At 33.1% G+C, this 65,501-nt stretch overlaps 4 protein-coding genes across 4 annotated transcripts; 2 read left to right on the top strand and 2 right to left on the bottom strand.

Moving 5' to 3' along the window:
- Window positions 1-21,167: 21,167 nt before the first annotated feature.
- On the bottom strand, window positions 21,168-23,054 carry LOC130895774 (tigger transposable element-derived protein 6-like). Its single transcript, XM_057803320.1, has 2 exons — window positions 22,034-23,054; window positions 21,168-21,367 (listed from the first exon to the last, which is right to left on the bottom strand). Exons 1-2 carry the CDS (start codon window positions 23,052-23,054, stop codon window positions 21,168-21,170), a joined length of 1,221 nt encoding a protein of 406 aa, XP_057659303.1.
- Window positions 23,055-32,826: 9,772 nt separating this feature from the next.
- On the bottom strand, window positions 32,827-35,566 carry LOC130895075 (uncharacterized). Its single transcript, XM_057802195.1, has 2 exons — window positions 33,946-35,566; window positions 32,827-33,623 (listed from the first exon to the last, which is right to left on the bottom strand). The coding sequence occupies exons 1-2, from the start codon at window positions 34,132-34,134 to the stop codon at window positions 33,246-33,248; spliced, it is 567 nt and encodes a 188-aa protein (XP_057658178.1). The 5' UTR covers window positions 34,135-35,566; the 3' UTR covers window positions 32,827-33,245.
- A 381-nt stretch (window positions 35,567-35,947) lies between these two features.
- LOC130895773 (uncharacterized) lies at window positions 35,948-42,958 on the top strand. The gene is made up of 4 exons (XM_057803318.1): window positions 35,948-36,657; window positions 37,024-39,458; window positions 41,250-41,363; window positions 42,540-42,958. The coding sequence occupies exons 1-4, from the start codon at window positions 35,948-35,950 to the stop codon at window positions 42,956-42,958; spliced, it is 3,678 nt and encodes a 1,225-aa protein (XP_057659301.1).
- Window positions 42,959-49,840: 6,882 nt separating this feature from the next.
- LOC130895772 (uncharacterized) lies at window positions 49,841-57,575 on the top strand. Its single transcript, XM_057803317.1, has 6 exons — window positions 49,841-49,978; window positions 50,041-51,025; window positions 52,145-52,472; window positions 52,993-54,514; window positions 54,590-57,329; window positions 57,401-57,575. Exons 1-6 carry the CDS (start codon window positions 49,895-49,897, stop codon window positions 57,484-57,486), a joined length of 5,745 nt encoding a protein of 1,914 aa, XP_057659300.1. The 5' UTR covers window positions 49,841-49,894; the 3' UTR covers window positions 57,487-57,575.
- Window positions 57,576-65,501: the final 7,926 nt, after the last annotated feature.

Below are 65,501 nucleotides of genomic sequence, written 5' to 3'. Positions count from 1 at the left end.
ACCGTCTCACTCGACTCCAGAAAAAAATTAAGAGACAACTTAATCCTGGAAAGAATCCAACAATTAATATCAGATATGCGCCCTGAAATTTTGTGTTTACAAGAAACCAACTCTAAAATAGATAAACTCCCTAAATTAAAAAACTATGAAAGATATCATTATGTTCACACCAACTGCGCGAGAGTTAGCGGTGGTGCATCTATTTTCATTTCTAGTGAACTATTTTCCTCCCCTCTCCAAATCGCTACAGATCTTGAGGCTATTGCACTTTCCACCTGGTGCCCAAATAATCTTACTATTTGCAGCTTATATATTTTTCCTAAATATCCTTTAAAAGAAATAGACTTCTCAACCTAATTTCTCAACTCCCCCAATCAAATATTCTTGTAGGTGACTTTAACGCCTATAATACAATGTGAGGGTCCAATATTTCAATATTTCCATGAAAAAAGGAAAAATTATCGACGACGTGATCATTGTACCGGCTCCTGCTTGTTAAATACTGGATCAAATACACACCTGAATTTCTCATTCGGCGTCTTCTGATGTATTTATCTAAGCTTTAGGGACCCCAAACTTGTCCCTTCACTAAATTGGCTAATGATCTTTATGATAGCAACCATTATCCTATTATCATATCCTCCAGTATCCCTAATCAAAATTATACTTTATCCAGAAGGTATTGGCGCTTAAACTCTGCCCACTGGACTAGTTATACGTGTCAAACGGAGTCCAACCTATCGGAATTATCTCTCACAGATGATATAAACAATAACATACTGAGAATTACAGATGCTATACTTTCAGCTGCCAATCTGCACAAACAAAAAACTGTCCCTTGGTGGAACTTCAGCTGTCAAAGTGATATAAAACAACAAAAAATATCATTTAATTTGTATCGTAGTCATAAAACACAAGAGAAGCTTATTAATCTGAAAAGAATCAGAGCCAAGGCTAGATATATTATGAAGCAAAGTAAGTAATGTTCCTGGTAAAACTATGTGTCTTCTATAAATGTTAATACAAGTCCCACCCAACTTTGGAATGAAATTAGACAAATTCAAGGTAACAATTCCAATTTAAAAATTCCCTCTCTCTTCTTTAATAATAAAATAGTGAGTGAATATGAAGAAATCAGCAACATTCTGGCCAAAACATTTGAATCAAAATTTAAATGTAAAGTTAACTTCACACCACCCTCTATAGACAAAGCTACCTACCCATGCTCTACGACTAAAATGCAAGACATTATCTCTCTTAACTGCGCATTCTCTTTCTTAGAACTTACCACAGCCCTTACTAGCTGCAAAAATACTGCCTCCGGTCCAGATGACATCCCGTACATATTTCTTAAAAAACTCTCCAATACAGGTTTACGCAAGCTTCTAGAAATTCACAATTTAATATGGATCACCAATCAATTCCCTAACCAATGGCGTACTTCTACGATAATTCCTATTAAAAAGCTTGAACAAAATGTTACCTCCCTGAATTCTTTCCGGCCCATATAACTTACCTGTACCATGTGCAAATTATTACAAAACATGGTTAATAAGCGGCTTCTATGGTTTCTCGATAAACATAATTTATTCTCAAAAGAACAGTCGGGATTCCGAAAACATAGATCGACCCAAGACAATCTGGTTCTTCTCCAATCCCATATTTCTGGTGCCCTTAATAAAAAACAAGAGGTCATTGCAGCTATATTTGATATAGACTAACTTCACTAAATATCTCCGGACACATATTTCATTTTATTAGAAATTTCCTAACTTCAAGGACATTCAAAGTCTTTGCTAATGCAATTTTCTCGTCAGCCTGTGTCCAGACTGATGGAGTTCCCCAGGGATTGGTTATAAGCCCCACTTTATTCAATCTATCAATAAACGATATTTGCTCTGATCTCCTGCCTCCCATCAAGTATGCCTTATATGCAGACGACTTGGTTATTTACTGTCATGGCACGTCTACTCCTAGTACAACTAATCTAATTCAGTCAGCAGTAAACACCTTAAGTAAAAATTAACTTTTTCAAAAACAAAAATTATTAAATTTAGTAGACGACCACCTACATTATCCCCTACTATCCTCGTTAATAATGACCGCCTTCCCGTTGTTGATCTCTGTAAAATACTTGGTCTAACATTCGACTCTAGGCTCACCTAGAAACAACATATTCGAGAAGTCAAAGGCGAATGCGGCAAAAGATTATACCTTATTAAAATCCTATCGCATTACCACTAGGGAGCAGACGAAAACTCTCTTATATAGGGCCATTATTCGCTCGAAATTAGATTATGGTTGCCACATATACATCTCGGCCGCAAAATCTGATCTCGATCTCCTGAACTCGGTGCATAATACGAGTTTACGACTCTGTTTAGGTGCTTTTCGATCTAGTCCTGCAGAAAGCATTTACTGCGAAGCTAATGAGTCCCCTCTTTTGATCATACGGCAGCAAATTCTGCTTTCTTATGCAGTCTCCATATCATCTAACCCGCTCAATCCTGTCTACTCACTTTTCACATCAAACTCTAACACGCCACACAAATCCTCGACCTTGCCATTATTAAAACCGATCCCTTTGATTTTATCACAGCTACTTGACGGCGTCAACCTCAAACAAACAAGTTCCCTTTCTATCCCCTCTACTCCCCCGTGGGCTATCAACATTCCTAAATTCAACACATCCCTAATGAGACACAATAAGCATACAACACCCAAACAATCAATTATAAATGATTTTAATGATATAATAACGAATAACCACTTTGATTTAGTGTTGTACACTGATGCATCCCAAAATGAAAGAGGAGTAGGCTGCTCTGTTACAACGCCACAAATTCCCATAAAATTTTCCCTAATGCCATCAACCTATAACATTCACACCTGCGAACTATTCAGCATTCTACAGGCCATCAATTCAATCTCTCCACCTTATAAGTTCGTTGTCATATGTACAGACTCACTTGCTTCTATTTTATCCATCCAAAATATATTTACCCAACATCCTGTTGTCCAATCAATACATCTACCAGCTTATCTCATCCCAAGGAATAGCAGTTAATTTAATTTGGTTACCTTCCCACATTGGCATCGAAGGCAACGAACTTGCAGACCAGCAGGCAAACATTGCAACTACATCTACCGTCACCGACAATGTAATTATTGGAAAGGATTTAATATCACAGTTCAAAAGAAAATCGAGACTTTCATGACAGCAGCATTGGGACTCTATTGAAACATCCCTACGTCAAATACAGCGCTCAATTGGTAACCAACCTATTATCTGAACCATGAAGCACATTTTCAAATATGTACAACTTTACTATAAACTATAGAACAATTGTATTACAAAAAACAAAAGAAGTAATATTATATATCAAGTGCCTTGAACCAATTGTGAAAAATCTCAGTATTTGGAAAATAGACTAAGAGGTCATCAATACGATAAAAAAATAGAACTGCATTAACGAACCATGAGATATCAAAAAAACATAGACTCAATTATAAAGATTCAAAAATTCTTGAAACGGAATCTAATACCCGAAAAAGGGAATTTTTAAAAATGGTTCACATTCATAAGAACGAAAAAGCTATAAATGATGAAAAAAATCTAAATAATTTAAGTAAAATTTATAGCTCTATTTTGTAAATTCTAATAGATTCAATATATTTGAGATGTGGAAACCAAGGAAAAATTAATTTTTCTTAGTTCTAAGTTGATTTTATCCTTATTTCAATATTCATGATGAAGGTGATCTATAGAGCAATATAAATAAGCAAATTGTCAGTGTCAATATCATATTTTGATAAAGACTTGAAGAAAAGTCGAAACGCTAAAATTTATCTTTCTTTTAAAAACTATCAAAAAAACTAATTTTGAAACAGAAAAGACCTAAAATCAAGAACATATATATATATATATATATATATATATATATATATATATATATATATATATATATATATATATATATATATATAACATTAAACGAACTTAAAATCTTTGGAAGTGAATTAAAATATGAATCGTCGTTTATGAATGGCATCATTGGCATGGCATGTCCATTATTTGTGGGACAAAAGGAGAGAAAAATGGGTTTGATGTGTATTACAATAGTAGAGGAGACCGTGGGAGATCGACCTTCACCGATCTGATAACCAGATAAGACGTATTTTTTATCAAATATAATTTATAAACAAATATGTCTATAATTACTTGCCTATCTAAAAATGCTCATGGCTATTTTTAATTAAATTAACTTTAATCGATTTTTTTCATCACTTTCATTCTTTTGATAATGAATTTTATTTCATTGTTAGTTTTTAACACACAGAAAATGCCTCAGTAGGCTTGCCTACTCATTTCTGTATATGGCTACCTTGCAAGCCGATGTGAACAGGTAAGTCAATATAGGTGACTCCATCGTTTTGCTAACTTATCGAAAGTTATATAAAATTTTAGATTATTTTATTACAAAATCAGTCATAAAGACTTGCCTGCAAAAAATCATACTGTTGACTAGCTAAAAACTTTTAGAGTTTTAGCCATCTGATATGTGTGAGAGAGAAAGTAGAGCGTCCGAAGTCCGTGTGGTAGCATAGGACACAACATAGCAGCTGCAAGCTACCTGGCCGTTGAATATATCCGAGTGCGCATGCTCGTGTATAATCGAAAATCATTTATTAGTGACAACACATGCTAAATAATATAAATTGTGATTTTAACAATAAGCAAAAAGAGTTTTTTGTGTGGTACGAAAAAAGAAATTATTGACTTTAATGAACATTCATTTAAAACAGGCCATTTAAAATTGGCTTTCCGTAAAAAGTGAAGCTTTAAGTATGGAGATATTCAATGAAGCAAAGAATCGTTGGTGTTTGTTGGTTCATTCCACGTGTTACAACAAAGTTACCGTTATGAAAAAAATACAAAGAAGAGTTCGAAAATTTATTTTTTCATATCGATTTTTGCTTTAAAAAAAAGCCGAACATTCAATTTCAAATATGTCACTATTGTAAATATAAACATTTTTTTTATTAAAATTTTGAGGCATATTTTAAAATTAATGACACTGAAGTTGACAAACATTACAAATTTTTTTAGAATTTTATGTCAATAAAATTATTAAAAAAAATTCCATATATGACAATTAATAAAAATTACAAGTGAAAATTTTTAGAAGCATTTATTTATTATAATTGATTTTTTATAAAAAATTTTAAAATTGACTTCTAACAGCTATCTTCGGTATCATTCAAATTTAAAGAATTTGTTGCAGCTATATATTTGACTTTTTTGAAAGTTATGTTCATTAATTGAAATTTAATATAAATAAACATTTTAACAATGAGAAAATTTCCTTACATTATTTGAATTGATTTAAAAACATTGAAATTTCCGTTCTCATTATACAACTATTTTTATTCAATTTTTGTAGCTCCAAACAAACTCAAGAAGTTTTAATTCTAGTGATAATGAACTTCCAGAGACAACAGCTCTTGAAGATGTCGAAAATAATACAAAAAATATTGCAAATTTTGAGGATTCTAACAAGGTAATGATTTATTATTTGCTAATGAATCATTTAAATATTTTTGAAGAACAGAATTACATAGCTCTTACAATAGAAATTACTCTATCTATGTTATATATTTTTCTTTTGTTGCATTTATTATTTTTTCTTAATTGATAACAAATTTCTTTTTCATTCTTGAACATCTATTAATCGTAAGTTAGAATCTTTAAAGTTTTCTATTCATTTCAGATGCCATCAACTTCAACATCATCTACATCTGCTGGCCAAGCTGTCTGTTGTATATTTTGCAACCAGAAACAGAAAAAATCAGGATAGCGAATGATCAATCTAATTATTTCATCGAGTAATGAGCTGTGTGAAAAAATAAAAAATGTAGCAGAAAGCATAGGTGATAATAAGCTTCTTTTACAGCTGAAGAATCCACCGATTGCTTAATATAAACCTTGTTATGCTTCTTTTCTAACGAAAGAAAAACGAAGTCATGATCATAATTCAGAGTCCAGTTGGCATACTTATCGTAACCTGCATAAAGAAGCTTTCGAATGCATTGCCGATTTTATTTCAAATGAAATAAATGAAAATGATCGAGTAATGTATTTCTCTGAAATATTTTTAAAATATCAAGCTCTATTATTAGAATTTGGAAAAAATACAATCGATCTCGTTGATATTGAGGATTACAGATCTGAAAAGTTATTAAAAAATTTGGTGATACTTTAAAAATTGAGGCATCGGACGGTCCGCCGAATCCAAAAATAATATATAAAACAGACATCGACGTTTCAATTATGGCTAATAATACAAAATTTCTGAAGAAAAAAAAAACGAAGAGAAATTCGATGTTTCTTTTCACTTAAGAAACTGTATCAAAAAAATTGAATCAAAGCCATTGCCTAAACGAATCACAGCAGAAGACGTCATTCGCGGGGAATGTGAAACCCCACCATTATTATTTGATTTCATGTGTAATCTTATTAAAGGTCCTCACTTTTTCGAGAAAACCCCAACCCAGGCTACAACACAAGTTAGTTATATCAATTTGCAGTGATATAATTTACGCAGTCAGTAAGGGCACATGTAAACCATCAAAAAATGTAGAACTTGGTTTAGCATTAAAATCAATGAATAATTCTGTGTAAAGTGTAAAGTGATTAGGATGCTCAATGAATATGGTCATACAATTTCTTATAATTTGGCAGAGCACTTGAGACAGAAATGACGTATACTTCGGTTTAAGACAGCAAGGTTCTACCACCCGAACTCAGAACAACAAATAATTGTAGCACTCATGTAGGTTTCGACAATTTCGATCGCTTTGTCGACACGAATTTAGGAAAAGATACCATGCATGACACAGTTGGAATTGTTTACCAATTTTGCGATCCCCAAAACGAAGATTCTGAGCTTCAACACCTGAGTTTCATAACAATGAAGAAGATCACGAGCCTTCGCGAAAAAGAAGACGTTTCATTGGAATTTCACAATCGTGAATCACAATTTCGAGCTTCGTACTTCAAACCGGCAGTTACTATGAGGATGCTTGAAGTGGATTCAATCACTAACACAATCGAAATTTGCAAAGGCAATGCAAATCCAGGAAAAAGAACATCCCAAATTTGATAATATTTATATTAATTTGAGTGCTTTTCACATGCAGATGGCATTTTTCAAAGCTCTAAGGAAATTCATAGATTCCTGCGGATTGGTTGAAATTTTTGTTCAAGCTGAAGTATTAGCTGGTGGTTCGACTAACAGCTTTTTGGATAGTAAGCATTTTAATCGATGCAAGCGTTTACATCCGCTAACTGCTGCTGCTTTACAAACGCTACACTTTCACCAGTATTTATCAACAACTAATGTATCTTTGGAAATGTTGGAAAATTTATGACAGACAACAAGGGAAACCGAATTGTTTAATAGAGTAGTATCTAACGTTAATGATACTGTAGAATTACCACAGACTTTAAATATATTAGATGAAGGGTATAAAGAGTTCTGCAGACAAACTTTAGCTGGCGATAAAGGGAAAACTGCTCAATATTATTATTTATACTGCGAATTCGTTGATTTATTTCTTCGTTTTTCAAGAAGTATACGCACATGCCACATTTAATTGTATATTGACTCGATTTTCAATATTTGTGATTTATTCTTTGGATTCAACCAACCAAACTATCTCGGAATAAAATTTTTAATTTTGCAACAGAGTGCATCACTAAAGTTCAAAATAACAAAGATAAAAATAAGAAAGTTTTATTGAAGATGGAGCGAGACATTTTTGGGCGATTATTGGCGGTCAGCATTACAAAAAAAAAATAAATATAGAATTCTGTTCAACCTTTCCACTCGCACCGATGCCACCCGCTCTTTTCTCGTATGATGGTGGAATGTTTAAAACTGATAAGTCAACATTAGCAAAAGCATTAACATCAAACGTCGCAGTTTCTGAACCAACACAGATTGATGTAGAAATAATCGATGGATTTTACTATTTGTACTTAATTGGAGCCTCAATGCCACAAACTTTTGAAAAAATTGCTGAATCGATGCTCATCAAAATTTGTTCGACGAAAGCCTCACAGGTGCATTTAGTTTTTGATTGTTATATGTCGTATATATATATATATATATATATATATATATATATATATATATATATATATAACTGTTCAGAATCGTTGTTACTCCTATGAAGCGCATCAAAATCGAATGAAAAAAAAATTAAGAAGATGAATATATGTGTGATCATGAAGAGGCGGATACTCGGATAATTTTTCATGCATCCAGAGTAACACCGGGATTAAAGGTTTTAATTAAATCTTCCGACTGACGTTATGAATATTTTGCTTGGAAACATACATAAATTGGAACTATCAGATGTTTGGATAGCAAGTTCAACAAATAAAAAAAAATTCTAAAGACCTCGATTGCATTAATTGCACGGAATTGGCCAAAAAATTAGGAACAACACTATACCGAAGCCTACTAGCTTTCCATGCGTATACTGGCTGTGATTACACAGCGGCATTTTATCAGAAAGGTAAAGTTCGGCCATTAAAACTGTTCTCCAAAAATGAATCATACCAAATCATATTTACGTCATTACTAGATGAAGCGGATATTTTCATAAATGAAAACATGCAGGCTGTTCAAGAGTTTACCTCTCAAATGTATAGTATAAAAAATTGCACTAGTGTGAATAATACCAGGTATCGCATTTTTATGAAAATTTAATCCGCAAAAGAAAATAATGAGCACTTTTTGAAAAAAGTAAAAACCTATGACTAACAATTTGCCACCATGCTGATCTTCTTTAACCCAAAAAATTTTACGAACCATTTATGTCAATTCTATGTGGCTTCATGCGACTGATTAAGATTGCTTAAAATTGCGCCCTGAAAATTGTGGTTGCCTCATAGAAGATGATCATTTTAAACCAATTGGATTTGTTAGGGGCCAAACACCAAACAAAGTCATGGATAATGGAGATGGAGAAGAATTAGAATCTGATAATCAGTATTCAACTTCCGATTATTCAGATAATGAATAATAAAAATAACAATAAATATTTGAGTTTAATTTTTTCATGTATTTTTTATGCTTTGTAATAAACGGTTCTAACAACATAAATGTATTAATTTTTTTTTCTATATTGATTAATATTTTTTTATTTTTTATACTAATATTTTAAAAGTAACACTTATCCTTTCCCGCTTTATTTAATTTAAAATAATAAATAAATTGCAATGGACATTGAACTGCCTGTTATAATTGCAAGATAATTTCCTGTTTCAATGTGCATGGTACCTTACTTCAGATGTCAGCATATTGATAGGAAATGTAAGTTAATATGTAAGCATTTTTGGTTGGTTCGATCCATCCGGGTCGACGGCTTATTATTATTATAACTATGATCGTTGTCCAGTACAGACATGTAACGTTATCAATATACGTGTGAGAGATTTTTGAACTTCCATTATTCTAGCGAATAGCTAGATCACGTCCCCCTTTTTACCCTAACGGACACATTCTTCACATGGCGATCCTGCCAGCCCAAAATAAATTAAAATGTTGAGTGGAAAGTGGCTAAATGTGCAAGTAAAGTGATAGCAGAAATGGGATCATCACAATCAAAAGAAGAGGTAATTATAGCACAAAGCGGTAATAGCGGAGGCAGTACCACCAGTTGGAGCCAGAAGTTTTCCATATCTGAAGTTTTGGGATTGATTGCTTTTGTACTTTTTTTGTTCCTTATAATATGGCGACTTACTCGTCGTTGCAAGAAAAGTTTGGAGAAGAAGATCAGAGAAGAGATCCAAAACAGCAGAGAAAGTGTTGTGTAGTGCAGTGTAAACTGTGATGTGTCGCAATCGCAAGGAGTTCAAAATTCAAGACGTTGTGTCCAAGCGTCTCGGAAATTTCAAAATTGAAGAATAAAAGATAAGTGTTAATTTTAGTCAATTATTATCCATGAGCGATCTTGAGGATATTAAAAATTTGTATGAGGAATTTAGGGTATTTTTAAGAAATTTAGGTAAAGACAATCAGCAGCGTAGAAACGATATAATTTTAATTAAGAGTAAACTCAGTAAATTAGATAGGTTAAAAGAAGAATATGAACTTGCAAAGCAGAATTTTAATAAAAGCACTCATAGCGAAGATGTGACAAAGAAAGCTAAGAATTATGTTCAAATAAATGACAAAAATATTGCAGAAATTAAACAAATTTTAGAAACTAGATCAATTAATATTACCTCTAATAGTAATTTAGTCGAAACAGCAGAAATGGCTGAAGAATTTAGTTTAAGAACAGCAGCAAACTTATTGCCCTCTGTGGACGATACAGAGAATACTACTAAACAATTAATTGATGCTATAGAATTGTATGACGGTTTGTTAAATGTCGCGGGAAAAAAATTGTTAACTACTTTTGTGTTAAAAACGAAACTTAGTCAAAGTGCGAAACTAAGGTTAGAATCAAATTACAATTCTAATGCCGATTTAATTAAAGATATTAAAGCTAATTTATCAACAAAAAAATCTGCTGCAGCGTTGTCAAACGAATTACATAGCGCGAGACAATTAGAAAAATCAATAGATGAGTTTGGAAAATCATTGGAAGATTTACTGGTCAATCTCACATTAGCACAAGCAGATGGAGATAGTGGCGCAGTCAAAATTTTAAGAGTGGCTAATGAAAAAATTGCAATTAATGCGTTTGCTAATGGTCTACGTAACCATGAACTGCGAACAGTTATTAAGGCGCGAAATTATGCAAAATTGAAAGACGCGATTAGTGGCGCGAAAGATGAAGAAACAACAGGGGAAGTTATAGAAATAATAGCAATCACACTAACAGAAATAATAATTATAATTCCCGGAATAGCAATTACAATAACCAAAACAATCGTCAGCGTGATAATAATAACTTTAGAGGACGAAATAACGGTCGTTATAATAACAGAAATCAAAGATCAGGTAATAATAGATACAATCAAAATAATAATAATCAAAGATGTAACGTGATAGGAAGTGGTGAAAACAGAGAAAACGGTAGTACCAGTAGGAATAGTAACAATAATGAATCGAATGAAGTAAATACGTTTTTTCGATCCTAAAATTGAACAGGAAGATAGTATTTTAAGTTTATGTATAAATGGATTAAGTTATGTACCTATTAAGTATGGGATGAATGGGTTAAACTTATTATTAGATTCAGGAGCTACAGTAAGTATTATTTTTGCATCTCATTTGAGTGACAACCAGTATATTGATTCCTCAGAAAAAATTAAAATCAACGGTATAGCTGGTTCAACATATGCAAAAGGAAAAACAAATATTACATTTTTATTAGGAAATACTAAAGTTAGTCATGATTTTCATGTTGTAGATGAATGTGGTAGCGATATGCATGGAGTTTTAGGAGCTGATTTTCTTTTGAAACATGCAGCTATTATTGATTACGAAAAATACTTATTTTTATTTTGGAATAAGGGTGAGAAAATTTCAATACCTCTTGATTCAAAATTCAATTATTGTACAACAATACCACCAAGGTGTGAAATAATAAAGCATTTTTTGGTAGATAACAATGACGATAGTGTAATCGTATCCCAAGAAATTTGTAAAGGTGTATATGCAGCGGGACTAATTGTTAGACCTGTTAAAAATATGATTCCGGTTAGATTATTAAATAGTACCGATAGAGAGATTAAGCTGAAAAATTTTAAACCTAGAATTGAGAAATTATCGAACTTTGATATTTGTAACTTTGAAAAAAGTAAATTTTCAGTAGACCGTATTGATAAATTATTGAATAAAATAAATGTAGAAGGGTTAAGTAACGAGGAAAAAACGTCAATTCATAAAATATGTGCAAAATATGACGATGTGTTTCACCTGGACAATGACACACTTACAGTAACTAATGTTTATAAACAAAATATCCAATTACAAGACGGAGCAACGCCCGTTTACGTGAAACCGTATCGGTTGCCGCACGCACAGAAAGCAGAGATTCATAAGCAAATTGACAAAATGTTAGCGGACGGTATTGTAGAAAAAAGTAAATCAAGTTGGAATAGTGCTCTTTTATTAGTTCCGAAAAAAGCAGACAGTAATGGTAATAAAAGTTGGAGAGTGGTGTATGATTATCGCTTATTAAATAAACAAATCAAAGACGATAAATTTCCATTACCATGTATAGATGAAATTTTAGATTCATTAGGTGGAGCTATGTATTTTTCACATTTAGATTTGGCACAAGGATATCATCAAATCGAATTAGACTCTGAATCCAGACAGTATACAGCATTTACGACAGACAGAGGACAGTATCAGTTAACTAGATTACCAATGGGATTAAAAATTAGCCCTAGTGCGTTTGCTAGAGCAATGACGATTGCCATGTCAGGCTTAAATTATGAGAGTTGTTTTGTTTATTTAGATGACTTAATTGTTTTTGGTAGTACACTAGAAAATCACAATCAAAATTTAGTTAAAGTTTTGAATCGTCTCAGACAAGTTAATTTAAAAGTAAATCCTAATAAATGTCAATTTCTGAAAAAACAAGTTTTATATTTAGGTCATGTGATATCAGCAAATGGTATTTCACCAGATCCGGAAAAAATCCGCGTTATGCAACAGTATCCTGTCCCTAAAGATGCGAACGAAACAAAGCGTTTTGTAGCATTTGCTAATTATTATCGAAAATTTATTAAAAACTTTGCTGAAATTGCAGCACCTTTGAATCATTTATCAAAGAAAAGAGTAAAATTTTCATGGAACGACGAATGTCAAAAAGCTTTTGAAACATTGAAAAATGTCTTAATTAATCCGCCAATCTTGCAGTACCCAGATTTTTCAGAAAATAATCATTTTATCCTAAGAACTCATGCTTCAGGTAAAGCCTTAGGAGCAGTTCTATCGAACGCTAATGGTATGCCTGTTGCTTATGCTAGTAGAACTCTTAATAAATCAGAGAAAAATTATTGTACTGTTGAGTTAGAGCTTCTTTCTATTGTATGGTCGGTCAAAAAGTTCAGACCATATCTGTTTGGTAAAAAGTTTCATATACTAACAGATCATAGACCCTTAATTTATTTGTTCGGAATGACTAATCCATCAAGTAGATTAACAAAATTTAGATTAATTTTAGAAGAGTATGATTTCTCTATTTCATACGTTAGAGGTAAAGATAATGTCACAGCAGACGCTTTGTCCAGAATTCAAATTGAGTCAAAAGAACTAAAAGAACTGAGTCATACTTCTATTGCCAGTTTGTATGCCGTGACTAGAGCACAAAACCGAAAAATGGTCGATGCTACTATAGGAAGTTCCGACAGTATTTTGCTTGACAAAAGGACTGATCACCCTGGAGTCGTGGAACTGTTGAAACCGCCTGTAGATGCAGTTGAATTAAAACCCATATCAGAAAGTGAATTTAATAAACTAATTACAATGCAAAATTATTATAATAAAGGAAAATTTGTCTATGACATTGAATCGAATATTATATTCGTTAAACAGGAAACTCGATCAACGTCAGCACTACGTGCGTCGCTGAGAGACCTGAGACACATTTGTGTAAAATATAAAATTCCGGAATTAATAATAATAAATAACGATAAATGCGCAGTACTAGTACAAGAAATAAAAAATAATGTTAAAGAATTCAAAGAAAAAGATATAAAATTGTCAATTATCAAAAAATGTCAAAAAATTTGTAGCAGAGAAATGCAACAATTAATATTAAACGATTTCCACATGTTACCTACGGGAGGTCATGCAGGTATAAACCGCATGTACAATAACGTGAAAAAGTACTACTTTTGGTCTAAAATGAAAAGAGACATTGAAGATTTTGTAAAAAAGTGCGACGATTGCCAAAGGTACAAGTATTCGATACAGCGTAAAGTTTTTCTAGATTTGGTTGGTCCATTAGAGCAAGATATAGAAAATAATAGGTATATTTTAACGCTCCAGTGTGAGTTAACTAAATTTGTAGAAGCCTATCCAATCGAAAATAAAGAATCTGTTACCGTATCGAAATCTTTTGTGAATAATTTTATTTTGCGTTACGGGATTCCTAAAGAAGTCGTAACCGATCAGGGTACAGAATTTATGTCGTCGGTATTCAAAAATTCATGTGAATTACTTAAAATCAAGCATTTAAACGCAACAGCTTATCATCATCAAACATTAGGTGCGCTCGAAAATTCTCATAAACATCTAGGTGCATATTTGCGAATCCACGCGAGAAAGCATCCAAATACGTGGAGCACGTGGGTACCATACTGATGCTTTTCGTATAATAATACTGTTCACACAGAAACGAAATACACACCATACGAGTTAGTTTTTGGGAAAAGTTGCCACCAACCGTCAAATCTGTCTAATGGAATTGATCCAATTTACAATTTTGATGATTATCCAAATGAATTAAAATTTCGATTACAAACTGCTTGCGAAGATGCGAGAAAAAATTTAATAAAGTCAAAAATTAAACGAAAACAAAATTACGATAAGGGTTGTAATTCTTTTGATTACAAAATAGGAGATAGGATTTTATTACGCAATTCAGCTGGTTCTAAAACTGAGCCAATATTTAAAGGTCCATATGTAGTGGTAGATATCAAAGATCCAAATATTGTAGTTAAGATAGATAACAAAATTGTAGAAGTTCATAAAAATAGGGTTAAGTTGTATTATCGTTAAAAAAAAATTTTTTTTTCATTAATTATTAATTTTTATGTATGTATTCAGTAACAAAAAAAAATTTTTTTTTTCTCTTACCGAAGAGGTGCAATGGACATTGAACTGCCTGTTATAATTGCAAGATAATTTCCTGTTTCAATGTGCATGGTACCTTACTTCAGATGTCAGCATATTGATAGGAAATGTAAGTTAATATGTAAGCATTTTTGGTTGGTTCGATCCATCCGGGTCGACGGCTTATTATTACTATAACTATGATCGTTGTCCAGTACAGACATGTAACGTTATCAATAAACGTGTGAGATTTTTGAACTTCCATTATTATAGCGAACAGCTAGATCACGTCCCCCTTTTTACCCTAACGGACACATTCTTCACAAAATTATTCTCTATTTAATCTTAAATGAAAAATATAGATTTTTTTATAATTATCAAATTTCACAATTTTGCTTTAAAATGATAAAAAATTTTGTTGAATTAGTTTTTTTTTATTTATTTATCAATATATTAATATAATATTATTTATTTTTGATTTCTCTGTCACTCACATGTACACGAGCATGCGCACTTGGATGTATTCAACGGTCAGGTAGCTTGCAGCTGCTATGTTGTGACCTATTCTACCACACGGACTTCGGACGCTCTACTTTCTCTCTCACACCTATCAGATGGCTAAAACTCTAAAAGTTTTTAGCTAGTCAACAGTATGATTTTTTGCAGGAAAGTCTATACGACTGATTTTGTAATAAAATAATCTAAAATTTTATATATATATATCCCCTTTTATAGCGTTATACGCATTTGGGTTCCTAATCTCCAGGCCTGTCTATCTTGCCAGTCGTCGACTGCTAGGTTCCTTTCGGACATTGCTCTAGTGATTCCTTGTAGCCATGTTCTAGGTGGTCTTCCCCTCTTTCTTTTTTCTGTGGGGGTCCATTCTAATATTATTCTTGGTAGTCGTTCTCTTCCCATTCTCTTAACGTGTCCGTACCAAATCAACTGTTTCTTTTCTATATCTTCTACTAAAGTTCTTTCTACTTTCAATTGTCTTCTTATTTCCTCGTTTCTTATATGTTCCGTTCTAGATATTCTTGCTGCTCTCCTCCAGAAATCCATTTCCACTGCATTTAAGTTATTTTTTTGCTTTTCTGTAAGTTGCCAAACCTCGGAGCTATATGTAATTATTGGTTGTAAAATGGCGTTGTATATTCTCTTTTTTGTTTCTGGTCTAATATTCTTTTGCCACAGCACTGAGTTCAGGGCTCTTATTACTTTTCTTCCTTTGGTTATTCTGTCCCTAATTGTTTCCTCGTTTCGTCCTGTTGTTGTTAGTTTTACACCTAGGTATATGCATTCCTTACAGTTTTTAATTATTTTTCCCTCTAGATCTAAATCCCCAGGTGAATCTTCTGATCCTATACATATGTATTGTGTCTTCTCCGTGCTAACCTGTAGACCCCATTTTTGGTATTCTTCTATAAGTTTTCTAGACATGTACTCCAGATCTTCTTTTTCCTGTGCTACCACTACCTGGTCATCGGCATAGTGCAGTGTATACAAGGTGCTCTCCCCAATAGTTAGTCCCATTCCTTTACATTTTTTCTTCCAAATTCTTAGGGCTTCATCTATGTATATGTTGAACAGAGTTGGGGATAAACAACACCCTTGTCGCAAGCCTTTGGTTGTTTTGAAGCCGTCTGTCACCTTGTTACCTATTTTTATTTTTGCTGTTGTGTCTCTGTATAGTTCTTTTATAGCCTTTATTAGAGTGGTATTTATGCTCGTTCTTTCCAGAACCTCCCATAATTTTGAGACAGGTACTGTGTCATACGCTTTCTTCAAGTCTACCAATAGTAGGTGCACTTCTTGTGATCTTACGGTTCTCTTTTCGATTATTTGTGATAGACAGAAAATACTATCTATCGTCGATCGACCTGCTCTGAAGCCGTTTTGTTCCTCGGATTCGTATGGGTGATATTCTTCACAAATGATCTCCTTTATTATTTTTCCGTATAACCTACTGAGCGTACTAGTCACTGTAATTCCCCTATAATTATTGCAGTCTTCCTTATTTCCTTTCTTGTATATGGACGTGATCCATCCTTCTTTCCACGTTTGCGGTATTGGTTCTCCATTTAGATGTCTATTGATAATTTCTGTTAGGATATTAAACAGCCTATTTGTTCCTGCTTTTATTAATTCTGCAGGTATTCCCTCTGGACCAGGAGCGCGCCCATTTTTAAGTAGTGTTATAGCTTTCTTTGTTTTTTCTACGTTGATTTTTATTGGTTCACCTGTAATCCGTATGTCTTCAGCCGGCATGTTACTATATTCAGATCTCTGTTCTCTGAGTAATGAGCGGTAATAGTCTTGCCATTTATTTGGTGATATGGTGCCTATTGGGATATTTTCTTTTCTGCCAGATCTAACATTATCTATAAATCTCCACGATTCCCTGGATTGGCGTCCTCCTAAATAGGTATCCAATTCCTTGCATTTATTTTCCCAGCTGAGGTTTTTGGCCTCTATCGCAGCGGTTTTAAATTTTGATACAGCTTCACTATATTGTTCCCTATGTTCTGCTTTTTTAGTGCTTAGCCAGGTATGATACAATCGTTGTTTTTGTTCTTTTAAATTTTGCAGTTGTTCAGTCCACCAATAATTTCGTGTTCTCTTTCTCATTTCTTTATATCCTAAGGCTTCTTTGGCTGCTTTGTGTATGCTGTCAATTACTACTTTGGTAAGATTGTCTGTTGGTTCTTGTTCGTAATCCTGTGGGAGGTTTTGGTCCAGTCTTTGTTGGTATAATAATTTTGTGCTCTCGTTCATAAGGCTTTCTATATTATAGTTTGGTATATCTATATCTGTTAAATCTTTACTGTTTTGCAGTTGATTCTTTTGTTTGTTGTCTTTGATTATTGGCATTATTAACTTAGCTTTTATCAGATGATGGTCACTTCCACATTCTGCGGATCGATATACTCTGACATTGTGCACTTTTATCTTCGTTTTTTGTTTCATTATAAGATAGTCGATTATTGATCTTAGATTTCTAGTTATTTGCGTCCATGTATATGTGTGTATTTCCTTATGTTTAAAATACCCATTCATTATTCTTAGTAAGTTATGTTGACAGACATCTATCAACCTGGAGCCATTATCATTCCTGGTATTTTCACCGTAGGGCCCTATTATCTCATGCTTCGTTTCTTTGCCAGTTCTAGCATTTAGGTCTCCCAGTATTATGATTTCTCGATCGTTACCTGTCTGAGATATTAGCTCATTTAGCGTTTCATAATACTTTTCTTTTTCATCTACCCGTGCGTCTTCATTAGGTCCATAAGTAGCAATTATTGTTATTTTGCAGCCTTTTAAATTGACATTAACTTTTATTGTTCTATCGCTTATTGCTTCCCAGCTGGAGACGTTCTTCTTATACTTCTCATGTATAAGGAGCGATATACCCCTTTTTGCATGTTCTTCTTTGTTAACGCCGCTGTATATGTGGATATATTCCCCGAGTGTTTGTGTACCTTGTCCTTTTTTCTTTGTTTCAGAGAGAGCAATAAAGTCCAGTTTATGTTTTTAATTTCTTGTAAAATGTCATCTACCTTCGTTCTAATTCCCTGTATATTCCATGTTCCACAAATCATAGTCCGTTTTCGTTGCCATTGTCGTTTTCCATTTTGATCATCCATATTCCGAGGCCTAGTTTTCGGATTTTTAGCCAAAAGAAGTTTTTTCTAAGTGATAGGGGGCTGGCCTATCGACTTGACCCTCCTCCTTTACCCGGGCTTGGGACCGGCAGTTGTGTCCAGTGGGCTACTCAATCCACCACACCGAAACACACCAGGCGGAGTTTAAAATTTTATATAACTTTCGATAAGTTAGCAGAACGATGGAGTCACCTATATTGACTTACCTGTTCACATCGGCTTGCCAGGTAGCCATATACAGAAATGAGTAGGCAAGCCTACTGAGGCATTTTCTGTGTGTTAAAACTTAACAATGAAATAAAATTCATTTGGTTATCAAAAAAATGAAAGTGATGAAAAAAAATCGATTAAAGTTAATTTAATTAAAAATAGCCATGAGCACTTTTAGATAGGCAAGTAATTATAGGCATAATTGTTTATAAATTATATTTGATACAAAATATGTCTCATCTGGTTATCAGATCGGTGAAGGTCGATCTCCCACAGGCTCTTAGACTACTAGATATCCAGCAGAAAACAAGAAAATTGCCTTAAATTTATTTGAAAATTTTAGGAAATGTTTTTTTAAATTAGTATTAAAAGACTGTGACGATTTTTTTAAACGAATTTTGAGAAACAGCACCAAGAGAAATATAACAAAAAAAATTGAGTCAAAACATGAAAGTAGGCCACGAAATCTGACATACAAGAGACAGTAGGTTTAAGAGGAAGTAGAGCAGCAAACAGAGGAAGCTGATGAAGTTGAGCAGCATATTGAAGAAGCAGGAAATGAAGGAACAGAAATGGGAGATTTTGGGGACAATGAGATGTCGGAAACAGAGGCTGAAGAGGATGCCGCAGAAAAGTGTTTTAATGTTTTTTAAATTTTACTTACCAATTTTTATTTATCTTTTTTATTATTTTAAATAGGGAGATACATTTTAAACATCGAACTGCAGGGAAAGAACAACACAAAATAATGTTTACGAAGTATGAAGTAATGGTACAAAAACACAAGATTTTTGAATTGCAGGTATTCAAATACATATTAGCTTATATTTAACTTCATTCAAATGATATAAAGATACATCCTCTTCCTCACATCAGACTGATGACTCATACCTTGAAGAAGAGCTATATCAATTTGAAGAACAAAACAATCAAGATTCTACAAATTTTCCCGACACGCTTCAGAAATCAGACAAGCCCTAACACCCGAATCGATATCTTTGAATTTTAGTAATAATAGCGAGTTGTCCTATATCCGCCATACTCAAAGTGTGTACCGCGGAACCCTAGGGTTCCGCGAAACCCCCCTAGGGGTTCCGCAAGAATTTAGAACTCAGTCGTCACCCAGCACAGTAAAGTAATTTCATTCTAGCTTGAAACAGTGCATTTTACGAGGAGAGTTTAACATCACGCCGCTCTTCAATAAAACTTTATGGCAAACCTATTGCAAGTTCTTTACTTACACCGATCCCTGTACAAAATACGAGAGTCAGAAGATTGAAAAAATATATCTCTACAGTAGCCCAAATATTTATTCAGGACGGCACGCGCCTAGATAAAAAGAATAAACTTAATACTTACGTTTAAGGTGATTTATTTATGCTTTATGTCTCACCGATGAGATCCGCAAGCCGCTTTAGCCTTTGTCTTGATGAAAACCGACCGCCGATATCTACTGGTGAGCGCGCAGTCACTTTGATAAAAGCCGCCGCTGAGATTAGACGCTATAGATGTAAACAAGCGACTTTCGGCTATATAACTTCAAAAAAAGTGGAGATTGTATTTTTTGTATTTCTATTTTTATTTCGGCTTTTTATTTATGAAAGGCGCCGACATTTTTAAGAATGTTCGAAATCGAGGCTAGGACTATAAAAGCGACGACCGCGCTTCGACACTTGAATCAGTCGACGATTAGCGTTCGGAGCGATAAGTACCTATTTGCTAGAAACGAAGTTTTTTTTGTTCTACTGCTGTATTCTGATTGTATCAGTTTTGTACATATCTTCTTGGGACTAAATAAAAGGTACCACTAGCATCCCATGAGCCGATCACACGTTTTTATTGCTCTCACTACCGACCGGCCAGATTATAATAACAGTACAGCTTTTAAGGCTATTACACGTGACTAGACAATAATATTGAAAATTTATTGCTAAAATACGAGTTGTTAGTTGCTTTCGATTAGCTATGTGTGATAAAGGATTTATTAAGGCAAAGTCTGATAATATTCCTGATGTTGATATATTTATGATCACCGATTTTTTGAAAAATGACGTTCGGTTTAATTCTGCTGAAGTTCGAGGTGCCAAGGCATCAAGGTAAGTCTGTTGAAAAATAATATAATAAATGAAAATATTTAAGTATCTATTCTCCATTACATTAAATATAATTATTTATTTTATAAATTGTAGAGCGTCGCGTGAGAGATACGGCGACAAAGCTATAGGTTATGTTCACTAAGTCGTAAAAATAATAGAGTGAGATCCCAGAGCAATCAGACACAACTTATTTTCAAATGGATAAAGCCTTAGGTTCTCAGTAGTAGTCGGAGAGCTGGTCGCCACTTCGACTAAGGTACTTTTACAAGGCTGAAACTGTTTCTATATGTTATTTAATATAGTTAAAGTAGAAAAATCAACTTCTGGCAGGGTTAGCGCGGTTGCAACGATATCCACTGTTTTTTGCATATTGCAAATTTTTTTATTTAAAAAAATGTATCTTCATAAATCTGGCTTTCGAGTATTTTTTTAATTAGACAATTTTGAATATAAAAAAAATTGCCAGATGATTTGCTCGGTTGCAAGTATCTGTAAAATGGACCGAAAGTTGCTAAGACGGGTAGTACAGTATTTTCATCACAAACGTCTACCGACCCTGTCGACCCTTCAGCTAAAGAATTTTTACCTGAATATAAGGTTGACATACAGGTAATACATTCTTAGGTAGGGGAGTAGAACATTTTAAGACAAATTTCTGTTAAGTTTGTCAGTTGCAACGCTGCTTATTTCGGAGCAAGTTAACTTACATAGACTACTTGTTTTCATTATGGAAGCGCAAGAAATGATCTGTGTGTTTTGTAAGGAAAAAACTGATAATAAATTGATTAAATTTAAACCTTTTATTAAAAAATATGTCAATTATGATGCATCCAATTTACCACCCTGTGAATCAGAATTAAAGCAGCAACTTTTACGGACTCAATATACAGTCGAACTCCAATAATTCGAACTGCAAGGGACCGTAGCAAAAGTTCGAATTATCGAGGTGTTCGAATTATCGGAGTTGTGCACATTTACATACATATATGTATGCATTTCGATGCATCTTTCCATTTTATAAATAAATAAATAAATAAATATGTTATGGGTATATAACATGTTTATTTATTTATTTATTTATTTAAAATAATAATTTGTATACGTTTGAAGAATTTTTGGTGCTAAAAAGGACCGATTATTTATCTTAAAATAAAAAAAAATACATATATTTATTTTTTTGTAAAGAAATCAGCTATGCTAGATTGCTTCATGCTGACGATTTTTTCCTTTGAAGCAAATCGAGTGATTTTGCTGATCGCTGCGAAAATATCTTCATCAACGTCTTGTCGCGACTCTGCAAATTCCCTCAATTTTGCCAAAAATTCCAGCGCTTCATTGGAAGTTGGAGCTACTGAGGATGAAAGCTGCTCTTGATTTTCTTCTTCGTCGTCTGATAACTCCACAGCCGTAGATCCTTGGACCTCGTTCAAAATTTCAAAATCAGGTAGTTCGCCGCAAATGGCTACATTTTGGTCGATGTTGATGAAATCTTGGTCCAGCTTTGCCTCTTCCAGGATGCTTTCCTCGAACTTGATTGAAGTTTCTTCGCCACGGATGAATCCTGCCTTCCTAAATCCATTTTTGATCGTCGTTGCGCTTACTTGTCGCCAGGCATCTGCACACATCCTCAAGGCTTGCAGAATGTTGACCTTTACTTGGTTTTTGCTGAGTGTAACTTGCTCGTCCAACACCTCGCGCACTAGAATTGACCTGTAGTGAATCTTGAAAGAGTTGATGATTCCTTGATCCATCGGTTGAAGAACGGACGTCATGTTTGGCGGGAAAAACACCACTTCGATGTTTTCTAAATCCGGAATGGAATTGTGGGCACTGCAGTTATCCACGAACATCAGTACTTTTCTCTTCTCTCTGTAGAATTTCTTGTCCAACTTAAGGAGCCAATTTTCAAAAATATCTTGAGTCATCCAAGCTTTCTTGTTAGCTTGATACTCGCATGGCTTCGTTTTGACGTTTTTGAAACAACGTGGATTAGCAGATTTTCCAATAACAAGCAGCGGAAGCTTTTCACTGCCGTCCACGTTGGCTCCTACAAGAACAGTTACGCGCAGTTTACTCAACTTCCCACTGCTGCAATCTTCTCCCTTGAAGGCGAAAGTCTTGTTTGGCGTGCACTCGTAGAAAAGAGCAGTCTCGTCAACGTTGAAAATGTTCCTAGGCTCCACTTCTTTGATTTTTTCTTGCAGCGTCGTTTGCATCCACTCTTCCGCTTTTGACATATCGACGTCCGCCTTCTCGCCGCAGACAGCCTTCATCACGATGTCATTGCGATCCTTAAAATTGCGCAGCCAACCATTGCTAGCTTTGAAGTTGTGACAATTCAAACTGCTAGCAAATTGTTGAGCTTTTGCCCACTCACTGGAACTTTCTTATCACGAGCTTGCTTGAACCATTTCTTGACACATCCTTCCACGCCTTCATTTTCTGGTCCTCTGCACCTCTTTCTACTTTGAGATGATTGAGAAGTCACTGATAATCTTCTCTTTATTCTTCAGAAAAGTCGAAAGAGTATTGCGAGGAATCTGGAACTCTTCGGCTATCTTCGACTTCTTCTTCACGCCCTTTTCAACTTCTCTTATGACACCAACTTTTTCTGCTAAAGTCAGAGTTTTGTACATTCTTTTAGCAGAATCACACATCATGAAATAAACGTAAACGGCAACACGAAGCAAAACTTTTAGAAACTGGCTCCGAAACGCACTCAATGGAAAACCAATTGAAAATGTCGGCTCTGACAGTTTTAACTTTGCTTTATAAGAGGGTGGTGGTAGCCATCAGCGGCGCGAGAGCATATCTTCTCACCATCTAAATACGCACCTTCTTAAAAGTCGTCAGGTATCAATAAAACTCTGGCGCCCTTCTTTCAGTCACCACGTTTGCTCTTTACTCTACTTTGTCTCTCTCCAATTCGCTCCCTCTCTCTTTCTCTACAGTTTGAAGGTGCAATTAAATCCGTCCCGTGAACTCGTCGTTTTTAATTGCACCTTCAAACTGTACCATCAATAATAAAATCGTCGCCCCGGTTTTTGGGGAAAACCCAGCAGCTCTTATTCTCTTTTCAGTCGTTTCATACATTCGTCCTCTAATTGCAGTTCGAACTAGAAAACTATTTAGGAATGCTTTCTTAGCTCTACCAGTAATAAAATCGTCGCGCCGGTTTTTGGGAAAAACCAGCCGCCGTCTGCAGTTCACCCATATTTCACACTTACAAAATATCGTCGTCTTACCTAGAATCTGAAGATTCGAATTTTTCAATTTTTTTCAACACTAACAGTTCGAATTTTTTAATACATATGTACATACATAATTTATACAAGAAAAATTCGAATTTTTCAATTATTCGAACATCAAAAATTCGAACTTTTCAATTATTTAAACGCCAAAAATTCGAATTTTTCGGTAATTTTAACACAGAAAATACGAATTTTTTTGATAATTCGAACTTCAAAAGTTCGAATTATCGAGGTTTTTTTACATGTGTTAGTATAGGAATGTCAAGGGACCGACGCAAAAGTTCGAATTAACGAGGAATTCGAATTATCGGTGTTCGAATTATCGGAGTTCGACTGTATATCAAGTATATGGCGCAATGCCCATCTGAAATGTCCTACAACATTGAACCAGACGATTATGGATGGCTAATAGAGGAAGAAAAGTATACTTTTCAATGGCAAGATGGAAATATTGTACCATCATCTATATATGACGTTTTGTTAAAATCCAATGAATTAGACAATACTACTTCAGGTGAGGAATTTTTAAATTGAATTAATTGAATTAATTGTATGAACATTTATGTGTAATATCACGTATTTATAATAATTTCTTTTCCAGAGAGCGAAGAAAATGTAGAGGACGACGATGTAATTTCGAGAGACGAGATTATTCCTGACGAAGAGGGAGATGAATAATTAGTTATTGGAAAAAAAATTTTTCTTAAGTATTGTAATTAAAGTATTAAGCTTTTGTAATTAAAGAAAAATATATATGAAATTACCTGTATCATGATATTTTATTATAAATACCTAACTTCACAAAATAGTTTACAAGATATTTTCTTTAGGAATTAGATTTGGAAGATCGTACCAGCCGTCTTAGCAACTTTCGGTCCATTTTACAGACACTTGCAACCGAGCAAATCATCTGGCAATTTTTTTTATATTCAAAATTGTCTAATTAAAAAAATACTCGAAAGCCAGATTTGTGAAGATACATTTTTTTAAATAAAAAATTTGCAATATGCAAAAAACAGTGGATATCGTTGCAACCGCGCTAACCCTGCCAGAAGTTGATTTTTCTACTTTAACTATATTAAATAACATATAGAAACAGTTCGAAGTGGCGACCAGCTCTTAGACTATAGTGTCTCATGTACTTAGAATACCTGTGTGTTTATGGAGTTCGCAGAGTGATCCCTGGGCAGGTACCGGGTGAGAAAGGTAACTAAAAATTAGAGTTATTTAACTTAAATTCTAATGGCTGATATTTATATATACTTTGTAGAATATTATACTGAACTAGTATTATGAAGTGTTAGACACTTTTCATGGATTAGAACTTTTGTCAGACGCTTTAAAGCTCCACAAAAAAATAAAAGAACTTTACTTATTTTCAAATGTCTGACTTTTACCTATGTTATTAAGATAATTACTAAAAAGTTATATTTCATCTGTCAGACAAGTTTGAGTGAACAAACATCCCTTAAATGAAAAAATTATTTAACTGGCAGTGCGAGCGCGAGAGCACTATACATGCATTTAAGAGCGAGTGAGAGGTTCATAGCAACTCGGTTCCCCTTCTTAAGCTTACCATCTGCTCCACTCTACTGCGTGTGTGTATGTGCCTGTGGCGCACAACTTAGATTATACAGTGCAGTTTGGATCTGTAAGAGCACATGTTTTTGTTGTTTATATTGTGTAATTTGTTACTGATATTAAGTTATTTGTGATAATGAAAACCATGGAAGAAGATAAATTTATGTGTATATTTAGCAAACAATCTCATGACAAATTAATATTATTTACAAATGAAACATTTACAAAATGTAAACAAGTTTTAAACCTAAAATTTAAAGACTTAAATTACCGGAGGATTTGTATGACAATGGTTACCATCGAGAGTGCCATAAAAATTTCACTGCTTTACCAAAGAAATATTATTCTGCCACTCCAGAATATTCAAAAAGTGCTAAAAAAAATTTATTAAGTGATTCTGAAATAACATCATCAGCACCGTCATCAAGTAACCTTAGTATTATTAATGATCCATGTGTACAATCTAACTCAAGTCAAACAAATAATTCTATAGCTTTAGATTCAGATGTAGTATCAAACTCAAGCCCAGCTAATACTATGTCTGAACCTAATGTAATACCTGAGCCAAGTGTTGAACCTAGTGATGAATCTGAATCAGTTGAGCCAGCGACACATATTTCTGAGGAACTTTGTGTGACTTCCGAATGTGATAATAATTACTTTACTCCTAATAATTCATTTGAACGTGATATGACAACTGACGAAACCCAGGCATGTATATATTGTGATCAAAAGAAAAAAAGACATAAATTAAAACTACTACGGTTGCATTCATGCGATAAAAACCAATTTTTAATGCGATTACATGAACAAGAAGAAGACTTGGCAGAATTAATTGAGAAAGTAGAAGATATAACGGATCCAACAATATATTATCACAACAATTGCCAATTAGATTATACTTATAAAATATCGTCGACGAAGAATACAGTAAAAACATCTTGGCATGAGCTTCGCAAACACCATCAAGTTGTTTTTGATGAAATTTGTAATTTTATACAACAAAATATCGTTGAGAAAGGTCGATGTTACTTTCTGACTTATCTTCACAGACAATACATGGAATTATTCAACGAGGAAGTTGGAGATTCTCAGGAAGTTATGGGGAATTACACTTCTTCTAACTTAGAAGGTAAAATAAAAAAAGGATGCTGAGATGAGATAAAGTTTTTTGTGCATCATAATAAAAAGCTACTTGCTCCGAAACATGTTTCTGTCATTGATGAGGCGTTGTTGAATGATTTGAAGGATCAGGATATTCTCAATAAAGCTGCTTTGATATTGAGGAAATCAGTACTACAAATCGAAAAAAAGAAATTGCCAAATCATTTATCTGTTCAAGATCTTGAAAACGGTGAAGTGTCAGTGCCGGAAGACTTATCCCAATTTTATTTTACTCTTATTGGAGGTAATAACACTAAAAGAAAAAATAATTTTAAGTGTGTTCGAGTAGTTAAATCTTTGAGCCAGAATGCTGTGTATTCTATCTTAAATGGTAAATATAAAACGTCAAAGCATATTAAGCTTGGAATGGCTTTAAAAAGCTTGACAAGTAGCCGTAATATCATCGACATCATCCACAGATATGGCCATTGCATCAGTTATCCAGGAGTAGAAGAGTTGGAAACTGAAGCAACTTATCACTCCATGCAAAAATCTACTATATGTCCTGAAGCAATTATAACAAATCCAAATTTATGCACTGGAATTGCGTTTCATAATTATGATCGGTTTGTGGAAACTAAAGATGGGAAAGACACGCTACATGACACTGTTGGTATAATTTACCAAAACGTGGATCCAAATGTTACACAAGAATCAGACACTCCAAATTTGTCTCCTTCCACCAGCGAAGAACCTGGAACGTCGGGGAAAAGACGACGACGGAGAACAATGGAGGTTACTGAGGTAGAAGGAAGACCATACATGAAAAAACCTAAGATGACTGATACTTTAGAGATTTCTATTCATGAAGCTGAAGAAACATTACCTGAAAATTTACAATTATATAAAAACATTGATACAATATGGATGTTAAGTCATGCTTATCATTTACCAAATCTTCCGATGTGGGTTGGATACAATTGTTTAATCAGTAACAATGAAAACAATCCAAAGCAAGTTGTTTGTTATCTAACTCCAATCAATTTATCGCCCACAAACACATCGGTTGTTTTAGAAACAATGGAGCAAAGTTTAAAAATTTGCAATGAAGTAAAACAAGCTAGTATTCAAGTTACCTATGATCTTGCAATAGCAAAAGTAGCTTTACAAATTCAAGCTACTGAAGCACCCAAATTTGATAACTTATTTATTCACTTACGACCGTTTCACATCATGATGGCATACTTCAAAGCTGTAGGAAAATTTATAACTGATTGCGGCTTGTCCAACGTTATGGTCCAAAGCAGTTTGTTAGCTTCAGGCTCAGTTGCTGGATTTCTGGATGGAAAACACTTTAATCGGTGCAAGAGGCTTCATCCGTTGGTGTCAGTAGGTTTAGAGATTTTACATTTTAAGTCCTTTTTAGCTTTTAATAATATTGAAGTGTCGAATGAAATTATTGAAGAACTTGTACGTTTGCAAAATACTTCAACATCAACTGTCAAATGACGAGTTGAAAGTACTATTAAATAATTATTGTATTTACAAACAACAAACTTTAAACGGCGAGCATGGAAAAACAGCGCAGTTTTATTTAATATATGTTAACTTAATCAACTATTACTTAATTCTGTCCAGAAGTATTCGTGTTGGAGATTTTGAGTTATTCAAGTACGTATTACCGAAGATCACGAATTTATTTTTTATTTTTAATCAACCTAACTATGCTCGTTGGACTGTTAGATATCATTCTAATTTATTAAACGTTGCAAATACTCATTTCATTTCATGAAGGTTTTTTTGGCATTCGAAGAACCAATAAGTCTTTTTCAAAGCAACCGATTGATCTTGTTCTTGAACAAACAATAAACGCTGACGCAGCGAGGAAACTTACTGGAATCGTGCATTTTACTAATTCAATTTCTGCACGTCAACGATGGGCCCGCAGTCATGATATTAGATCCACAGTAATCAGTTCAGTGTATGAAGATTTAGATCTGCAAAAGGGACAAGATGTTTCGGCTGAGCTTACCAATCATGCTATAAAAACTAACACTAAGCAATTGCAAAAATTTATCGATACTTTTGATCTCTTTATAAATCCATTTGACCCACAACTGCCGAAAGATCTATTAATTAATATTTCATCGGGTAAAGCTGCGTCGGAGCCCGTAGAAAAGTTTTTACTTAATATTGAAAAAAATGGTAAAGCTAAACGACAAATGTTTATTTCGGAGTGTTAATCAGACATCAGCAGATTCGAAAAAAGTATTCAAAAAACACCTCAGGAAAATTTTACCGTGGATTATGCAAAAAAAAGTAAAACTAAAGTAGGTGGTAAAGTCGCAGAGATATGAATGCAAAGAGACTTTTTTGGCCGTATTCTAGGCATATCTCTAGATTACAAAGTTGATATGGAGTAGATTTTATCATATCCTATTACTCCAATGCCATTATCAATGTGTCATATTGATGGGACAATTTGTAAAACCCAGAAGTCAATTTTGATGAAATCTTTGGAGAATGATTTAGAGCACAATTCACCTGATCACATAGACATCTTATTAATTGATGGTTTCTTTTTGCTGCACACTATGAAAAATATTCCGAAAACTTTTGGTGCAATTTCCAAGAAAATGCTTCTAATGGTAACTCAGGTGAAAGCGACAAGATACGACGTTATTTTTTATCAATATTTCTCTCCTTCAATCAAAGATTATGAAAGAGATCTTCCCAGAGAGTCTACGCAATTAGATTTCAACATCACTGGTCCTGATCAAGTTCGTCCGTCAGATTTTTTAAAGGAACTTAAGAATATTAATTTTAAACAAGCCCTTGTTGATTTTTTCATTCAACACTGGGCATCTGATAAAATGATACCATTTCTAGAGAATAAACGAATATTAGTTAATTGTAAACAATGTCACTCTTACATAGTTGATAATAATAAAATCGTATAAAATGTAGATGATAATTTATCATGTCCAGAGCATGAAGAAGCCGATACTAAAATTGTTTTTCATGTATGCTATACAGACGTTCAGGCAAATTTTGTTATAAGATGCTCAGATACTGATATTGCAATAATTATGCAAACGCAGGCACCGGAAACAATCAAAGATATATTAATTTGACTAAAGTATATGAGTATTTGGGACCTTCTTTGTGTAGAAGTTTGCCAGGATTTCATGCATTGACTGGCTGCGACTTTAATCCTGCGTTTTTTAAGAAAGGTAAACAAAAACCTTTTAAAATATTAATGAAGAAACATGAATATCAGCAAGCTTTTATGCAGTTTGGAGATCCAGAGTTGTTTACCGATGAGCATGTACAAGAAGATGTTTTCAACACAATTCAAAAATTCATCTGCGAAATTTACAATGTTTCTAGTGTACTTGATATTGATGCTGCTCGACTCCAGCTGTTTTTGAATAACTACAGGGTAAATAATATTAACGAAAAGTTCAATCGAAAAAATTTGAAAAATTTTGATGCTAGCAATTTACCACCATGTAAAACTGAATTATTTCAACAATTTCTTCGAGCTAACTATATTTCTAGTATATGGAATAACGCAAATGTAAAAATACCAACTATTTTTACTCCTGAACACAATGGGTGGAAATTAGAAGAAAACCAATATCACTTTTACTGGTTTGATGGTGACTAATTACCCGGAGACATTAGTGAATTCGTTACTAATTCAGGTATTATACCTTTAACTTAAAGTTTAAAATTTTTTGTACTTATAATTTTGTTTTTAATTCTTTAAACTGTTTTGTTACCAAGCTACCAATAATGACAACATAACTGATAACGAGGATGATGACTCGAACGAACAGTATCGTGATTGGATGATTGATGAAAATTCTAATGATTTTGTCGATGACTATGATGATTAAAAAATAAACAAATACTTGCTGTAATTAATCATAATTATATATTCTTCCTTAAAATTATTCTAACTTGTATTTTTTTACAATAAAATAAAAATAATGCCTTATAAAACAAAATAGCTCCTAATCTATTCATTATTTCAAATACATGCAATAAATAAATTTACTTTAATATTTATTAATTATTAATTTCACTTTTTTGAAGTAAGGATGCAAAAATTTTGGATTGAAAGCAGTAAGTATTTTTAATACATTTGAATTCTTTACTTTGAGACGCATGCGCATAGTGCTCTCGCGCTCGCACTCCCGGTTAAATAATTTTTTCATTTAAGGGATGTTTGTTCACTCAAACTTGTCTGACAGATGAAATATAACTTTTTAGTAATTATCTTAATAACATAGGTAAAAGTCAGACATTTGAAAATAAGTAAAGTTCTTTTATTTTTTGTGGAGCTTTAAAGCGTCTGACAAAAGTTCTGATCCATGAAAAGTGTCTGACACTTCATAATACTAGTTCAGTATAATATTCTACAAAATATATATAAATATCAGCCATTAGAATTTAAGTTAAATAACTCTAATTTTTAGTTACCTTTCTCACCCGGTACCTGCCCAGGGATCACTCTGCGAACTCCATAAACACACAGGTATTCTAAGTACATGAGACACTACTGAGAACCTAAGGCTTTATCCATTTGAAAATAAGTTGTGTCTGATGTTGTGCTCTGGGATCTTGGACTATAATATTTGTATTGTAAAAGGACGGGTACGTCCAGAACACCGAGTTCGGAGTGAAGCTTATTCAGTTACTTTAACTATTAATGAAAAGTCAAAAAAAATTCAGGATGTTCAATGCCATGACTGTGCAGCTTCAGCAGGTAATTTATACTCCTATTAAATTCAAGTTTTTTGATGTTGTAAGCAATAATAATCTTTTATATTGTGTCTACGGGTGGTTGCAAACATGCATTAGCAATACTTATGTGGACCCATCGTAGAAGTGAAGATCCGACACCAACAGAAGTCGCTTGCTATTGGAAAAAATCTCGATTATCAGGCATTGGTAGAGTTATAAAATAAATTGAAGCAGAAAAACTGACAACAAAAACCTCTACTACTCCTGTTGAAAATTTTCCGGATAATAGTACATTTTTACAAGAATTTGCCAAAAATCAACAAATAAATTCTCAAATTGGGCAATTAAATTTTGTTTTAGAATCCAAAAAAGCTTACAATTTATGGTTACATCGATTAATTTTGGATTTTAATCAAAATATTGATTTGCGAGTAAAGAAATTTTTGGAATTCGCTAAAACTGAAATGGCAGAAGATGTGTGTGAAGAAGCTGAACAGCTAACCAAGCAGCAATGTGAATGTACAATTTGGCATGAACTTCGTTATGGACGCATTACTGCATCAAAATTTTATGAAGCTGCTCATTGTAAAAGTAATAATGGTTCGCTAGTTCAACAAATCATTGGTGCAAGTAAAGTTCATGAGACAAGCGCTATGACACGAGGAAAAGAGTTAGAAAAAGATGTAATCGAAGTTCTTGAGAAAGAATTAAGAGTAAAAATAACGCGTCCGGGGATGTATCTTGTACCTAGTCATCCGATTTTTGCAGCACCTCCTGATGAAATGACAAGCAATGCCATTGTTGAAGTAAAATGTCTCACCAGTCATAAATTTTTTCTACCAAAAGGTAAAGTCAGCTTGAAGTGTAATGCCCAACTGCAACTACGAATGTTATTGACTGGTCAAAAAGAAGATATCTTTTGTGTTGCTGATCCACATTTTGAAGAAAATAAAACTATTTACATTAAAAAATTAAAATTTGATCATGCACATACACAAGCTCTAATTAAAAATAGTCAAGTAGTTTGGTCCAAAAATATATTTCCAAAATTATTAAAATCTGTACAAAGTTAATTAATGTTATTCATTATATTTTGATGTATTTTTACAATAAATAATAAATATATTAGCTTAAATAGAACCGACACTTAGTAATTTATTTTATAATACAAATACTCTTAAACTTAAGTTCTAAATGGTATCGGTAGTATTTTTTTATATTACTAGACTTCGGTATATAAACGAGTTTTTTAAATAAATGTGCCAATACAGGAACTGTTTTATTAAAAATAATACTAGCATTGCTGACACTCATTCCAAACTGTTCACTTAATCTTTCCAAAGTATCTTGGCGTCGTATTTTCATCAAAGATAATTTTATATTAGTAATATCAATATTAGATATTACACTAATGGTTCTAGCACCATATTCCATTCTTGAGGAAAACCAGTATACGCTTTTAAATTATCGTTAATTAAGTAATTTGTGACTTTCAAAATTTCAAATTTTTTCACAGGAGATTGAAGGCTGCTAGAATCCATAGTACTTGAACCGGTATTTTCGGAAGGTTCATCAATATCTTGTGAACTATTTGAATTTGTAAAACTACTAGATGACAAACTTTTCTGAGTATCTTCCAATAAATTTGGATGTAATTTTTGACGCAATGGTTTTATTGGAGATGTTGCAGTACTTATGCTACCAGTTTTAATTGGTGAGCAGGATTCATCGATTCCGATTGATAAAATTTTACATTGAACTGATACGCTACGATACTTAGGACGGACTATTTACTTGTACAGCAACAGTACGGTGGTTAATATTAGTTTGTGTTTCAACAGTGACCTTTTGGCCAGGTGTTTCATTTGAGGGAGCAAAATCTACTCCAATATTTTCAACAGTACTGGCTGATACGGCATCAATATTTGGTTCTGGAGGATTACTAATTTCCATATTTTCTGAAGATTCATTTAAAATTTCTTGATTGATTTGTTGTCTCCGTCGTTTTTCTGCAGCTGGTCTAAGAACCGTTGTAGTGCCTTGTCTTTTACGATTAGGTTGACAGTCAAACTTGTGTGGTACCACATCAATTTTAATCTTTGCTTTACCTCCCATCGTTGTATAATAAATGTAATTTTCCATGTCATCTTTCAGCTAGAAAAAAAAACAGAAATCATTAGAATTATTTATATGTTATTATAACAACAGAAAAACCACCATAACATAAAATTTAATACTATAGTCAAATACATAACCTCGATCATCCCAATCATTAGACAAAGATACATAAATTTATTATTTAAGCACTTGAAATTATCAATAAAAAATTTTTTTAATGCTATGATTTTAAAGGTTATGATTTGGAGTCCTGTTAACAAAATTTATTTACTGAACTTTACTTAAATATATAATAATTATTTGATTTGTATACTTAGATAAATAATAATTAATAAAAATGGTATTAAGAAATACTTACATCGAAATGATCTTCACAACAAAAATAATTCGATTTTGTTTGGGGATTATCACGGTGCACTGCTTGAAACCATTTATTTCGACGTTTGACATCTTGGGGAAAATTTAAAAACATTATATCAGGAGTTGCCTTTGTAGTATTCGTACATAATGGTACAAAATAAGAACGATAACTTTTGAGGCTCGACATTTTTAATATAAATTTAAATATTTAATAATGACAACAAAATTAAATCAAAACACTGTATTTATTATTTTTCTATCAACTGCAATGAGTGAAAACTAACATTATGACGTCACACGCGCTTGGGTTTGTTCGGGAGTTGTCGGCATGTCTTCGGTACTGGATTCAAAAATTATTTTCAAATAACTTTTGAATTATTGCGAAAAAAAAAATAGTTTTGTTATAAAACTAATATATAATCTTTCCATTTATCACAAAAAAATTTTTTTTTCAAAAACCCAATTCAAGACGAAAATCGTGACCTAGACTCTATATCCTTGATAGTAAACCCAGACACTGACCTAGTCCCTGAAATTTCGCCGACAACGAACTCAACTAACAACGATTCTAACCATGCAATACGGCATATAACACCTGACCGTGAAAATGAACTCAACAATGAGATAAACAACGTAGACGATAACGAATCTTTTAGAATGCATTTTAATTCCGAAGAAAATCCGGTTATAGGCATTCCCATCGTAAAATGTGCAGTTAACACTGGACAGAATCAAATAATAATTAGTTCCGTTTTACACTCTCTGGCAAAACCTAAAACTAGAATTCATTTCACAAGGTATTCAATCATGTTTACTTCGAAAGCCCTGAATAGAACGATTTTTCAGTTAGTCAGTTGTGATCATTTACAGTAAATTGTAATTAGTTTGTGTAAAATAAAGTTTTTAAAAAGTGTTTTAGAAGTTAATAATTTGAAAGTCATGCCTCCAAAAATGAAGGGGGGCAGGGTTGGCAGTAGGATTGATAGAATACTCGCCGGTTGTGTTCCTGATAATAATAATCATAACACGCCGATTCATGATCTTGAAGGTAAGGTTGAGTTTATATAGATTCAAACTTAATTTTTAGTTATATTCTCAATATCATTGGCTAACCTAAATATGTGTGTGAAAATTGGACTTTCTTAGTTCACTGTTGTAATTTGTATTTCTTTAAGTGCGACATTGGAAGTTCCCAATATTTAAATAAATAAATAAATCTTTATTGACGCATATAGCAATTATAATACTGAAGAAATTAAAAAATGTCATTGTTATGAACCATAAGATCAATCAATACAGATAAAATTACAAAAATTAAAATATGTCTTTGTTATAAAACTTATATGCCTAACCACAATAATTATTACAGTCTACACTAACTTTTCATTCAACAAGATGGCGGGATCAACAGAAGACACAATTATTGCAATATTTACTGGGTAACCAAAACTTGTCCAAGTTGCTTACGAAACACATAAAAATAACAATTAAAAGAATCTATATTACTATTTTGTTGTATCACAGAATTAGCAATCTTACACATCCTATTTATAGGCATATTAACTCCATAATTAGTTTTATTAACTAGTACGTGCAGCGCTCCTCACGATTAGATATAAATAGGCGTGTGGGTAAAGTGGTTGAAGAACACGGTCATTTTCCAACCATCTTTGTGGTCCTTCGAGCCGGATAGCAAAAAAGGTATTTACAGAGCCTTTCTTCATACTATTCTTCGAGATTATATGCAATTGTCACAGAAAATTCAACTTCCTTCAAGATATTCAAGTTCCTGTGTCCCTAGGCAGCAGTAACTTCCAGTATTCAAGGTAGGATCAAACCTTTAATCTTCCCAAGTGCATTGTGTGTTAAAAAAAAATCAATATATTGCTAGTTCATTTAATATTTCCAAATATTCGAACTCAATTTAGTATAATTTCAAGTTTCAATTGTAAAATTCCAATCTATTCTATTTCGTACAATTGCAAGTGAAATTTCCAAAAATGTCTCTGGAAAATTTAAAAACACAGAGAAGATCTGTGAAATCTTCTATTGCCAGAATGAATAACTGGATAACTTCCCAATTTACTGTTACAAATGAAACTGCATTTATGAATGAATGTATAAACAGACGCGACAAGCTTGAAAAGTATTTCTTACAATATGAAAATATTCAAGGTCAAATTGAAATGCTTATTGAAAACTCTCAGGATGAATTATCAGATAACGAAGACATAGACTTAGTTGAGAAAAAATACTTCACAACTAATTCTGAACTATCTAGAATGATTGATGAATTGACATCGAACGATAATTCAAACTCTCAGAGTCAAACTAATAATAATTGTAATATCGACGTCAAGTTACCTGATATTTCCTTGCCTAAATTTAAGGGTCAGACGTCAGAGTGGCCTTCATTCATTCAACTCTTTGAAAATCTGATTATTTCTAACAATAGCTTAACAAATATCAAAAAATTGCTATATTTAAAAGCTTCCCTTTCTAACGAGCCCTTGCAATTGATAGACGATCTAGAACTTTGTGATGACAATTTTCAAATAGCTATAGATACTTTAAAACAAAGGTATGATGATCAAAGTGTTCTACTGTATAACTTAATTGATCAAATATACCAACAAAAACCTGTGAGCAAAACTTGCCCTACGCTTTTACGTGAAATAACGGCTAAAATGTATAAAATTATACAATCAATGTAAAAACTAAATTTAAATCCAAAACTGTTATTAGATTATATTCTTATTTTCTGGATAGATAAAAAACTAGATCTACCAACTCGTAAATTATTTGAACAAAGTTAAAAACAAGGTGAAATCCCGTCCCTTGAGAATTTTTTCGATTTTTTGAAACAACGTAGTGGTATTCTAGAGCGCACTCAAAATATTCAAGCTTCTACTTCTAATTCAAATGATACTAAACAAAAGTTTAGTCCCAAATATTCGAAAACAACTGCTCACGTGAATTCTATGATTCCTACAAACAGTCAATCAGATTGTTATTATTGTAAAAATGCTTCACATCGTTTCTATACGTGTGAATCATTTAAAAATTTGTCTATCAGTGATAAATATAAATTCATACATTCGAATAATCTCTGTAAAAACTGTCTAGGAGGTCGCCACATCACAAGGGATTGTAAATCTCTAAAATCTTGTTCAATATGTCAAAAAAGACATCATACTTATCTCCATTCTGACTCTTTCCGTGCAAATGATAATGCACATAATAATAATAATGGTTCTATTTCCCAAAACCGTTATAACAATTCACAACCTATTTACTCCAATGTACATACGACAAATGGTCAACATCCTCACACCAAATCGATAAATAATCGAAATAATAACTTTAATCGTCAAATTGACGAAAATTCACATTCTCACCAGGCTACTGATAATCGACAAAATCCTTCTAGACCACAGAAGAATTATGATAATGCTGAAACCAACGAAAACTCACAAGATAATAATTCTAACGTATCTGCTATACAAACACAATCCTTATCTGCTCTATCCACTGAATGCCACGTGCTTCTAGCTACGGCTAAAATAATTATGTATGACTCTCACAATAACCCATTTAAAACTACTATTCTGCTAGACAACGGTTCCCAAAACTCATTTGTTTCACAAGAACTAGTAAATAAACTACAATTGAAAACGTTTGAAAAAACACTGCAAATTTCCGGCATATCACAAACAGTATCAACCACAAATAAAATGGTTCATTTAAAATTCTTTCCACATTCCAATCCGATCAAACACTTTGAAATACCTTGTGCAGTATTGCCAAAAATTACTTGCAAATTACCACAAGTAAAAATTAACGTAAGCCAGCTACGTCTGCCTACTGATATTATTCTAGCCAATCCAGAATTTAACATACCATCGGAGATTCACATTCTAGTTGGGGCCGATTTATATTACAAACTTCTTACACCAGGTATCATAGATCTCGGTAAAAAATTACCTAGTTTACAAAATACTAGCTTAGGCTGGATAATTGCTGGAACTATTCCAAACAGTGCTTCTTTTAATTCCGTGAATATTCAAAATAATGATTCCGTGTTTACAAGCTGTAATCATATTTCTATATCGAACAAAGACCTAAGTTCATCTCTTTCTAAATTTTGGGAACAGGAGGAAATTCCTTCTAAGAGTATTCTCTCGTCTGACGACGAACTAGCGGAAACTATTTTTCAAAATTCCACACAAATTCTGGAAAACGGCAGGTTCCAAGTCAATTTCCCGTTGAAATCTGAAAAAGAACACCATAAACTCAGTGAATCATTTCTGATCGCTAAAAGGCGATTTCTCTCGCTCGAAAATAGAATCCATAAAAATCCAGAATTATTTTCTGAATATAGTAAATTTATTTCTGAATATGTAAACTTGGGACATGCAAAATATGTCACTCTTAACCTCACTAATTCAAAAAACGAATTAAAATATTTTATCCCACACTTATGCGTAATTCGTGAACAAAGTATATCTACAAAACTTCGTGTTGTCTTTGATTCTAGTTGCCCTACCTCAACAGGTGTTTCTTTAAATGATATAACTTTGAAAGGGTACCAGGTGCAACCAGATCTATTCGATATTCTTTGCCGTTTCAGGCTAAATAAGTTTGCGATAACTTCTGACGTACAAAAAATGTTTCGTCAAATTTCTATAAACACAGAACATCGTTTTTTACAAAATATATTATGGCGAGAAAATCCTCAACAACCCCTGCAGTGCATTGAGTTATCAACTCTAACTTATGGTTGCAATTTCTCTCCATTTGTAGCGACAAGAGTATTGCAAGAGATTGCAAATAATAATAGTTCCAATTTCTCTTTAGCGGCAAACGCCCTCATATCCGAAACTTACATAGATGATATAATTTCAGGTACAAATTCTGAACATGAATTGATAACATTAATTAAAGAATTAAAAATTGTATTAGGAAATCACGGGTTCAATTTACATAAGTGGGCCTCAAATAACTCAAACGTTCTCGCTGAAATTTCTGATTCAAACAATTCTTCTTTCTTACAAAATCCTGAAAAATGCATTAGTCTTGATTTAGAAAATTCTCAAAATAAAGTTCTAGGCCTAAATTGGATCCCAGCTTCTGATAATTTGAACATTTCTGTCCCCACTACCTTTTCAATATTCCCCGCAACCAAGAGAAAAATTCTCTCAACCATATCGCGATGTTTCGATCCTCTTGGACTTTATAATCCCATAATATTGTCTGGAAAACTTTTGGTCAAACAATTATGGCAAGCTAAACTTGACTGGGACACAGAGATATCAGATCCAGTCATACTGGAAAAATGGCATACATTCGTAAACAATCTTCCTAAGCTATCTCAATTAACTATTCCAAGATTCATTTTTTTGGACAAATCTATCAATCTCATCGAAATGCATGGTTTCTCAGACGCGAGTCTGAAAGCTTTTGGCGCATGCGTGTATTTACGAACCATTTATTCTGACAATTCTGTTTCCTGTAATTTAATTTCGGCAAAATCGCGTGTATCCCCCGTTTCTACCACAATTACACTTCCTCGGCTAGAATTATCAGCCATGCTCCTACTGTCTAATTTAGTGGACAAAATTTATAAAAACTTTCAAACAAAGATTAATATTATTTCTGTAAATCTCTGGTCCGACAGCCAGATCGCTTTATGCTGGCGCAATGGTGAACCCAGCCGTTGGAGACAGTATTTGTAGGCAACAGAGTTGCTAAAATTCAAGCCATAACTAAAGATCATTCATGGTGGTATGTAAATACTATCGATAATCCCGCTGATTTGGTGTCACGTGGCACTAGCGCAAATAATTTAATTTCTAATAAACTTTGGTGGCATGGACCGAAATTTCTATCAAATCCCACTCTCGATTTATTAAAATTTGATAATTTTGCATACCCAAACCTTCATCTTTCTGACATTCCCGAAACAAAAACTGTCGTCATGACTACCCCAACAGAAGAAAATTTTCTTTTAACTTTATTTTCTAAATTTTTCTGTTATAAGAAGTTGCAAAGAACAATGGCGTACGTACATAGGTTCATCAGAAATTGTAAGAATTCGAACAAATTTTCTGGTCATTTGACAGTATCCGAATTGAGCAAATCCCCTACAACAAACTAAATTTCAAAAGGAAATTAATGAGATTAAACAGAATAAAATTTTATCTGATAAGCAAATAAATAAGCTGAAACCTTTTTTAGACGATAAAGGAATGCTTCGAGTCGGTGGACGTCTTGCTAACGATGACCTTTCTTTTAACCAAAAATATCCATTACTTCTGCCGTCAAAAAATATAACTGTCAACTTAATGATTAAAGCTGAACATGAAAGGCTTGGACACGCTGGAGCTCAAACAGTGTTGTACAATTTTCGACTAAATTTCTGGCCATTAAATGGTTTAAAAATTACCAAAAAGCTTATTCGAAGCTGTCATAAGTGTTTTCGTTTTTCAACTAAGCCATATACACAAATTATGGCAGACCTTCCACGAGATAGAGTCATCCCTGCTCGACCGTTTCAAAAAACAGGACTGGACTTTGGTGGGCCATTTCTCATAAAATCTTCCAAATTACGAAAAGCTCCCTTGGTGAAATGCTATATTGCGCTTTTCGTATGTTTTGTCACTAAAGCTATTCACATTGAAACTGTTACTTCTTTATCAACTGAAGCCTTTATCTTGACCCTAAAACGGTTCATTTCCCGTCGTGGCAAACCTGCCAAAATTTATTCCGACAACGCCACTAATTTTCAGGGCGCTGATAACACTTTTAGAGATTTAGAAATATTTTTCAAAAATCAAAATAATATTGATTCTATTCAAAATTTTTTATCGCATTCCAAAATTGAATGGAAATTCATACCTCCTAGAGCGCCACATTTTGGAGGAATATGGGAAAGCGGAATAAAAAGGTCGAAAAAGCTCATGTCAAAAATTCTTGGAGACTCCAAATTAGCATATGAAGAGTTCTCTACAATTCTAGCCCAAATAGAGGCAATTTTAAATAGCAGACCTATATCACCATTATCTAATGACCCTTCTGACTTGGAATGTTTGACCCCAGGTCATTTTCTTATCGGCGCTAGCCTAACTTCCTTTCCTGAAAAAGATAATACCACCATCCCTGAAAATCGACTGTCACTATGGCAACAATGTACAAAGTTACAACAACAATTCTGGCGCCGCTGGTCGACTGAATACTTGAATCAATTACAAAATCGACCAAAGTGGCTTAAGTCTTTCCCTAATCTGAAAGTTGATTCTTTAGTTCTTCTTAAAGAGGATATGCTACCCCCTCTACAGTGGTCTACAGGAAGAATCATCGAAACGATGCCGGGGCCTGATGGGAATGTGAGGGTAGTAAAAGTTAAAACAGCAACTGGTATATACACCAGAGCCATCTCTAAAATAGTCCCTTTTCCTGAGTCTGATGAGTCACTTCTTGGTGAAAAGTGACTGATATTCAACATAGGCTTGTAAGTTATATGAACCACCTTGTTGTTTACATTTTTTTAGTAGTTACATTGGTTACTAGAATGTAGTTTCCAATAGGAATCGTAATTTTTCTTAATATTATAAAATGCATTGAATTCCCTTCCTCGATTTTTAATTTTTACCGTGCGATATTGACATGCTTACAAACATTTTAATGCTATTTCAGTCCCATTTGTCGAGCATTTTAAAACTTTTCAAGTTTCAAGGGGCCCAATATGTTCGAGAATTATATTCTCAAACCAATGAATGATCATTCGATTTTAAAATTGATGATCTTTCAAAAATGATTAATAAATTTACGACTACCTGATCTCAAAAAAAAATGTGAGGGGTTGTCAGTGCATTTTAAAAATGAAAAGTTAAATTAATTTCTCTTGATGAATTAACATAGTTCTTTTATTCAATTTACGTTTCAAGTGTTATTTACTGTATTTGGGCGCAGGACAAGTTTTGTGTAGTGTAGTCATATTTTATTATAACTTTTTATCCTGAAAGTGTCTCAATTTATATCGACAGAAGTCAATAAGGCACCAACTACTGTAGCTTTACGACCTAAAGTAGTTGCTAAATAAAAGATTATTTATAGTGGCGTATGTCTTTTAGCCTTATACTAAAATACCGTTTTGTGCTACCAAAAATCAGCAACTGCTACAGTCTAAGTGCTGTACAGTTAACAAGTACGTGCAGCGCTCCTCACGCTTAGATATAAATAGGCGTGTGGGTAAAGTGGTTGAAGAACACGGTCATTTTCCAACCACAGCTGATGTTGCGGCATTTAAACCATTGAAAATCAACTGGAATCAGGTGGTCTCAAATTTTAGAAGAGAAAACCCAAATTCAGTAGTTTCCAAAGAAAAGTTTGCTGTGGTACTAGATATGGCAATTAGTAAACTTGAAAAAGAGTCCATCGTCAACGGGTTTAAGGCCTGTGTATTATATCCATGGGATCCGGAAGGCATAGACTATTCAAAATGTCTAGGAAAGTCTACTTGATCAGTTAAGGATTCGAGTGAAACCGATATCGAAAAAAAGTTTTTATCATATGATGATTTTGTGAAAATAGTGGGAGCCGCAAAGATATCGGAACTAAAAAACATATATAGCAGCGAAAATCTTACGGGAGATTCCAAATTGCTCTACAACGTTTTCAAGGAATTTAAAAACAAACCTTCTACAGACAATTTAATATCCCAGTTCACAGACAGCGATGAAATAACGTACGATATTCAAGATATTCCTGTTATAACAGAAGACAACATCCTATGTGATGTTCCATCGACTTCGAATTGTGAGCCGCTTATGCAGTTTGCCAAAAATTCATCTCCAGAGATGTTATTAGAAGATTGTAACAAAGGCATTGTGTCTAACGAAAAAAAAAACACGTCAATTGAGAAATTCTTTTTCTGGCCCGAAACACCAAAAAGAAAAGGTAAAAAGCAAACTGTGCTTTGTGCTTACTTCTTCCGATCGTCAAAATGCTGAAAGAAAGAAAATTGAGGAAAAAATACAAGATAAATTAAAGGAAGAAAAAAGGCAACAACGGCTTGAGAGGAGACCGAAGAATATAACTGCTAAAAAGAACAAGCAAATGAAGAGCCAAATAGGTAAGAAGAAAATAGCTAAAACAAAAAGTAAGGAACATGAAACAAGCACGGAAAAAATTGACTTTAAGAAAAAAAGACAGTAAAGAAGAATTTCACTACGATTTAAGTAATGGTGCCCATTATGAAAATCCAGACAAATCGGATTCCTCGTCGGTTAAGGAGAACAAACTAGTAGATGATGAAATTAAGAGCACAACTGTAAAGAGTGGACTTAGGGTACATATACCAGAAGCTATAGCCTACACAGAGACACAAGAAATCCTTCCCTCAAGCCAAAGTCAGCGAATGTTACATTCTGAAAAATCTGTTTACGAAGATATTTCTGTTGGTTCCGGCCTATCGAATATCTCCACTCTTGTAAACGAAGACCGAACAAGAAACTACCAAAAGAAAATTATTCTGTGACGAAGGCAAAGACCCGTGCCCAGAAAATAAGAAAGTATTTGTTATCTCAAATATTCTGGTACACTCTGAAAACACCAATAAATTTTTAAAAAATAGGGTATACACCGGACTATGCTATTCTTGTTTGTTTAACATAACTCAATCAAAAATTGGAGTAAGGTGTCACTTTTGCTTGAGAAAAGCACCAAAGCAAAAATTAAGTTTTTCAATATGGCCAATGACTGTATTATAATGGTGTTAATAACTATACCTGTGCGGCCAATAACTGTAAATTTTGTAATGATCATAAAATATTTGAGTTATTAATAGTTTTTCGTCAAAAAATGTTAAATACATACTTTTGTGTATTAGTTTTTTGTATTTTTAATTTAAAAAATGCATGCCAACAATATTTTATTAGCAAAATTTCAGAATAGAGTAAAATCTATAATGAACAATCCTTAAGTTACCCTATTAGGATTTTGTTAAATTGTCATGTCAGAAGTGTAGGTAGACAGTTGTTGGCACCAGTGATATTAACTGTCTGGTTGGGTGCCAATGACTATAATTTGTCTAGGTGATAGTCGCCTTCATGCCAAACGTCATTGAAGGCTCAAGATATAGGAAAACCTATGACGAAGGGATGATATCAAGAGCCCTGGAAGATATATTAAATGGCTTATAGTCCAAGCGGCGACCGCCGTGAAAGGGTGGTTAACCAGAATAAGTACTAAAATATATTTTATTAAATTTTGAATATTAGATGAATAATAAACCATTGGTCTGGCGGTCTTTGACGTGTCCAAATTTTGTTATTTTAATAAAATTTCTAATTTATTTTTTCGTTCAAATCGATCTACATAACTCAAGTATAATTTTTCAGTTTAAGATTGCGTTTTGACTACATAAATACAGAAATTCAAGTCTGACTTTCTTGTTCTTGACGCAACTGTGTGTCAGACAGTCCCCAACAAACTTATAACAACAAATTTTCTATACAAGGTATAAAAAAAATTAAACGTCAAAATTTTTATCTTTTATTCCTCTTTCAAATAGAATTGGTCTGGCACGTGAATACTTGACCAAAATTTTGCCAGACCAAGATTAAGTACGTTCTTCTCTCCTACTTGTTAAACGCGAGGTTTAATTGTTTTTAACGTATCTGACTTCATTCAACCATTTAACCTGTTTAATTTGTCAAAATGTGACGTGCGTGTTTCTAAGAAACCTCTATCTATCTAAATAACCAGTTATTAAATTAAGAAAATGAAATGCTTTATCGTAATCTCACTACTAACAAGAAGAAAGTATTATCGTTTAATGCTGACACATTTCAAAGATGTTGTTTATTTATTGAAATAAGAAAACAGAATCATTTCAAGTACGGCGATTTAATTTGAATACCTGAATTACAAACATCTGCAGGTTATCATTTGCTAGTTGCTGTAAAAAAATCTGTTGTTGACGAATATAATAAATCTTCACAAAAAGTCAATACAAATAAAGATAAATTTGTTAATGTAAGTATATACTGTCTCGAGCATTCCACGATTTATTTTAGTGCATTTAATATTCTTAGGCTGAACTAAATATTTCTTTCAATTTAACTGACGTTGTTACCGATTCTGCTCTGTTCATCTAAAATACTACCATTATCACAATCAGATGAAAATGTTGACAATACTATAAATCAATTGGTGAATTAAATTTATAATGAGCCTTTTTCCTGAAGTACGAAAAATTACTCACTAGCAGCGCTAGTAGTTCAGTAGGGACAAACACTGTCAAATCCCCATATAAACACACAGTAAAGTGTACTTGAAAAAAAATGTTTTTAACAGAGGACGATGTTCCTGGAGCAAAATTAAAATTTGCAACCGTAAAAGATAACAATGTTGTAACATTAAAACGCTGGCTTGCTTGTCGTACTTTAAAAATAAGTGGAAAAAAAATGAATTACTAGACAGGTTAGTATACAGACTCTAGTAAAATAGTAGCGGTAGATTCAAACTGTAATAAAAGAAATTGAAAATTATTATGATTTTCAGATTTATTTCCGAGTGAAATATGTATCAAATATTTACGGTAATGAAATAAATTTAATTAAATATAATAAATGAATATAATTTAATAAAAAATAGAGGTTATATGCTATTGTAATCAATGGTAATCAACAATGAAAAATTTATTATTCATTTTTTATTCATTTAATTAATTTTAAAAATAATTTCGCATTTCGATGATGACTCTCAGTGATAAACTTATCAGTTAGTTAGTATTTAATATTTTAGTAATCTTTTATTGGTATACAATAGGGTCAACGAGTTACATCAGTATCTACATCTGGATCAACAGTGACAGATTCTTCTACAACATTACCCATTCATACAAATTTCTATCCTAATGATAATTGGCAAACCTTTCCGTCGAAACAGATTCCCCGTTCATTTTGTTACGGTATCATACATGAGTATATCACACAAGGGAAAAATTTACAGGAGAGCGATGACAACGATCAAGAAATGGATGATGATTTAATGCCTGTTTGTGGTAATTCTAAAGCCATCCAACGTGGTAGATTATACTGTATCAGTGATCGTATAAAAGATTTACAAGATAATTGTTGTAAAAATAATTATTATCTAAGGGCTAAAATCCAATCATCCTTTAAAACTACGATTTATGACGTGGTAATAGGTCTTGATGAAGATGGAAACGTAGTAAATGCTGCATGTCAATGTCCAGCATCAGAATCTTTAAATTGTTCTCATATTGTCGCATTACTTTTTAAATTAGAAGAATATACGCTTCAACATGGTTTTGAACCGCTAACTTGTACTTCTAAAATCAAGGAATGGAACCAAGGTCGCAAAACTGGAAATAATCCATCTAGTATCATTACTGCTGAATATAAAAAAGCTAAATCTACGAAAAATCCGAGTGAAAAGCGTAAAGAAAATAATCGTAATGAAGCTAATAGAAAAAAAGTAATTAATTTTAGCGCGCAGTCGGACCTAAGCTGTTCTGTGAGTGCTGAAATGATGACAACGCTTACAACACAAAGATAAGAAATCAATGTGGATTGACTTTTTACAAATACACTATGATAATTATGATTTGGACAGTGATCAAAAATTAAATTTAAAATTAAGAATTGCAGAGTTTCAAACGAATTTAAGCTCATCAACGCGTGGTCCGTTTGAAATAAAGGTTGAACAAAATAGTCCGGCATGGCTCAGTGCACGAAGATACCGAATCACTGCATCAGATTGTAAGTCTTTTTATACTATCAAAGATTTAACTAATTTAATTAATACAAAATTATGGCAAGAACCAAAAGATATGTCACTTGCCTGCGATCGCTTACGGTAGAGAAAATGAATCAACTGCTATCCACGAATACGTTACATCTATTAATAGGACTCAAATTAAAAAGCCAGGATTGATTGTTAATGATCGGTTCCCAGGGCTTGGTTGTAGTCCAGATGGCTTAGTTTTTGAAAATTACGAACTCCTTTACTGTATTGAAGTAAAGTGTCCTTACACATTGAAAAATTGCTCACCTTTAAATTTAGCTGAAGTCAAAGATCAAAGTAATCTGTTCTATACTGTTAAAAATAATCAAATCACTTTAAAAAGGAATCATGCTTATTACTACCAAATTCAGCTAACCCTTGCCATTTTGGAATCTAAGTTTTGTGACTTTATTGTCTGGACGCCAAAGAATGGTTTTGTAGTTGAGAGAATATCTCGAGATGAAACTTTTATAAATGCCCTAACAACTAAACTATACAAAGTCCATAATATCTTAGCTATGGAATTTTTTGAGATGAGACTACCACGAAACTTACCTCTATTTGTGATGGACATATAAGTGTAATAAAAACAACAGTTAATGTTTTTAAGGTTTTTAATAATAGGATGTTATATGTGTATGTTGTTACCATAAATGTTTTATGCTTATTTTTTGTTTAAAAATATTTTAAAACTTATTACTGATGATGCTGTACTTACTGAATTAATCAGACAAAACAAAATAATTATAGTGTTATAGTTATTTCAATAAATTTAATTGAAATATTTATGTAACAAGTGGCTCCTAAAAATTTACTAACATTGCAATTACAAAAACAATTTGTGATACAATAGGCAATAAAGTTTTAGGTATAATTCTTTCCATTATTCTAAACTGTTTCATTCGCCCAATAAATCGTTCCACGTGTATTCGAGCCGAAGCAATCTCTCTTGCCCTCTTAACTTCATTTTTTGTAAACTTTTTTCTCGTTTTAAAAACGGTGGCATTAATACAGTGCATTTATATTTTTTACATAAATCTTCTATGTTAAAACCACGATCTGCTAATATTAAGTCACCTTTCTCGAGATATTCAAAAAATCCACTATTTTCAGTTATACTTCTATCAGTTATGCGCCCTTCAAAACCGTCTGAAAGAAAGCAACACCCTCCAGTAGGTATGATTCCAATCAAAAACTTTACTGTGTTATTAGATTTGTAACTTGAATACGTATTTCCTTGTTGACTAAAATTTTTAGGCTTCTCCATGTTCCATTCAAAACAATCAATATATTTTTAAATTTCTTGAAGGCTTGAGGTAAGTTCTTACTGATATCTTTAGCTGATGGAAAATGATTTAGTTGTTTAAATTTACAATACATTAGTTGTATCCATGTAGTTGTTATTTTCGAAATATAGCCAATACTGATACCAAACCGGCAACTCAAATCATACAATAAAAAGCCACATCTTAATCTCACAAGAGTTAAAAAAAGTTGATTCTTTAAAGATAATGCTTTAAATTGTTTTATCGTTATACGTTTATTAGTCTCAGATTTTGAATGCCAGATTATCAGTGATGATTCCGTTGGCGGACCTAAAAAATTCCACATAATATCAAAATCTTCTGGCATTAAGCCTGTATAAAACTTAAACTTTTTACGATCATTCATACACGATTCATAATTAAGAGTAGATGTATTTAGTTTTTTCGTAACTTTTTCAATCTCTTTCTGTAATTTTTTTACAAAAATGCTTTCAACTTCCATGCATGTTTGACTTTCTGCATGAGTTACGGATTTATTGGTGTGTTCTCCGTTACTTGACGGTGACTTAATGGATTCAGGAGTTAAACTGTTATCTAATAGAACATCTTGAGTATCATTTTGCTGGATTGGATTTGAAGATTCTGTGTCAACATCTTTCTTTTTTTTTGATTTTTGAAGCGGACTGCCCAGAAAATCGTTTGTTGATGTTGAAGGACGTTTGTTTCGTGCTTTTGGTATCTATAAAAATTAAAAGTTTGTTAGTTGGAAAAATTTTGTTGAAAGTTTTTAAAATTATTTATTTTATCATAATTTCAGTTATAAAATAGTCAATCATTTATGACTTTGACGCTAGCAGACATTAATTTATTTTCTCAAGTAATCAATCAGCCCAGTAAATAGCAAAAACCTTAAAATAAAAAAAAGCAACACGTAAGAAATTACTAAATCAGTATGTGTATTGCTAATAAATAGTATTTTTCACCTTATTTTTATTTATTTAGAATTGTTACATGCCTACTACGTCTTAAATCATTCATATTTCATTAAAAAAATTTTATTTTACTCCAATCACAAACATTACTTAAAAAATATTGATTATTACTTACTTTACTAATTGTTGCAGAAACAGGATCTGGATTTTCTTCAGTAGGACCTTTCCCCCCAATAAAATGTTTAGAGCACACATATGAATATTTATTAATTTTTTGTACTGTTAAATCCACCCTCCTCGAAGCATTTATTACATCTAATCTCATCAACATGAGGCTCTATAAATGGTATAAAAAACACATTCTCTTCTGGATATCGATTATCCGACGTACAATTCGCAAAACTGCAATGCTTTGTTGGCATTATACAAGTTCAAAAAAATTTTTTTATATCAGATTTATATTTTTAAATAATAAAATAATATCACGTAAATACAATTGCTTTGCATGTAAATATTTTATGTTTGTCCCTACTACTAGTGCTGCCTCTGGTGACACGTTCGCTGCACTATTCTCAGGAAAAAGGCTCATTAAGTAGATATTTAATGCGGGTTCAAGAATGGTAATACGCGGCATTAGTGTGACGTCACAAACATTCTTTGTATCTAAACAAACCTGGTAGCCATACTATTTTCCATTTGTGTCTAGATTTTTGATTACTTAAGCGTTTTATAGGAGTATATTTTAGGTTATGCTCACTGGATTAATGTATACTATTGGAATAATATTGAAATATATCAAATTAAATAATACTGATTATTTGTTCTAGTGTCATCAACGCATGTTTTAACATTATCTGCAATAGCAACCTTTTTTAAGGACAATATCGCCCAACTACAAAGAGGTGAAAACTCTTATAGCAGTGGCAATGTGAAAAAAATGATTTTCGATCCTGCTGTTTCCCCTGCCCTACTTCGAGGTGAAGTTACAGCCAGTATGAAGAATAGAACTTATAATGTTGAGGTGAGTTTTGAAGTCATATCAAAAAGATCGTTGTTATTTTGCATAATCATGTTATTTTTCAGGTTTCCATTGATTACGAGGATGGTATATTGGATGCCACCTGCTCCTGCCCCAGGGGACAAGCAGTATGCCATCACATGGCAGCTGTATGTTTTCATGCACACAACAACGTCAGTGTTACTGACAAAACCTGTGTGTGGAATCAGCGCAAACCTACTGGCGATGGAGAAAAAATTGTGAGGATTAGTGATCTCTACAAACCAAAATTTTCTAATTATCAGGCTTTTTCGAGACCAGCATCAACCCAAGAAATGGCAGATTTTAGGAATGAATTAGGATACTCTAATCCAGTTGGATTTACATGGCTGTTTATGCCTGAGCAATCACAATTGACAAGCATAATAAAGAATATTGAATATATTTTATATTCACTAGAGTATACACAGGCTACTGACAAAGAGACATTTTTAAAATCAAAATGCTCAGTAGATGTCGATACTATAAATAAAGTTGAACAAATAACTAGAGGACAGTCAATTAATGAAAATTGGCTAGTTGCTAGAAAGTACAGAATAACTAGTAGTAAATTTGGCTCTATACTGTCAGCCTGCAGGAGGAACAAATTCTCAAAATCTTTATTTTCAAGCCTACTAGAAGGGTACGAGCTGGATGGTATACAAGCGATAAAGTGGGGAAAAGAACATGAAGTGACAGCAATTGCTGTATTTCAAAAAATTACTGGATTATCAGTGGACCCAGCCGGATTTTGCATGGACTATTGTGGATTTTTGGGTGCTAGTCCTGATGGGTTTGTTAGCGAAAGATGCTTAATTGAAGTAAAGTGTCCCTTCAAACACAGAAATGTTGGAAAATTGAGACCAGTGTTAAAAGACAAAAACTACATAGTTTACTTTGAAGAAAACTTGATGATAATTAACGAGAATCATCACTATTATCACCAAATACAAGGTGCGTTACATATTGCTGAAAAGGATATGTGTTATTTAGTAATATGGGTACCAAGTGACTGTATCATTGTACGAATTGGTAGGAGTGAACAATGGACAAAAAATTTAAATATTTTAAAAAAATTTTATATTTCAAAATTCATACCATTTATTTTATCGTAATAAAATATTAACAGAATTCTGAATTTTTATTCATTTCCTGCAAAGGGAATTAAATGCCCTTAAGGCATTTTGTTTACAAAAGTGTGACTACATATATTCTTCTCAATTAATATGAAAACACATTTAAACTGTCTTAATTATGTAATCGTAAGCCAATGATTTACATTTGATAAAAAGGGGAAAATTAAGGTTCAGTAAAAAGAACTGTTTAATAAAACTAGCTATAATAACTTGATTTGTAAGTAAAACAACAGATTTAAAATAACAATGTATATATTACAGACAAGTTGATACAATGCAAAGATAAACATGTTTTAAATAGGTTCATAATATTAGGGGAGCCCAAGCGGGGATTTTTGAAGTGACTCGAGCGTGTCAGAAAATTATATAGGGAGAATCCTTGCATCCTTTAATGTACCTCTACCAAGTATGAACCCTCCATATGGTGGGGTGTGTTGAGGGGAACCCGACTGATTTGTAAAAAAAAATCGATCCATAGAAAAACTCGAGCGTGTCAGATTAAGAAAAAGTTGATTAATTACATTGAGAAGATTGTATATCTCAATAATCTGACAATTTGAGCGTGACATTAAGAAACAAGCGAGTTTCGAAGTTGTAAAAAAAAACGTCACCTTGAAATATTCGAGCGCATTTCAATTTTTTTTTATTTTGAAGGAAACACTATTAGAATTACAAAGAACTAATAATCTGACAGTTTTCATGGGGCGATGTTAGTAGAATCGTGGAGCAAAGGTGAAGCGTACAGCGGCTGAGAGCTGTGTATTCCCCACTCCGCGTCTCACTTTTTTTCTCGCTCTTTCTCTATCTCTCACTCTCTCGCACCGTCCCTAAACTAACGTTTGCCGCCATGATGGCATCTCAGCTGATCACAATAGCGTGCTCGTTTTTGGTAGACGCTCGACGTTTTCGTTTGTTTGTGGTGTTTTGTAATTGTTTTGTGAATTTAATGCGATTAGTTTTACATTCATTACAATAATGAGTAACGTAAGTGTGAAATGTGTTTTTTGTGCCAAAGAAACTTGTGAAAAAATTAAAAAGTTTACTCCAGAAACTTTAAAAAAGTGTATAACTATTTTGGAGTATAGCAAAGCGAAGCCTGTTGTCAGAAGATCGAGCAACACTTATGCTACTGTTGAACTTTCGGAAGAAACATCATTGAACGATGGCTATCATGCCCAGTGCTATAAACTTTTCACAGCAATCAAAATACCATCAGATTTTCGAAGCCAAAATCAAATTACTCCAGAAAGTGAACAAGCACGTGTTGATGCACCAGAACATGCTGGAGAGAGTCTCGATGTGTATACTCCCAGCATAATACCTGTTGTTGATACAATAGACGAGTGAGTGTCAATGTATTATATTATTTATTATCTATCGTATTTCACAGTGTTAAAATGAAAAAAAATAGAACTAATCGGTTGCAATGTTATTAATGTATAATTTAACGTGGGAAATAATGGTCCGATACAAAAATTCATTAAATAAAAGTTACCAGAAATTAAAATTTGTGACCAAAATGTATGTTATAATTTTCGAGAATTTTTTATTTTTTCTTCGTAATTTCAAAATTCATATTTATAATTAATAATTACAACTGTTCGTTCATGAAAAAAAATGTATTTTGTCATTCTGGTTTTTTTGTTGCTTGTAATATGAAAATTCTCACAGTAATTTTTTTTGAAAATTAAAATTTTGACGACTTTCATTCAAAAATTTATTTCATTTATGCATAATGTCACCATAATATTAAATATTTGACATCTTCATTTATATTCATTTTAAAAGTCTTCGAAATTTAAGATTTCTAATTATTGAATAACAATAAAATGATAGTGCTAATTATGGGTCAAACATTTTCAGAGCGGGTCCATCAACCAACCTTGAGCCTCACTCGGATGATTGTGATGATCCATCAGATGCAGATGAACAGGTCATCCAATCAGATTTGCTGCTAAGGGAGTGTTTCATTTGCAAAAAATCGCGAAAACGCCGTCATGGCCGCGATGTGCCATTAGCAGTAAATAAATTACGGACAATTGAATTATTAAAAAGTGCAGCTACAGAACACAATGACATTGAGATGTTGGAGAAAATCAGTTCTTTTGCGGATACTTCTGCAATTCCTTATCATAAATGCTGTAAAGATCTTTATTTGCGAGACATTAATAAAAAAGAAGAAAGTGATTTTATAAAGAAACGCAAGGCTTCGAATACAGCTTATGAATTGCTGTGTGAAATGATAGAAGAATTGGTTGTTGAAAAAAATGAATGCCTTTTTTTTGATCACGTAAAAAAAGAATACCACAAACTATTAGTTGAACAATACAAGTTGTTATCGGATTCTATTAGCAGCAGTTCATTTTCCGATCGCCACTTAGAAAGTAAGATCATGGGTACTTTTTCGAAAACGATCAAAATTATTTATGCTGAAAAAAAGAAGTTTCTTGCTCCGATTTCAGCTGATATTGTGGCATATAGTGATTTATTTAGAAGCATGGCAATGAAGGAGACAATTCGTTCGGTTGCAGCACAACTCCGAGAGGAAATTAAAAATTGTACGACAACAAAATTGCCTGATGATTGTACTGCTGAAGATTTAATTAAAGGTGAATTAGATTATGTGCCAGAACTTTTAACCTGCTTCTTGGAAACATTTGTTATTGGCGATGTTTCGCATCTATCGAGGGAAAAACGTAAAATAAGGAAAACAAATAACGATCTAGCAATTTTTTCTATTGGACAAGATATGATCTACGCTGCTTCAAACCATAAAATCAAAACTTCCAAACATATAAGTTTAGGTTTAGCAGTCAAAAGCTTGTGTAATAGCAAAAAAATAATCAACTTGTTATCTAAATATGGGCACTGTTGTTCGTATACTACTTTGGAAGAATTAGAGACCGAATTAACTTTTTCTACGGCTAACAGTACCTTCGTGTGCCCTGAAGATATCTTACGTCGTCCGGACTTAAATACGGCAGTTGCCTTCGATAACTTTGATCGCTTCGTCGAAACACTAAATGGAAAAGATACTCTTCACGATACAGTGGGGATAATTTTTCAAAACGTTGCTCCAAATGCAGATACAATGCCTTCAATATCTTCAGCTGCCAATGAAGTTGAAAATCTAGCTTCTAATCAAACTGTATGCAGCAATACATCAGAATCTACGCTTCTAACACCGAGAAACCGGAAACGCCGAGCCTTTGAAGAAATAACTTTTGAGATGCGCCCATTTACAAAAATATTAAAAATAGCAACTTGGAATGAGCTTGACATTTCCGCGCTCAACAAAGATCCTGCAAATTTAATTACAGCTAAACAATTAGATATTATGTGGATGTTGTCGCATAAGCTCAATGTATATGGTACTCCAATGTGGGTTGGGTATAATAGTAAAATTTACATTGATAATTCACCTGTCCAAAAAATTTCGTATTTGACTCCCATAAACTAGTCTCCCACTAATCATTCGACAGTTTTGAAAACTTTAGAATTGTGCCAAGAAGTTGCAAAGGAATGTAACGCTCCATACATTCAGGTTACATATGATTTAGCTATAGCTCGCACGAGTTATTGCATACAATCTCAAGAATCTCCAAAATTTGATAACATTTTTATTCACATGGGGGCTTTTCACATCGAAATGGCTTTTTTCAAAGCAGTTGGCACTTTTATTGAAGAATGCGGACTCACTAATATAATGACGGAATCAGATCTAATTGCTGAAGGATCAGTTTCAGGTTTTATTACTGGGAAAAATTATAATAGATGTAAAAGATTACATTCTATTATGGCGTTATCATTGCAGCAATTTCACTTTCAGTCTTTTTTGGAAAACACGAATTTGACTATCGAAGATTGTGTAATTGAATATCTCACTGATTTCTCGCAGCTTCAAGATAGCTCGCCTCAAATACAGCATCCAGATACACAAAATCTACTCCAATTATATGATCAATATACAGCAGAAACTTTACGAGGCAAGCACGGTAAAACGGCACAATTTTATGCTATGTACATTGATTTTATAAATCTTTACCATTTATTTATCAGAAGTATAAGAGTTGGAGATTTAGATGCATACATTTATGTTCTTGGAAAAATCGTCTGTTTGTTTTTCTACTTCAATCAACAAAATTACAGCCGGTGGCTAGTGTTTTATTTAAATCAACTTCAACACATTAGCAATACACATCCAGGTCTTCGAGAGGAAATTGCTAAAGGCTCGTTTGGTATTAGGAGAACCCAAAAACCCTTTTCGCGGATCCCAGTTGACTTAACGTTAGAGCAAACAATTAATGGTGAAGCAGCACGTCGGCTCACGGGAATCGTGAACCTGACGAGCTCTATTTCTGCCAGACAACGTTGGGCACGAAATCATGGAGCTCGAACTCGAATTATTTCACACGTTTTAAATCGTGCAGGGATGAGTAACAATAGTGAAGACGTCGCCGCAGACTTACATCCAGATAGACTCAAGGAGCATCAAAAGCAAATTAAAGCTTTCATGCATAGCATTGAGCAGATCACCAATCCCTTCACTTCCTCCATAGACAAAGATAATCTATATAATATTTCTACAGGACAGGCTACTAGCCAAGAAGTTGCTAATTGCTTGCTAAGCACTGTTTCATCTGGGATGTCTCTCCGCGATCAGTTTATAACGGAATGTAATATGAATCCGGAGAGATTTCACAAATCTCTGAAGAAAAATCCAATACTTACTTTTGCAAGTGTAAAGAAGAAAAAGGTTATGAAGATTGGAGAAAAAGTTCATGAGGTCACACTTCAGCGGGATTTATTCGGTAGATTATTAGGTCTATCTCTGGTTGCAAACTTAGATCTTGGAAAAGTATTGTGTTTTCCAATAACACCAGTCCCGTTATCACTATGCCATATAGATGGTTCTTTTAATAAAACTGCAAAATCAGTACTGGTTCAAGAACTAGAAATGAGAATTGAAGAAATGGAACAACCACCACCCCAGGTAGACTGTGGAATCGTAGATGGCTTCTTCTTCTTAAATACTTTTAAACAAATGCCGCGCAATTTCGGTGATTTATCAAAGAAAATTTTGCAAACTCTTGTAAAAACTCCAGCAGATAGTATAGCCATTATATTTGATCGTTACTTCACACCTTCGATAAAAGATTGTGAACATGCTCTTCGACGCAATATAGATGACAAAGATTTTCATATTGCCGGTCCTCAACAAAGCAGAACCTCTGACTTCTCCAAAGATTTAAAAAATATAAAGTTTAAAGAAGCATTAGTGAAATTTCTTATCGAACATTGGGCTAAACAGGAGATGAAATCAATTATTGGTAATAAGAAAATATTTCTAATTCATGATTTATGTTACGTGTACTCTGTTATCGATAACGAATTATCGCGAATTATTGATCATGAACTGTCATGTCCCGATCATGAAGAAGCGGATACAAAAGCTGTATTTTTTGCTTGTCAAATGGAAGAAGAGTCTACTGTCACCATCAGAACCTCTGATACAGATATCGTGGTTATTATGTTAGCCAACATGGAACATATGAAATCGTCTGTAAAAGTCTGGATTGATCTCGGAGTAGGGAATGCACGCCGATATATCGACATTTCTGCTCTTTTTACGAAATTGGGCCCACTTGTATCAAAAGCACTACCAGCTCTGCATGCTCTAACGGGATGTGATTACAACCCAGCTTTGTACAGGCGAGGTAAAAAAAGGCCTCTACAGATTCTAATGGGATCTGTAAATATACAAGAAGTATTTGCAAACTTGGGCTCTGAAGCATATAATATTGAGGCATTATCTTCCACCGTGGAATCGTTCATCTGCCATTTGTACGGGTTTAAAAAACTAGCTGACGTTAATATTGCTAGGATTGAAATATTTAATAAAACGTACAAAGTAAATGATACGTCTCAACCCTTTTCACTGAATGTGCGTAATTACGATGCTTGTAATTTGCCACCATGTCGATCGGAGCTGCAACAACATTTATTGCGAACGAAATATATTGCTTGTTTGTGGAGGAACGCTCACAATCGTATTCCTACGGAAATGTCACCACTAGAATACGGATGGAGAAATGTGGATGGAAAATTGGAGCCAACTTGGTTCCTAGGAAACCAACTTCCTGAAGCGTACGAAGACATCGTCATAACACCTGACATTTTAGGAGATACTTTAGATTCAGGTACGTTTTTTTTCCATATTATACTATCATAACATAAATATAACATTATAATGTATCATAACCATTCTTAGTTACAGAATCACGAGATGACGAGGACGTCCAGGAAGTTGAAGTGGAAACAAACTTCAAAGATGAGTCTAGTGGAGATGAAGACTAAAATATGTATTTTAAATTTTAATGATCTGTAATTTATTATAAATTGTAATGATCTATATTTAATTTTTTATTAATAAATTATCCAATTTCTGTACGTAAATGCGGAGATATTATTTCTAAATTTCCTTCAAAATGGTCAGACTAGCGATATCCCTCTATATAATTGTCAGATTATTATTCAGGAGAACTATGACATCAACTTGACCCTCCTGCATAAAAATCTGACGCGCTGGAGTATCTCAAGATCACCTTTTTTTTACATATATAAAAATATATTATGAGTTTGTGTCATGTCCAAATCGTCAGATATTTTAATAGGACACTTTTTAAGCTTTAGTTGACATACACTTTGAATGTCTGACACGCTCGAATAACTTTTTTTTTTTTTTTCCAACTGCTCGTTACGGCCAGCCCCCTTGAATTAATCGTCAGATTAATATCTAATAGTTACCAGAAATATAATGCGCGTACATACTGTAAATGACTGACGCGCTCGAGTTTTTCTAAAAATCGATTTTTTTTTTACTAATCAGACGGGTTCCCCTCAACACACCCCACCATATGGAGGGTTCATACTTGGTAGAGGTACATTAAAGGATGCAAGGATTCTCCCTATATAATTTTCTGACACGCTCGAGTCACTTCAAAAATCCCCGCTTGGGCTCCCCTACTATAAGACTTAAAAACTATTTATACAAAATTGTTATTTTTGTAAACGAAACTAACTGTTTCTGAATAATTCCACTTATAAATAGAAATTCATGAAAACTCATCAGATATTTTAGTAGGTATAACAAATCACATTTTTCAGAAATTTTATAATTTTCTTAAGTATACCGTGAAATTATTTAGGAAGGTTGATTTCATTCACAACGACTTGATTTCGCAAAATAAAAGTTCAAACTGTACATTTTATCTAAAACAATTATATTTAACAAGATTACAATAGTGAGGTTAGGTTAGTTTTATCTTTTTATTCAAATTATATGGTAAAACGTACCTGTTTTGATTGGAGTCGAATATATACTTTAGTAAACGTCCTAGTGAATGTATACAAGTTAAAATAATTTATTTTTTTTCGAATATAAGGAAATAATAACTGATCTAAAATCACAGCTATTGTATCTAAATGGACGATATGTTTGTTTAGATACAGTTACAAATTGTGACGTCACCACTAATACTGCGTATAGGGAAAATATGTGTATAGTCGTGACGTCACAAAGTTGTGACGTGATAGTCGTGACGTCACAAAGTTGTGACGTGATAGTCGTGACGTAACGTTTGATATTAATAATTTTTTTTAAATAAAAATTGTCGAGCTGAAGATTCGAACCATCGAAGCTTGTGTTCGCAGTCGCCGACCTTATCGATGCCACCATTAAGACACGATTAGAGAATTATATAGAATTGTGTATTTGAGCGGAGTGGGTTTCTGAGTCATCGGCATTTTTTTTCAATATACAGTGTGTATATAAAGTATGTTGCACTACTGGTTGGATTTTTATCAAACAAACGGTATTGTATACAGCCGCCATACTCAAAGTGTGTTCCGCGAAACCCCTGTAGGGGTTCGGCAAGAATTTAGATCTCAGTCGTCACCCAGCACAGTAAAGTAATTTTTTTCTAACTTGAAACAGTGCATTTTGCGAGGAGAGTTTAACATCACGCCGCTCTTCAATAAAACTTTATGGCAAACCTATTGCAAGTTCTTTACTTACACCGATCCCTAGATCGGTGTAAGTAAAGCTAGAAAGCCAGAAAGAAGATATTTACAAATTAAGTAATACATTATAGTATAAGAAAATTGACTGTTATTTATGTTGTTAATATTTATTTGTATTGTTTAACAATTATTTTTTACGAAATAAATATTATATCTAAATAATATAAACGGACTCAAAGAAATAAAATTTCATCCGTTGAAAAAGGGCGGCTAATCAGATAGGACCTAACGCGGCAAAAAGCTTAATCCGCCACTGGGAACTACAGATTACACGTAAAGATGATGTTGCACATGAGTTACAAGAAAGTCGAATACGAAAGATCAAAAAGCCTTGAGTGCAATTGTAGAATCAATAAAGCAACACATGAATCCATTCGATCTTACACTTAATAAAAATCCATTATTTAATTTAGCCACTGGAAGAGCAACGAAAATAGAAATTTGTGATTTTCTCTTGAATAATACTGTCGGTGAAAAGCAGCAATTTAAATTTATTGAAGATTATAACGCTGATGAAAAATGCTTTGGGCAGGCTATTGAACGAAATAAAATATTAAATTTTGCATTTGATTGATTGAAAAAGAAACAAAAAAGTAGAGGAAAAGAAATAAAAATAAAAATGGAACGTGATATATTTGGTAAACTTCTTTCTATTGCCATTGAAGAAAAAATTAACATGACGAAATGTTTGACTTAGCACCTGCACCTCCATCTCTATGTCAATACACTGGAGAAATTATGAAAACTGAGAAATCTACTCTCGCTCAAAAGTTAAAATCTCAAATTGAATTTTCCGAAATGACTGGTAATTATGATGTGGATTTGATCGACGAATTTTATCTGCTCCATGTTCTAACAGTATCAATGCCTCAAACATTTGGAAAAATTCCAGAATTAATTCTGACGAGAATTTGTAACACAAAATCACCTGAAGTTCATATTATATTTGATCGATACTTTAATCGTTCAATAAAAGACACTGAAAGACATAACAGAGAAGAAACAGATATTCCTTATACAATTTCTGGTCCATCACAGAAACGGCCTAATCATTTTTCAAAAATTCTGAAGGACAAAAAATTCAAGGAAGCTTTAATTAAATTTTTATCTACTGATTGGGAAATTGAAACCTATTCAAGTATTATTGGCAACAAAACAGTTTATATGACAGTCGATGAAAAATATTTCTCATTCACATCTGATGGTCGTTCTGTAAGAAAAAAAGAAGACTATGAGTGTTATCATGAAGAGACTGATACCAGAATCATTTTTCATATAAACAAATTGAAAAAGCAATCAAAAATATTGGTTAAAGCTAATGATACTGATATTTTAGTTATTATCTTGGGAAATATTTACAAGTTCGAAGACCGTGAATACGAAATTTGGTTAAGTAATTTTAGTCCAAAAAATAAAGAGATACAACATTGTTAACTGTTCTAAATTAGCAAATCACTAGGGAGAAAATTTATGTAAAGCATTGCCAGGTTTTCATGCTTTTACTGGTAGTGATTATACAGCTGCATTTTTCAGAAAAGGCAGGAAGAAACCTTTTGATATATTAAATAAAAATAATCAGTATCAGCTTGTATTTGCTTCATTAAATAATCCACTTATTATTCACGACCATGAAAAAGTTGAAATAATTCAGCAATACACAAATGAGTTATACGGTGTAAAAAAATGTAAATTCGTTAACTTAGCGAGACTGGAGTTGTTCTACAAGTTCTACGATAATAAAAGTAATAACCAAAGAGAAATTTTTGAAAATATTTATTATTTTGACTCTAGTTTGATTCCACCTTGTTGGAGAAGTTTGGAGCAAAAAATATTAAGCACAGTTTTCGTCAATTCTATGTTGCAAAATGCTACAGACCCTCAATGTATTCGACTTGATCCTTGGAATGTGGTTGGCAATTAAATGATGCTGGCAATGCATATGAACTAAAGTGGTTCGAGGGTGATGCAATGCCACTGACGGTCGAACAAATTTTGCAACATGATAAAGACGAAACTATCCCAGATGATGAAGATTTGTTATTCAATAATCGCGGTAATTATTCAGAAGATGAGATTACTATGTTACTTGTTCTATTGTACTTTCTTTTATTTTAATAAAATTAATTAGGGGAAATGTGCCTATGATGGACCCCCGCCAATGATGGACCACTAGCTATATTTTCAAATTTACCGCGCATATTACACTACCACCATATTGGTTGGGTTGATTGATGCTTATAGTCAGTTGTTTACAAGCGCTCTTGCGAATCTAAACCGTTTTTGTGAAAATAAATAAATAAATTGAAATTGGTATGTATTGATATAACAAAGTAGCATGGCATGATGTTAGATAACTTTTGTTTTACTCTTAGCTAGAATCTGATAACAAAATAAATATATTGTTTCAGTAGTTTTTCTTTTCCATTTATAGAGATGGCATCCAAAAAAAGACAACAGTGGGACGAGCATGATATGCGACAGGCTATTGAGAACGTACAAGATCACAGTATGGGCTTTAAGTTGGCTGCAAAGACCTTCAATGTTCCCAAAACAGCGTTTGGCTAAACAGGACAGTTCCAAGGGTAATTTGGGAGGACGAACCGCAATTTTCTCTAAAGCCATCGAAGAGGAGATTGCAGGATATATTATTGATATGGAAACACGTTTTTTTGGTTTAACCTCTAAAGATTTGCGGCGGATGGTATTCGAAGTAGCCGAAAAAAATAAAATAGAGCATCGTTTCAATCGTGAAACAAAAATGGCAGGTTGGAAATGGGTGAGGGGATTCCTGAAGTGCAATCCACGAATTTCTTTGCGTAGTCCAGAAAGTACATCATTAGCTAGAGCCCAGGCTTTTAACAAGCCTATTTCAATGCACTATCTAACACTCTGGAGCAGTACAACTTTCCTCCCGAAAATATATTTAATATGGATGAGTCAGGTTTGACTACGGTCCAAAAGAAATGTCAAAAAATTTACGCTTCAAAAGGTCGGAAGCAAGTTGGTGCACTCAGCAGTGCAGAGCGTGGGCAGCACGTGACCGTAGTGTGCGCAATGAATGTCATGGGCACTTACATCCCTCCTGCTCTTATTTACCCTCGTCAAAGGATGAACGATGAGCTTATGAACAGTGCTCCCGTTGGTAGCATAGCTTTCGTACAAGAAAAAGGTTAGATGACCAGTGAAATTTTTTGTAGATGGCTAAAGCATTTCGTGAAGTATACGAAAGCATCTAATAACAATAAGGTTCTTTTGCTCCTAGATTGGCACAGTAGCCATAAGAGTCTCGAATCTCTTCAGTTTGCAAAAGAAAATGGGGTAATTGTGTTCTGCTTCCCGGCACATTGTTCACATCACGTTCAACCATTGGACGTAGGATTCTTCCGTCCTCTTCATACGTATTTTGATCAAGAAATTCAATTATGGCTTCGTCAAAACCCGGGGAAGGCAGTGACTCAATTCAAAATAGCAGGTCTTCTCAATCAAGCTTATTTGAAGAGTGCTGTACCATCAAATGCAATAAATTCGTTCAAAAAGACTGGCATTCATCCTTTCAATCCTCATGTCTTCGAGGACTGGCAGTTTGCACCAGCTTTAGCAACGGATAAGCAGATTCCCGAGGCTCAAGGAGATATCATCGAGAACCAAATGGAATTAGAAATTCAAACCCCATCCACATCTGGTCTTAACATGTCTTCATCGTCAGTTCTCGACATTTCTGTGAAGGAAATTTGTCCTCCCCCTCAAACTGTAGCAATTGGTACTGATAAAAAAAATGCAGAAGAAGGGGAAAAACTGGTCATTTGAATTCAACACCAGAAATTCATGAACTCAAAGAGAAGGTTATAGAAAAGGAAACAAAGATAAGAAAACAACAAGCCAGGATAGTAAAACGGAAACTTGTCATTGAAAATGACAGTTCTGATGAAGATGAATCCGCCTTAGAGAACTTTTTGGAAAAGGGACAAGATGACTCAGATGATGATGCAAGCTGCCTTTACTGCAATGAGTTATTCTCGCACTCACGTGCAAAAGAAAAGTGGATTCGTTGTCAAAAATGTAACTCGTGGTGCCATAATGAGTGCGCTGGTGTTTCCTTCCATTGCAAGTCTTTTATTTGTGAGCTCTGTACCTAACGTGATGTTAGTTTGTTCTATATTTTTTCTAATAAAACTTTAAAGACATTTTTTTTTCATTTATTTTAAAGGGGTCCGACATGGGCAGATGTGTGCCAATGATGGACCCCTCGACTACTTTTTTAAAAATAGCTATGCTATTAAACAGGAAATTATTTGGCAGAAAAATCTTCCTATACTATAATAAACTTCGAGCTAAGTATATTTTCATGTAAAAAAAATTAATAAGTCCAAAACTAAAAAAGTTGTAATGATATTTCCTTAAGGGGTCCATCATAGGCACATTTCCCCTATATGTTGATAATTTCTTTACTCTTTCGTAAAAGAGGTGAAAAAAGTATTTTTTTTTATTCTTGCTTTGAAAATTTAACTTTCTAGCGCTCCGCGCTGTCTTGGGCCGAGCGCCCACCAAAGTAACGTGACGTGTGGCGTGGCAAGTGAAGTAGCAAGTAGCATGCATCTAGCACGCTATTTTGTATCAAAACAATGTAATTAATAGATTTAACGCCAAATAAAGTGATACGACTGTGATATGACAAACTACATGTTACTTCGGTGTCATTCAAATGCAGCATGTTCCATTTTTTGCCACGTGTTACGTGTTTTTACCGACTAGAGTGACAAGTGTTTTGAAAAATATTGTTATTTTAATTATTTTATTAATTTTCTAACTTTTCTTTTCATAATTTTCAAAGTTAAAAATGAAAGACGATCCAGATTTTAACATACATTTTGTTGGTGTAATTGAAGAACATCCTTGTATTTATGACCATAGTATTTCTGACTACAGTAATAGAAATGTAATCGACAATGCTTGGGAAAAAATTGCCAAACGAGTATCAGAACCTGGTAAGTATTTACATTTTTTTTGTATTTGTTTTATTAATAAACAAAAAGTGGTATTTTAATGTAATATGATTATTATTTATTATCTAAAACATATCATGCAAAATTTAAATTAGTCTGAATTATTTTCAATAATTTTCTTAAAAATGTGTTTCATTGAGTATTTATAGTTTTCAAATTTCAATTCGTTCAATCAATTAATCAATATATATATATATATATATATATATATATATATATATATATATATATGTATGTATATATATATATATATATATATATATATATATATATATATATATATATATATGTATATATATATATATATATATATATATATATATATATATATATATATATTGTTATGGTATGAATATATCCAAAATAAATTATTAAATAATAATAAGATATAAATAAAGCAATAAGTTCAGTTCTGTTATTCGGTTACTTAGAGCAGTTTATCACAATAAAATAAATAACATTCTTTATATTAAGTTTTGGCCAACACTATATTCTAAATTATTATTTAATTTTGACAAATCCTGTATAATCAAAGAATTTAATCAATAAATCAATAAATTGACAGATAAAAACAGGAGCACCAACTTCAAAAATTTGTGTGACATACCAACATAAATTTTAAGGTTATAAATGATAAAATATAAAAATTTTGACAACTGCAATGATAAAATTAATAACATAGGAATGAAATAAATACAACAAAGAAATTATAGAATAATATTATTTGAATAGTCACAATAATTTAAAAATTTAGAATTGACAATTTAGTAACTAACTTTTAAAATAAATATCATTGGTTAAAAGGAAAAAAAAAGTTTGTTTAAGAAAAAAAAACAATGAAGAAGGGAATCAACAACGAAAAAAAATTAATAATTAATAATTGTATAAGTGTAGTCATAAGAAATTAGTGAAAACAATTAAATAAAGTGAAATAAGTAAGAATACTCACAAAGGAACAATTTCCAAGATAAAGAAGTTGTGAAAAGGAAAAGAACAGGAGTGGAACTACAGCGGAGTATCTGTTTATTCTGCAAGGCCGTAACAATTTCCAATTTAAAAAAAAAATTAAAAATACAACATAACAAACACTTAAGGTACTGTTCTATTAAGTTTAAATATTTATTTTAGTATATAATATTTGAGTTCACATTTCCATATAATTTAGTTTTATGAGTGTAATTATGAGTATGAATGAATGAATGAATGTTTGTAAAATAAAATAATTGTAATAGCTAGTTAAGAAATTGTATATTTTGATTATTTTATTCATTATAAAGAACAGACCTG

This window comes from Diorhabda carinulata, chromosome 6, assembly GCF_026250575.1.
Source record: "Diorhabda carinulata isolate Delta chromosome 6, icDioCari1.1, whole genome shotgun sequence".
In the NCBI taxonomy this organism is placed as follows: domain Eukaryota; kingdom Metazoa; phylum Arthropoda; class Insecta; order Coleoptera; family Chrysomelidae; genus Diorhabda; species Diorhabda carinulata.
Note: the sequence above shows the minus strand (reverse complement) of the source record. Positions and strands in the feature narration are given on the sequence as shown.

Coding starts and splice junctions, on each gene's coding strand:
- LOC130895774 (XM_057803320.1), bottom strand. CDS start 23,054: ATGAAGGCTGTCTGCGGCGAGAAGGCGGACGTCGATATGTCAAAAGCG. Junction 21,368..22,033: donor AGATATTTTCGCAGCGATCA/GCAAAATCACTC, acceptor CCTTATATTCAG/GTAAAAATTCTTTAGCTGAA.
- LOC130895075 (XM_057802195.1), bottom strand. CDS start 34,134: ATGTCGAGCCTCAAAAGTTATCGTTCTTATTTTGTACCATTATGTACG. Junction 33,624..33,945: donor GTTGTGAAGATCATTTCGAT/GTAAGTATTTCT, acceptor TTTTTTTTCTAG/CTGAAAGATGACATGGAAAA.
- LOC130895773 (XM_057803318.1), top strand. CDS start 35,948: ATGTCTCTGGAAAATTTAAAAACACAGAGAAGATCTGTGAAATCTTCT. Junction 36,658..37,023: donor TATAAAATTATACAATCAAT/GTAAAAACTAAA, acceptor TTTGTCTATCAG/TGATAAATATAAATTCATAC. Junction 41,364..42,539: donor AAAAGTTAAAACAGCAACTG/GTATATACACCA, acceptor TTGTGAAAATAG/TGGGAGCCGCAAAGATATCG.
- LOC130895772 (XM_057803317.1), top strand. CDS start 49,895: ATGATTTTCGATCCTGCTGTTTCCCCTGCCCTACTTCGAGGTGAAGTT. Junction 49,979..50,040: donor ATAGAACTTATAATGTTGAG/GTGAGTTTTGAA, acceptor GTTATTTTTCAG/GTTTCCATTGATTACGAGGA. Junction 51,026..52,144: donor CTGTATCATTGTACGAATTG/GTAGGAGTGAAC, acceptor TTTGTGCCAAAG/AAACTTGTGAAAAAATTAAA.